Source organism: Drosophila hydei, unplaced genomic scaffold (genome assembly GCF_003285905.1).
Source record: "Drosophila hydei strain 15085-1641.00,03,60 unplaced genomic scaffold, DhydRS2 tig00000110-arrow-arrow-pilon, whole genome shotgun sequence".
NCBI classification, from domain to species: Eukaryota; Metazoa; Arthropoda; class Insecta; order Diptera; family Drosophilidae; genus Drosophila; species Drosophila hydei.
The window spans coordinates 43-72,131 of record NW_022045667.1 but is presented as its reverse complement, the minus strand read 5'-3'; the positions used below and the strand labels follow the sequence as shown (position 1 = coordinate 72,131).

Genomic DNA, 72,089 nt, shown 5'->3' with positions numbered 1-72,089 from the left:
TTGTTAAATACCCTGTACCTTTACCTAAACGCAAATGGGTTTCAATAGACAAAAACCCTTTCAGAGCGAATCTATTTGCAACTCTATCAGCTTTTTCTCAATCACATCAAACTGAAAGCCCCGTTTTAATGGGTATTTCCCCAGGTAATACGCTCACCTTATGCCCCTTAACTTGTCAGAAATTGATTTATTACACATTTACATTGGAAATATTTAATTTATGACAACTAAAACTAATTGGGATTCAGTTGCACTAGCGCTATATGGAAGTAGTCTATTCCCCTAACTCAAAGTAATCGAGACTTTAACAGACTCTATATTTCAACTCAAGTGAAAGGGCAATTAACGGCAATCGCAAATATGTTAAGTATAACAGTGATGTGTTATGTTAACACAATGTTAACGTAATATTAGCTACATTTATATAGCATAACAGTCTACAAAATATAATTAAGTAATTTAATATAACTATTTATATAACAGTTTATATAAAAGTTTATAAAATAGAACAGTTCATATACTGGAACTCTTCATATAGTATGACAGTTTGTTTAAAATAGTAGATTCGTTTATTATTTTATTATTATTATAGATTATTTCATTATTATAAAACATTTAATGCAATATAAAAGCGCATGAAATATATCAGTTTGTGTTGTAAAACATTTTGAATAATCTTTAATTTTTAATAAAAGTTCATTCAACTTATTTGTTAATATATAATATTTTAATTGTAAGTCTTACGTTATTTATTACTTTGTATATATATAGCTATGATTATTATTATATAACAGTTCATTAAATATAGAAATATATATATAAATATATATAGCATTAGTGTTAATTACTACTACTACACTCTGTAATAATTGTTTATAAAATGTTAATTATAACAGTTTTCTAATTTGATTTGATGGGGTATTTTTAACAGCTGTTTACCATGTAGTTGTTATATTATTAACATATGCCTGTTATATTTGTATATTATATAACACTTTCATATTTAACATCTGTTAATTGGAATAGTTTTACAAGCCTACTGACGTGTACTGTTAACTGTTGTAACAGTTCCAAATTTTGTTAACTCTCCCACTATTTACGTATATATTAGAGCTTATGGAAGATTGAAAAACTATAATATAAATATCTATAAGGAGAAAAATATATATAAAAAAAAGTAAAATATATATATATTTCTGTTAGCGTATTTTTATGTCGTTCCATTTAAGCCAAACATTTTCCTTTGTAATATTAATGATATGGTATAAGCTGAATAAGTCATAAATCTTATGTATATATATGTGATATATATATATATAATATATGACATAGTCTTAGTTCGTGTCATAATTTGCTTGTTCTTCTAGTTAAGATTTGCATATGAAATATGTTCATTGCACTGGGCTTATATTTATATTAATTACACATTGTTAGAAACTCAACACAATTTAATTGCAGTTTAACCTGGCCGGCATTAAATTAAGATTAATTTCATACTAAACTTGACCTTGAATCGTTTAAGCATTTTTATTAAACAAAAGCCAGATAGGTGTGTAGGCCAGGTGCGCCTAGAATTAATCAGAGTTTCTAAACGAAAAAAAAGTCTTTTTTAAAATGCAAAGCAGGTTTAATACCTCAGACTTTGGCTAAGACACGGCTATAATCATATTCAGCAAGTGGGATTCGAACTATTGTACTCGAGGCTACACAGATTTCATTTTATATTCTAAATACTTTTAATAGCTGAAAATATGAATAGAAAACCAAAGATGTAGATAAGAAAAGAAGAGATGACAATGAAGGAAGAGAGAATGAAAGCACAACGGAAGAGAAAATAAGTAAGAAGAGAATATGTAAAAGAGGTGATGAGCAGAGAACAAAGAAGAAAGCAATGTAAGGAGAAGGGAAAACACAGAAAAATATAAACAAGGGAAAGCGGGAGAAGAAAATGGGTTAAAACCAAAGAGAAAATAGAGAAAATAAGAATAGAACTAGAGAAGAAAAGAGAAGTAAAGTGAAGAGAAAATTATATAATGTGAACAGGGAAGAAAAGCTAAGCTACGAAAAAAGAAAAAGAAAGGAGTAAAAAGGAGAAGAAGAGACATAAGAAAAGAAGATAAATAAGAGAAGAGACACAAATCAGAAAACACAGAAAAGATGGAAGAGATAGGAAGGAAATTAGAAGAGAAAGAGGAAACAGGACATTAATGAAGAAATGACGAAAACAAAGCAAAGAAAAACAAGCCAGAGAATCAATAAGATAAGAGAGGAAAAATTAAGTACAGAGGCAAAAAGTTAAGAACTGAAGGAAAGCAAAACAGTGAAGGTTGAGAAAAGAAAATAGATGATAAGAAATTGTGAGAAAAGAAACTAAGGAGAAATGAAAAAAAAGAAAATTAAAAAAAAAGATGAAGGCAAAACAGTATAAGTTTAGAAAAGAGCAAATAAGTAAATTACAATTAAGTCTAACAATAGGTGTATTAACCCAATGCAGTGAGGACTATCGCAGAGTTATAGACCACTTTACTAAGCTGGAATTGGAGTTCCACTGCTACCAGCTTAAGGAGGACAAACCATATAGAGTCGTGTTCAAAGGGCTTCACTCCAGCACTGATACAACACTAATTAAAAAGGAATTGGAAACCAAAGGCCACACAATTACAAATGTGCACAACCCACTGAGCCGTATGGACAAAACACCGCTAAATATATTTTTTGTTGACGTGGCTCAGGCCCCCAACAACAAAGAAATTTTGGACATTCGAGTTGTCTGCAGGCAACGCTGCACAGTGGAACTGCCAAGAAGATACAACGACCTGACACAATGCCATCGCTGTCAAGAATTTGGACACACACAACGCTACTGCCACAAAGCTCCCAGATGTGTGCGTTGCGCCGGGAAACACGCATCCAAAGACTGCACCCGCGAAAAGGACCAGGCACCAACTTGTGTGCACTGTGAGTTACAGCACCCAGCCAACTATAAGGGCTGCCAAGTATACAAGCGGTTGCGCAAATTGCAATCCCCAGCACAAAAAAGGAGTCCCACACAAACACCGTCTACGGGTCCGAGTACTGCTTCCGAAATTACAAGGCCCCGGAGCATTACCCAAGCCACGAGCTTTGCAACGCCTATTAGTGGTGTTTCTTACGCACAGGCCGCTAGAGGTGGACCGTCAAATAAGAATACCACAAGTGACACTTTGTTCACTGAAATGCTTCAGCAACAACAACGTCAGTTTGACGCAATTAATGCCGAGCTCAAAGCGATGCGAGAAGTACAATCCCAACAAGCAACCATGCTAAACAGTTTAATGGCCATCATAACCAAGCTTGCCTACAAATAATGGCTTTACGTGTGGGTATCTGGAACGCCAATGGCCTGAGAAACAAGACTCAGGAACTGGCTGCGTTTCTCTCACAAGAAAACATAGATATAATGTTAATAACAGAAACTCATGAGTGCCCCACTACACAAATTTTCGGATACGAACACTATCAGGCTCATGGTGAAGGAGCAAACTGCTTTGGTGGATCCTCAATCCTCATACGAGCAACAATACCGCATACACCTTTACTGCCAATTTGCAACGCAACAATGCAGGTCTCAGCCATCACCCTGCCTACGTCTATTGGAGCGATCGAAGTTGCGTCAATTTATCTTCCGCCAAACACTGGTCTGTGTGATCATCACATGGAACAGGTTCTAGGCCAAAGGTTGAATAAGACCCTCATCGGCGGCGACTGGAATGGATGGCACCCATTTTGGGGAAGCAATAGTGCGAATCGTCGCGGAGAAGTCATATTTGAGGCGATTCAAAACTTACAATTCAGCATATTGGCGACTGGAGCCCCCACCCGTTACCCAATTAATGGACACAGGCCCTCGGCAATCGACTTCGCTGTCTACAAAGGCATCTGTGACCGGCAATTGACCATTGAAGAATCCTTGGACCTATCCTCTGACCACCTGCCACTAATAGTCACAATCCACGCGCAGCCACAGCCCTTGCCCATTAGGAAACAACTACTGCCAGCAGGATCAGATTTAGGAGTCTTTAGGCGCGAGCTCCATTACTCTTTGCACATAGAAATGGAACTTAACACTCCTGAAGACGTGGACTACGCAGCAAACAAACTGCAGGAAGAAATAGTCAAAGCTGCGCACCAAGCCGCCCCACCATCTTGCCAAACAAGACAACAGTCTCCGTACAACATCCCCCTCACCTTGGAGGCCCAACACCTACTAATACACAAAAGATGGGCCAGGAGACGCTGGTTAAGATTACGCACGCCTGATGCCAAATCCATGTACAACGAAGCCACGAGGCATCTTAAAGCTGCTCTCGCCCTGCTTCAAAAGAGGTGTATCAGCGATGCGCTGGTACGAGCTGAATCGCCCACTGACGCAGAGTTTCAATTATGGAAATTTACAAGAAAGCTCAAACGGCAGCCAATACGACGTCATCCCATTCGGAGCATTTCTGGTTCCTGGCACATTGGAGACGAAGCTCAAGCTGAGGCTTTTGCAAACCACCTTCAAGACCAATTCACGCCGGTGATTACCGCAGAGGCCTCAGAAATCGAAGCAACAGAAGACATCGTTCTCTCGCCCCTCCCAGCTGAAGACCAGATAACTGGATGTACAAAAGAAGAGGTTCTTGAACACATCAGAAGAGTGAAGGCAAAAAAATCCCCTGGATATGATCTAATAAACGGCAGAGTCCTTAGAGCACTGCCTGACTCCACCATAGACTACATAACTATGGTGTACAACGCCATGCTCCGCATCCGGCACTTTCCAGCCTGCTGGAAGCGCGCCGTGATTGTGATGATTCCTAAGCCTGGCAAACCCGTGGGAGAAATTGAGTCGTACAGACCAATTAGCCTGTTGCCAGTACTCTCCAAAATATTCGAAAGAATATTTCTGGAACGAGTACTGACACATCTGGGACGCCAGGAGGCCATTCCAAACCATCAGTTTGGCTTCAGGAGACAGCATGGAACACCGGAACAGGTTCACAGAGTTGTGCACCATATCCTTGGAGCCTTTGAAGAAAAGATGTACTGCTCTGCCGTCTTTTTAGACATCAAACAGGCGTTTGATCGAGTTTGGCACCTGGGACTGCTGCAGAAAGTGAGGACCACCCTTCCAGCCCCATTTTTCGCGTTGCTATCCTCATACCTTATTGGAAGAACCTTCCAAGTGTCAAGGGGGCAAACAGTATCCTTGACTAGACCAATTATGGCTGGAGTACCACAGGGTAGTGTTCTAGGCCCAACACTTTATACTTTATTCACAGGAGATATGCCAACTCCCGAGCCAAATATAGGAAGTACAGATGCAGTACTCATAGCGACCTATGCAGATGACACCGCCATCTTATCACGTCACGTATCTGCGCAAGAAGCTTCAGACTCACTACAAAAATATCTGGACTCTTTCGGACGCTGGGCAAAACGGTGGTGTATCACCATTAATGCACAAAAGTCTGTACATACTACCTTCGCCACTAGAAGAGGAGATTGCCCAAGCGTTGCATTGGGGCCCACTATTCCCAAAGCCTCAAAAGTAAAGTACCTTGGTATCACTCTTGACAGAAGGCTGACTTTTAAAGCGCACATAAGTCAAGTAACCTCAAAATGCAAAAGCAAGCTAAAAACCCTCGACTGGATGCTGAGAGCTTCAAGCAAGTTGTCTTACAGCAGCAAGGCCGCCATCTACAAGGCAATAGTTGTCCCAACCTTCGTATATGGTATCTCTCTATGGGGCTCCTCGGCGAAGACTACAAGGAACAAAATTCAGACCCTGCAGAATAAAGCACTACGCAGATGGACTGGAGCCAGCTGGTTTGTAAGAAACTCAGTCTTACATAGGGATTTAGCAATTCCCACAGTTGCTGAACTCATTGGGCGACACAGTTCAAGATACGCGGACAGACTTGCAGCGCATCCTAACCATCTCGCAAGCAACCTGGCTATAAACAACAATAGGCGAAGACTGAAGAGATTGCATCCTCTAGACAATATTAGAACTAATTAAGATAGTAGCTACAAGTGCAGAATAATTGGCATATCTGCCCTCCCATTAGTTAAGGTTTAGAGCTAAATGCGCTATAGAGTCTAAGACAATAAGCTGCAACAAAATAAAGAAATAAAAACGAAAAAAAAAAAAAAAAAAAAAAAAAAAATTAGAAACTGCAACTATCAATACTGATAGATATTATTTATCTAACACATATATATAATCGGAAAATATCCATACCATTTATATTTAGCTTGCAATTCAGATGTAAAAATAAAGCCCAGCAAATGTTAATGTCTTTATAATTATCGATATGCAAACAAATAAGCGAGCGCGACACGATCATTAAGAGTCATTAAACGTGCACTAAAAACTCACTCATGCAGGTAAAAAAGCAGAAAATAAATTATAATAGAGACGTGTTTCTAGCTGTGTGCCTTATAATTAATTGAAATTCACAAAACATTATGAATTGCGAGTCGCAAGACATGGCTGAATACAGAACAGCGAACACCGACAAGAGAACTGAAAACATATGTAAATTGTCAATTAGTCTGTTCATAATGACAGAGCGCGTTGAACGATCTTTCAACACGTGGCACCAAATATTTCGGGCTAATAAATATGACTAGCAAAACGGCTACAGTCGAGCAAATCGAAGATAAAATACACTGATATATATACGATATTAATATATAAATTTGAGATTTTTTTTTGTATTTTATAATTAAGTGTAGAACCTGTACAATCAAATGTAGTACCTTAACAACACATGCATATATATGGAATTAGAGCCAAACCTCAGTCACATTATGAGGAATTAAAAGTCGATAGTTTACTGCAGTCCCATCGTTTTAGAGGTCTGGCAGGGATTAGACCTAGGCTTCGTCTTTCAATCTGCTCTTCGACAGTAAACAGCTTGAGGTGTCTATGGAGTGTTGAGCCGAGAGAGTTGGTTATCTGTCGTAGTATTCGGCACTTCAATACCTGAATCCGCTTGTAATTGGATGTGGCAGCAATTCCCCAGATTTGCACTCCATAGAGCCGTATCGGTAGGATACACTGCACGTAGACAGCTCTCTTGCATCTCAGCGGCAAGGTGCTCTTTTTATTGTTGAGTCATCGCAGTTGTTGCAGTCTGTGACGACATTTTTTCACCGCAGCTTTGAGGTGCGGCCCAAAGGTGAGACACCTGTCCAGTGCGATTCCAAGATGTTTCGCCTGTGCTGGTTGCTGTAGTGTTACTCCCGCCAGATGGATTTACGGGGTATGCATTGTCAGCCTGTTTAGGATGAAGCAAGGGCTTAATGTTATTAGCGGGTTGACTTTTAGATTGCACCAATCAACGAGAGTATCAAGCTATCTCTGTAGTCCAATACTTGCGTCAATAAGACTTTTAAAGTTATAGATGATTGCAACATCATCAGCATAAGTGGCAATGAGAGCCTGCGAGGGTGCATCCATATATTGAAAGGACGGGCTAGGTATATCTGAGGTATACAGGTATATCTGAGAAATCCAAATTGGTGATCCGGTAAGATATTAGATTGTCTTATTATGGCATTAATGCGATTGGCAATGGTCCGCTCCCTCAGTTGTCGATATGACTCTGGATCCTCTTCCGGTTTGCCCGGCTTATGAATCATCAAGTTCGCAGCTGGAATGGAATGGAAATTCATTGCCTTGGGAACACTTGCAGCCTGATGATGGCATTTCAAATGAGTTCAATGTTATGCAGCGCTTTAGTAGGCAAAGTCTTCAGCGTAGCATTGCAAATCTTGTCTATTCCAGGAGCTTTATTTTTCGTCAATAGTTGTATTGCTTCAGTTATTTTTTCGATCCTTATAGGCTGAATAGGCAGGAACATCTGCAATGTGGTCTGCAAATTGAGATGTGTCTCCATGGTCTGCTCCATCGTAAAACGATCCTCTAGTTGGTATACTAATGCGTTAGCCTGTTCCAATTCGCATTTAGCAAGTTCTAAAAGGTCTAAAGGTTGTTATTGGGATGCGGGTTGCATGACTAACTATGCTTCTGCTAGGGATCGCGCTGCAGCTTACAGCAGTTGCAGTGGTATATATTGTGCTGCAAGTAGCACTAATAAATGTGATTGTTGTTGTCGTGCTGAGGTTCTGGGAATCGGCACGTGGTAGGCGTTGGTTATTATAGAAGATGTCAAGCCAACTCGCTGACTTTTATAGGAAATAAATTTGAGTTAAACTAAAGTTGTACAATTATTTTCTCTATTGTATTCTGCTTCACAAATAAAATTAAAAAATTAAAAAAAAAATAAAATTAAAAAAAAATAAAATTAAAAAAAAAAATAAAATTAAAAAAAAAATAAAATTAAAAAAAAAATAAAATTAAAAAAAAAACAAAGTTTGTAAAAAATGGGAATCTCACGAAAATTTCTTGTTTCTTTTAAATATTTTGAATATGCAATGGCAGCTATCACATGGCCAAAATTATATTTAAACATTTATGTAAGCTTATTTACTATTTTATAAAATCCACTTCATTGATACTAAAAATTTATTTATTTAATTTATTATGATTTCAACTAACGTAACTCTAAAAAACCCCAATATATATACAATTTATTTTGAATTTGTTGGTCAATTAAATATAATGTAATATAATAATAGTAAAGCTAACTATTTTCATTTCATATTTAGCTAGTATGTGGTTATTATATTATGTAGAGTTTTTTCATAATCACGCCGGTTTCTTCAGCTATCTTAAAATAGTACCAAAATATTACTAGAAGTAACCAATTTCCAGCAAATTTTTCTAGTTCTAAGATTGCGCAGATAACAAAAACGAAGGCGATAAGATATATGCGTTATTCGAATGCTTATATTATAGATAGTTGTCTACAACAGCTTAGGATAGTTGCATAGAGTGGAAGTGGAAGGATAGCCGATGAACTGATAGTTTTATGAATGCAATAATCTTTGCTTATCAAGCATATGCATGAGCTTAAAATGATGTGTGAAATATGTTGAAAAAGCTTGGCAAATACTCGATTTTCAGGTTCCAGGTATCCTCTAGAGCAGCCGACTTGACTAGAGCGATGTTACTGGCTATATGCAATTTACGTTAACATCTATGAGTTGAATATTTGCATGATTCATCGCGACACCCTCATCGTCAATCTATTTTATTGCCGGCACGTTGAAGTTTTGGAGGAGTTACAGCTCGTTAGGCAGATGACATGACAGAAATTAAAGCAAACAGACAGACAGACAGAGACACAGACAGAGCAAATCAAGCGGAAATTTGAAATGAAAATGAAATATGGAAAATAGAAAAAACAAAACAAACAAAATAAATTTGCATGCAATTTGCTTGAAACAATGCAACAATCGAAACGTTAGAAAGCCCAATTCAAATTGCAATTCACAAGGTGCTCAAAAAAAAACAAAAAAAAATTGAGCTTATATCTCCACGATGCGAGTTTGATTGCGTAATTAGAATGAAATTAGCTGAACTTGTGCCAATTAGCGTAATTTCGAGTCAACTTCAATTCTTTGTTCCACGCTCATTAGAATTTTACAATTGAAATAAAGGCGAAATTAACAAACTACCTAATTTGCTTATCATATCTAAATAAGTTTGTGGATAACGCTGAAATCAGGTGCGCAAACAGTGGGCTAAACAGGTACAAGCAAAAAGCCAGCTACTTCTGAAATTCTCGACTCGCTAGCTGCTTATCTAAATGTCGCGATTAACGAACCGAAACAAAGCCAAATTTATGATAAGCTTCGACATGCTCAACTTGTTTTGCTAAAACAAGTCTGGACTTGCTCCTCTATTTGCATTATTTTCTTTCTTACTTAATTAGCACAAGATATACAAATGTGCACATATATCTATATATATAGATATGATATACTCTATATAATTGATTGCTCTTAGAAGTTGGTATTAGAAAGTTAAATAAGAATTAATTAAAAAAATATGTATTTAAATTTGTATTGTCGCCAACTTTTCAAACAACCCTCGTATTTGAGAGGCCTTTTATTTGAAACGCTTTCAACTCTCATCTCTCATATTAGCTGTTTGTCTTTCTTTTCTTTAAGCTTTCGCTCCTCATTTCTTCTTGCCTTTGTCTAACTACCATTCTATTAACTCTCTTTATCAGTGCCTTTATCAAAAATTGTACTAACTTCTATTTAGATATATATATGTATTACATTATATTATATTTTTGGGGATCTACACTTTAAACTAGATTAAATATTCTGGGAATTTCCAATTGAAAACTAAATTTAAATAAGTTGAACTTGAGCCACATTAGATGCGAACCACTATTAGTCAGTTACAGGTATTACACAGCCTCAAATTATGTATTTTACGCATAAATAATACGCATACGCACTGTTAGCCAAGCAAAAAAATATATTTAAAATGTGACAACAAATATGAATAATGTGTCCAAGGCATGACGAGCCAAAACCAAAAAGGTGCTGCAATCACATTGCCTTAATTAATAAAGACATGTGATGAATATATAAATACGCATTTAACACCTGCAATTGACCACAACAACGCAAAAGAACCAATAAAAAAGACAATGATCAAAAAAAGACAAGCACAAAAAAAATTGTGCAGCAAAAACGAAGGCTTGGCTCATAGAGCACTATTAAGCTCCTTAAGAATTTCAGCTAAGAACTTCAAAAAAGTTCACAACAAGCTATCAAGGGTATACAGCTATGTGTATACATATATATCTATATACATATATAGAAATATATACAGCTATATATCAAAAACAGGTTCACAGTTAACCGCAAATTAGCCAACTGTTATTTTCCGATGTGACTAAGCATTAACAGCCTATAGTTTTTAAGTATAAGCACAACGGCAAACAATATTTAAACAACAAAATATAAAAAAAAAACATAAAATATAAGAGCCATTAAATAAAAAATATGTAAAAAAACCCCACTAGCTCATCAGCGACAATTTTCCATAATAAACAACTTAATTTGTGAAAAATCTTTGCGAGTCAATAAACCAGTCAAAATATAAAAGCCAAAAAAAAGTTCAAGTAAAATAAGTTAATACGCGAAATTCATAAATATTTTGAGAAATCTATTGATGATGCGAGAGCGCACGCCCGCCAATGTAAACAAAATTCGAGAATGCAAACAAAGCTAGCAAAAACAACAAAAGGTAAACAAAATAATCAAAAGTAAAAAAGAGAAACAAAAACAGAACAGCAGAAAAAAACAACTCGCAGTTTTTTTCAGTTTTTTTTTGCCGGCGTCGTCAATGCAAACACACCCAACGCGACCTCCGCCTCCACCTTCATAGTTCGAGCATTGTGTGTGTGTCGCATTGAGAAGCCTCACACTCTGTGTGTGTGCGTGTATGCATGCTAGAGTATTTGCTTAACAGTCGATCTAGATAACTCTTCACTCATTGACAGGCGGCAAATATTTGCGGTATTTCCAAGTGAAGAGCTGCTTTGCTTAGTTGGCTTGTTAAAGTTAAAGAGAGCACAGGGGAATAATAATACTCTTTACATGAGTGCATTGAGCTTAAATTGCTACGATATACTATCAGGGTTACTCTGCATTTAACTGTTAGAAATCAGTATTTGCCTGATATATCAAGACAATTTGACAATTTGACAATTTCAAGAGAGCATAAAGGAGAAGCGGCATGTGCATTCATGGACACTTTTATTAGCCACTACTGTAGCTCTGCAAGTAACTGTTAAACTGTTAGCAGAAGACAATTGCTTGGCATAACGATTCATTTTAAAGTAAAAAGAGAGAAAGAGAGAGAGCTTGTGAGCGAAGGAAGGAGGGGGACTTTCTGAATATATGCATTAAGCTACATAACAGTATCCAAAGACACGTTTATTAGCCAGCACTTTAAATTTAATTGCTGAACATCTGTTTGCAATGAATAATCTAATATACCACAAATAAAAAGCTGCCTAATTATAAATAAAAAAAGCACTTGCCTGGTTAATAACTGAAGTTAATTAATTTATATGACACATTTTAATTAGTTAAGTATATCGTCAAAACTTCAATCGACTAATTTGCGAAAAACGCTTTCACACACCGGAAACACAGTGCTCTAATTTGACCTCTCCCATTCAGCCCAACTCCAAAACAGGCAAAACAGTCGCTAAACAGCAGCCACTAGCAGCGGCAGCAGCTGTGAGTGACCGACAACAAACTTGTCACGATGCCAAAGCGCAATTCCCTTCTCTGTTTTCAGCTGCTGGGAGAGCTGCTGAGAGAGATAGAGAGAGGGAGAGCGACTTTTCCTTCAATCACACGCACACTTGCACACATATGCAACTATTGTTTGTCTAGTCCGCTCGTGTGGAGTCACAGCAAGTGCAAATGTTGCCTCTGCCTACCATCATCATCTGCACACACATTTAAAAGCAGCGCCGGCGTCGCTGCTAGCATCGCATCATGTTGCTGCTGCGACGTTAGCTGTTCGTTTTGTTCGTGATTCGTGCACAGTTGCGATCGGCAGCAGGCAAACAACGGAACTGAATTCAGTCGTCAACGCCAGCGCCTGCCAGAAAGAGATTGAAATTTCGCTGTCCTACGCCGCCTTCAGTCTCTCTTTTTCTCTCTCATACGAACGCGCGCTCTCGTTCTGACTGCCTTGTTCGGTTCGGGTTCAGGTTCAGCACACACGGCGTATACGTTAACCCAACCCATATGTATATAAAGTGCAAACAGCTGCGATGTTAAGCATTCATTGTTTGCGCAAGGGAAGAGCTAAAGCTCGCAGCTAAAACGGCAACTTAAGCAACTTGAGCAACTCAATCAAAAAATCCACCGCAAGGATCTTTACAAATGTTTTTCTGCACATCAAATCACATTGTCGTGCTTTTGCCCTTTACAACTATGTGTGTGTGACTGTATAATAAATGACCATTATTTGCAACTGTCAAAAGGTGCAAAAGTGTTTGTGCGCAAAATCAAAAAATAAATAAATAAATAAATGAAAAACAATAGCAGCAATAATAAATATAAATACGCTGGCAAATAAACAAATACCGCAACAACAATAACTACAACAACAACAACAGCAGCAGCGAAATAACTAAAAAGCGCGCGCGCCAAAAAGCAAAAACAATATTGTTAAAAAAATATATATTATATATATAAAATACACATATATAATAGGGCTTTTCCTATACGTTGTTTAATAACATTTTCTCACGCCTCACACAAAAGTTAATAAAAAAATAATAAAGAAATGGAGGTGGAAAAAATGCGCGAGCAGCCGCTGCTGCAAAGCAAATGCTGCATCCTTGACTCCAGATGTGCGGTAAGTGTATTTAGCTACACATGTCTATGTAGTATCTATATAGTCTAGTAGCTGGTTGATCAACCGTTCTATAAACACATTCGTAAACATTTGCCATTTGCGTGGGCTTCTACCTCTGAAACGTAGAATTGAGTGGCACTACAAATATCAAGAGTGCGAGAGGAAGAGACTGTGTGCCATTAATAGATCGAATAGATCGAGCCAAGATATAGATTAAGTAGCTGCAATGTAAACATTTGCCAAAATATATGTCCAGCTACATCAATTATTAAGGGGGCTTGTGCTTGGATAGCGCTTCAAATGGGCACTCAAAGTGCAATTAAATTAAATTTAATGCAAAATATGTAGGAAACAAATATTTTAAATAAATAAGGATTTTGGAATGTGAAGACTCTAGACTAAATAGCTAGAATTACTGATTTAGTCTTATTATTAAATAGTTGAATAGATTTTAAGAATTCACATGTTAAATTTTAAAATCTTTTTTATCTTAATCTAATAAAAAATTCTTTAGAATATTTTAATACTCTATTAAATGCTTAGATAAGCAAAATTAACGTGCTAAAAAATTCGATAGAATTTCAATACTATTCAAAAACATTCGCACAACTTTTGACTACATTATAAAAAATAATAATAAAAAACAAGAAAATTCTCTTACATAAACAAAAATAAACTAAATGTGAATTAATTAGAATTTCAATGCAAAATCAATTCAAATTAATTCTAAAGACTTTTGAATAGATTGTAGAAATTTTAATCTAGTAAATAACTGAATGCAGTTCTTAAAACTATTTAATAAACAAAGTATAATTCAAATTGATTGAATATGTTTAAATGTCTCTATAGGAAATCTATAATTAATTTTAATAATAAAATTGTTACTTTATATGAAAGCATTGAAAAATGTTAGCTTTAGGCGGCTTTATGTGCTACAGATAGCTTTCATGATTTTGATGAAATGATATATCATATATGATATGAGAAAGTATTTAAATATTTCAAATCTTATATTAAAGAAACTAAACTAAATTTGTTTTAGAGTTTTATATAGACTTAGACTAAGATTCCCCAATACTGACAACATCTATAACTCATCATTTTGTTATTTGTTCAAAACTATTCACAAATATAGAACAATTTAGAAATTTCTATTATATTTGAGAAGAAATAAAAGAAAATATTTGTTCAGCCGTTTCCTTCAAGTAGAAGAATTAATTATTAAACCATAATTTATGCGAGTTGTCAAAAGTGTACATGAAAAACAAATTAAAATACAGCTGGGCCATGGTTGGGGAAAATGGAAAATTGGAAATGCAAGTGAAAATTGTTGTCGTCGTCACCGTCAGCGCATAGTTGTTGTCGGCGGGCGCACATGTGCTTCAAATTAAAATGTCTGGCTTTCATCTAAGAGCAATAAATAACCATAATAAATCCAAACAAATATATACATATGCATATATATATATTTGTTTATATATATTTTTTAACAACTTGTTTCGTCTATTTCACAGCTGAACGATTTATATCCGATCGCCCGCTTGACACAGAAATCGGACGTGCTTAATATGTCGTCGTCGTCGTCGAAATTGGATAAGGAATGCCCCTATACCATAGAGGTTGTGCAGCCAGAAGATACGGCTGCAGTTCTAACCATGCTAAAGACTTTCTTCTTTAAGGTAATATTTTTTAATATAATTTTAAATTTTTCATATATTTTTAGTAGCACTCAAACTTGAAGTATTTGTGTTTTAAGAATTTTTTTAGTTTGACAATTTTAACCTATTTTGTTAAAAAATATACATAAAATAAAAAAAAATAGATCAGCTTAAACTGTATTTAGTTAGACTCGTCAACAACATGCAATAAAATATATTTATATATATATATTTGTTTTTTAAATACGAACTTTGGTAAATACTTTCTCGTTCAAAGAAACATTTTTATTTGTTTATTCACTTTAATTGCATTCATTTCTTAATTTAATTAATTAAAGATGCAAATTGTTACTCTTCTAATGACTCTTAGCTTGATAAATTATTTCTTTATTTAATTTGCATCTGTCAGCTCGAAACGAGAGTCAAAACAAAGCAGAAATCGCATAAATAAAGCATAGGAATTATTAATGAGCTTTAGTTAAAAAGATTTGCTTCATTAATTGCAGCTAAACTCAACATTTTTATGTGCCCTTAGCGGGGGTTTTTTCTCGTTCGATGTCTCACTTAAATGAGTGCGTGAACTATTTATCCTTGCGATGACTAATGAAAGAAGAAAAAACCCTCGTCCAGCCTTAGCTCGAGACTACATCTCACAGTTCTGCCAAAAACCAGTTGGAGAGAACGTCATTTGACTTTGTAGATCATTAACTGGTTACCCAGTTAACGCTTCACTGCATAGCTATCATATTTTATATATTTATAATGATATAGTCGCAGCATTATATTATATATGTATATATATTTATATACATATTTAATACAATCTGTAGCGATCTTGTCGAGTGACAAACTTCCACTCCAGTTAGTCGGGCCAAAAATCCGTATTGAATTGCATTTAATTAAAAAGCTTGATATTATATATATATATATAAAAATATATTATATATATACATATACATATATGTATATGTATGTATGTATGCAAACCTGATTGACTGACTGACTGACTGAATGACTAACTGTAGCTCCGGTTCCGTTTAGCATTTGCCATAAATTATGCACAATCTTTGATTAAAACGTGTAAAACTGCCTTAGATAGGATTGCTCGACTAAGAAATACCCTGAAACTGAGGTTACTTAAGATATTCTAGCACTTTTCTATGCAAACATTTATGTAATTATATTATTACTTATGCTTCCTCCTTTATGAGGATTATGAAACATTCGTTAAATATATGTATATATACTCTAATAACTAGACTGGACAACTAGATATTAAAAAAAAAATAAATACATGTTACGAAACGTATACAAGAATATATATTTTAAACTTCAAGTGTTTAGTTTTTGAAGTATTCGGGATATCTTTATTTAAACAATTGTAGATTGTCTCTGCAATTCATCTTGGTCAAAAGTTTTTCGTTTTTTATTATTGCCCTCATCAAATACCGTGAGTTACATACATTTGCTTAAAAGACACCATACCCCTCTCAACTATTTACAGGGTATATTAAAAAATGTAGATAATAGATTACAAATGCGTGCACATAAATCATTTTCGTATAATTCTAATGTTTCTGATGTCACGTAATTGCTTGAATAATTTGTACAGATTGTTCAATTTAGCATTTTCGCATACAATTATTAATAGATCTTGATATGATATGATGTGATATGATATGCTATGAGTACTGATAGGAAACTGATATTAATTGAATGTGCTTTCTTTGCTGAACTTGAGATTTTGTGGAATTTTATATGAAATATTAAACTTATATATGCATTTTCAGGACGAGCCACTCAATACATATCTAGATCTCGGCGAGTGCAAAGAGCTGGAAGAGTACTCAGTGAAACCGCTCAAGGACAATTGCTCATACAAGGCAGTCAACAACAAAGGCGAAATTATCGGAGTCTTCATCAATGGTCTAATGAAAAAAGCTGTATGTTTTCATTATATATATATATATGTATATATATATCGATATTTAATAATAATATATTTTCCTTCACTCTTATCCAGGACCCATCAGATCCCGTTGAAAAGGCAGCCGATAGCTGCTCACATCCAAAGTTCAAAAGATACTCAGCCTAATGGATCACATAGAGGATCAGTTTAACATCTTTGACTTGTATCCGGAGGAGAACGTCATTCTGGATGGCAAGATACTCTCCGTGGATAGCAATTACCGTGGCTTGGGCATTGCCGGCAAACTAACGGAACGTGGCTATGAGTATATGCGCCTCAATAATATATCCGTTTACCATGTTCTGTGCTCCAGTCACTTTTCGGCTCGTGTTATGGAGAAGTTGGGCTTCCATGAGGTCTACAAATTGAATTATGCTGACTACAAGGATGGGTCAATGTTTAAGCCTGCCCTGCCACATGTGGCAGCACGCATACTGGTCAAAGATGTGGACAAAGCCAAGTCCAAGTCGACGTTGTAATTGCTTCAACTAGTTGCGAGAGCAATTTTGCATTTTTAATAGGAAATATGTGATTTTTAGTTTATAGTTCGGTGGCGGGCTATCAAGAATCGTAAATTCATTTCATTCTATTTTCTGTTAAAACCAGTAGAGAAATTAACTGAGTACAAGTTAAATAAATTATTAAATAAATAATTATATAAACTTAAATGTAATTGAAATTCGCCCGTTCGCGATGTTAATTTTTAAGTGTTCCGTTATTTTTTTGCTCAAACATTGCTAAATGAAAAATAAATCATTTTTAAAAGCAACTTGTTTTATATATGTAGCGAAAAAATTATAAATAAATTAAATAAAGAAAAAGTAACTAGGAGCACTAATTGACTTAATTTCAGTCAATTTAATAAAAGTAAAACTTTTGCCAAAAAATTATATAAAAAATATAAAAATATTTATAGATGAAAATAAAATAAATATTTGATAGTGTGTCTTGATCCACTCGCTTTGCTTTTTACCATAAGGATTTCGTTCACTTTTTGCAGTAGTTAAATTAAATTATTTACAAAGAAAACTATTGATAATTAAAACTAGCTTTGTGTGTTAAATTAAATATATATATATATATATATATATATATATCTTCTCACAGATATTTATTACCAATTAATAAATAATATAAAAATATAGAATTATCGTCGAGTAATCCTTCTTCCGCCGCTTCCTTAATTTCACAACAAAAACGTGTTTAGACCGGTATTATCACATGCTGTTTGCTAATCTATTTACAACAAATTTAGTCTATTTACATATGTTAAAAATGATTTTATTTGGCTGCAGCTGCGGCAATCGGATCTCTGGCCAGACGCTCGATCATACGTCGCATTTGCTCCTCATTGCCGTACTTTTGTGCATCGGCAACTACGGCGGCATGATGAGAATTGGCCTCAGCTGAGACTTCGTCCTGGAATTGACGGTTCAGCTCGAATGAATGTCTGCAACGATCCATTTAGAATATCTATCAAGATACATCGACTATAGCGTACTCACCGCACTGAGCTGAAGCCAAAGATTGCACCTATTACGCCAAGAGAGATAAGAAATAAGGCTACCTGCCAATTGGAGACACGTTCTAAGCCCTTGATACCGTAATATGGACCAGGATTTGCGCTATAATTGGGCTTAACATCCCAGGGCTGAATTGTTTCACGCATTGCGCCTGAATTCCAAATTAAACTTTCGTCATAATCTTTTCGAGATGAGGCCTTCACCAATGTTTGATAAGCCTCTGTGATTTTCACAAAACGTGCTGTCTTCTCCACACTTGCCGCGTTACTCTTAACGTCGGGATGAAACTATAAATACGTATATAATTTATTAATACAAATTAACAAATGAAATACTTGTTGCACCTGTTTAGATAGTTTGAGATAGGCATTACGTATGTCTCGCTTGTTGCAATCGTGGTGAACATTTAGCACATCGTAGTAGGTCTCCGGTTTTTTCGACTGATATCTTGAACTGTTGTTGAATCTACATATTAAAAAAAATTTAAACGTTATTTTATATAACAACAACAAATAGCAGAAAGAGGCAAGTGTTAAGTACTTATGTCTAGCTGCCGTCTCTGTGAACACTTTTAAGCTTGGTAGACGAAGCATAATTACTGGTCCCCCTTGTCCGTATTTGCGTACATCTGTTTATGTAAATAACTAAGTAATTTTGCTCAAATTAGTATGTTCTAAAAAACATAAATAAAATTGTAAGTGTTGAAAAGCGTTCTATCGGACTGTGGCTATCGATAAGACTGTTTGCAATAGTATCGCACGCCTATCGATAGCATGCTGCTGCAATCGATATTGTCGTCAGAAATCGCTGTCATGACAACCAAAAAAATAGCGCTCTTCAGAAATAACAATAATTATTAAATAATAAAATGAGCAGCGAAAAAAAGGCAATGGAATTACAATTCCAGGTGCGCCAAAACGCACGTGAGTATCAGAGCTCGGTCAAGGATCTGTACTCATGGGAAAAGGAAATTAAGAGCAAGGAACTGGCAATGCTAAATGCGCCCGCTCCAAAAATTCAGACAAACGTGAGTAGTAAAAATTATGGTTATATATAAAAATAACAAGAAAACGTTTTAGAATACACCCGTACGCAGCCATGTCAAGAAAACGGATGAGACACTTAAGAAACCAGCAACAAACAGTGGCACTAGTAGCCCAGCGATCACCCCAACTGAGAAGCAGGATTTGCCTACAGATACACTTGCCCAGCTGCATAAGAAGGCAAATGATATAAAGGATCGCGGCAATAGCTATGTGAAATTGAGCGAATATGAGAAAGCTATTGAGGCGTATACCGAAGCTATCGAAGTCTATTCACTAGATCCCATATACTATATCAATCGGGCTTTATGTTTTTAAAGCAGGAAAGGTAATGAAAAAGCATATATCTCATCGATATACAAATCTAATCTGTTTCTTGTAGCCATGATAACTGCATTGAGGACTGCGATGCAGCCATTGGGCTGGACAAGTTGTGCGTTAAGGCCTACTATAGACGCATGCAAGCAAACGAATCGCTGGGCAACAATATGGAAGCCTTGAAGGATTGCACCACTGTACTGGCCATCGATCCGAAAAACTACGAAGCCAAACGTAGTTTGGAACGCATCAATGAACGCTTACGAAAAATTGGTATTTTACGATAAAAATATAATAATATTGATAGCTAATTATGTATATTTCCTAGCTACTAAAAATGGTCCCAACTTCAGTGCTGATCGCGAAGATTTTGTGGATATCTTACCATTTGATAAGGCGGCTTCCAGGCGTTCGAAACAGCCCATGCGCCGCATCAGTGTTGTAGATATTGTTACACCTCGTCCAGGTCAGGATGATCAGAAACAATTGCGCATCTCGGATGAGGAAATTGATAAAATATTCAATAGCAATTGCGGACCCTTTGAAGAAGTGAAGAAAAAAGTTAAGCTACAGACGAAGGTAGCACAGCCAAATACTTTGGAAGCCAATGATAACTTAAATGTTAAAATTCAGGAAACTAAGCAACCAGCTCAGCATCAATCAACAGTCAAGGAAGAAAGTATACAATCGTCGACAAAGCTTATTGAAACTATTATTCCTCAAACCATAAAACCAGCAGCAGAATCGAACCAGACTAACCCAATTGTAGAAAAGTCTGTCAAAACTCAATCACAGCCAATAGTAAAAGAGAGTAGTATCACAAACGTGCCACAACCAACTAAAACTGAAAAACCAAGCACCTTAAGCAATAAAACTAAGATCGAACAAGAGGACAAAAAAGTTAAAACAATGGAGGTAAGCGTAAAAGCATAACTTAATTATTGAAATACTAATAATAACTTCGGCTTCCTAACAGCGCATACCACCTGCTCCCTCCGGCACTGCCCAGTTCTACATGACTTGGAAAGAATTGTCACCAAATCAGAAATATCAATACTTGAAATCTATTGAAATACCCAATTTATGTAAAATACTTGGCGCTGGCTTTGACTCTGATACATTTACGGATTTGTTGCGCACATTGCAGGATTTCTATGTGCCCAACAAGGAGCCAACGACAGCGGCAGTTTTGCTGGAGATAAGCAAAAATGATGAATTCAGCATTTTGGTGATATTTATGTCGCCAGAAGACAAAAATAGTGAGTACCCTTATGCTAGCATATTCATCAGAAATAAGCATTAAATTTAATTCCATTTCTTCCAGTGGCTGCTTGTATCATGGATGCTATTTCAAAGTTTCCCAAAAATAATCCAGGCCTATTGCAAAAACTGGGCAAGCTTTACAATGTAGCCTAAAAATTGTTATAAACAATAAACGTACTTGATTTGCTTCAAATTGTTAGCTCAAAAACGAATATAATCATATATGCAATTTATACTGTAATATTCGATTATGTCTCTCGTTAGGTTTACTAAACAATGAAGATCTCAAATGTTTTGAAATACTTGCGGATTGCGCAACACTCAAATTAATTGAATTCGAACTGCTAGATCATTTTAATGCTCTTCTATTTAATTCAACATAAATTACCTTCGCTTTGTTCCTTTCTGAAAGTAAATAAAAACTATTCACATGAAAGAAGAACGAGAACACGAACGTCGCGCGGTCGAGCAATGAATATTAAATAGCAAATTGAGTAATATGAATTAGTGTAATTTACATAAATCAACGTATTAATTCAATCAGAGAAAGCTGCTACCCAAAATGTGCTTGTATGTGTATGTGGGTGCATACATACACAATTGCTCATATATGCTTATTTCTTGTAAACAAACAGCTCCATTAAGTGATTTAAAGTTGAAATTATGCGTTGATGGGTTAACTGCACCGCATTACAACACTAGCTGAAGGCGCAAATGACAACAAAAACAAAAACATTCAGTGAGAACATTCTCCAACACAGATTTGTGTCAGCGTGAGAGCCGACGCTGGCGTCGCATCGCTCCTCGGCTGTACAGTAAGTAGATGTGCCGGGTTTAGCTTAAGGCCCATTGTTGGCTCGGCTAGTTATAATTTAATTTACATTACTTGTTGCTTCTTATCGTTCGTGCGCGTATGTCTATGCATCTGTGTGAGTGTGTGTGTGCGAGCGCGCGCGTGTTCGGCTTAACGTAGTTGCCAGATGAGCGCAAAGCGTGGCGAGCGCACTGGCAACTCCGCAGCCGAAGCTAAGCTTCATTAAGCAGCGGCTATAGAGAGGCAGGCAAACGGAGCGCATGATCTCGCCCAGTTGCTGTTCACACTCTAACCGATTTAGATATCGCGCTCTGGTTGTACGAAAAAATTAAAAAAAAAAGAAATAGATATATATATACACATATATCAAATCAAATAGAAATCACGGCACACAAATAATAAAAGGCGAGCGCCGTAGTCGTTGTTAGTAAAATTAAATCGCGTATACGAAGCGTGAAACCCAAAGCGATCAAATAAACGTAAACAATTATAGTTAAATACAAGCGTCAAACTAACGGAAATTTGTGTAAGTGTATATATTTATATATATAGTGAGTCGCACAATATAAATGCAATAATATATATAAAAAGCAAGTGCAAGAGAGAAAGCAACAAAAATAGCAAAAGAAATCAAAGTCAAAGCTTGCGACTTAGTGAAAAACTGGAAAATGATTGCAAATTAAGAAAAGCCATAAAAATACAAAAAAAAAATCTGTGCAAATGGGCAAAACAAATGCTGCGTGTGCACGTTTCTGTGTGTGAGTGTCTGTGTGTGTGTGTGTCTAATATAAACATGTTTGTGCACATATTCCAATGAATAGCTAACTTAAAATAAATTTGTGCAAAAACAATGAAACTCCCACCAAAAAAAAGAAAAACAAATACAAAACAACAACTCGCGCAGCATCAGCACAAACAAAATCTAAGCGCGAGTTGATGTGAGAGTGAGATAGACTGTGTGTGTGCGCCATACTCACACCAAGTTAAAGCCACGTACAAGCGCTTACCTTTCATTTAATAATATTCAAGCAACAACAACAGAGAATTGTTAAAGAATGCAAAACTTAATTGTTGCTGGCTTAAACGGTGTCTGGCACATCTGGTCGAGACTCTTCTCAGTGCTGGCCGTGTAAAGTGGCCGCCCACCTGCCGCACGACTTAACTAATTTATGCTGTACAGGTGGGCTGCTCTGGCATGTTGGGCATCTACAACACAGCCGGGGATGGTAACCAAGTTCAGATTCCAGCCAAGATCTCGGCCAGTTTAGCTTTTGCGTCTCTTTCTGCTATCGGTATTTTTTTTCTCTGCTTCTGCCACTTCGTTTCAACCTGTGCCAAGCGCGCAAAAACAAAAAATAGCCTAAAAAGATAAAACAACAACAACAACAGTAGCTGTGGCCGCAGCAGCCACTAAGACGTCAGCAAAAGAAAACAACAAAAAGCAATTGGAATATCATCAGCAAAAGACATCAAATTCAACCGGTTGGTTGGGTCTTAGCGCAGCAGCGGCAATAATTTGTAAAATGAAATAAAAACAAAAGTCAAAGCAGCGAGAAAGAGAAAGAGTAAGATGTGCACAAGTGTATAGGCATCCGACGGGGGTAGCCAAGCCAAGCCAAGCCCAATCCTCGCAATTTCTTTCAGTCTGGAGCCGAGAACTTCTTGGCATAGATCGAAGCATTTATTTAAATCGCTATTATATCTTTCTTAATCATGTGATTATTCAAATTAATATATATCTTTTGTGTTATTTCTGAGCGGGTAAAAACCATGCCTGCCTTAACACACTTTTCTATACATCCGTTTTGGTTTTTTGTTTCTGTTCATTTTGGGATTTCTTCAAAACAAAAAACTCTTAGAAACAAGCTATTTGAAATAATTGCCATGTGGAATAATACCGGATTTTGTGCAGAATATGTATATATTCATATATACGCATTTGTCTAATTATTTATAATTTTATTATGCTAATTATATCGCAGTTTGATCAATGTTTCAACCAGCTTCAAGTAAGTGGCACAAAAGTCTGGCAACGCTTCCAGCTTCTTAGTGGGCAGAGCAACGGTTAATTATTGTCTGGGTATCAAATGTCTTAGTTGTGATTTGTGGGCATATCAAAAGCTTAATTTTAGCTATAAAAACTCTTCAGTTGTTAAACGTTTAGCGGGCAATAAAAAAGCTGTCCGCAATTGTAGCTTAAAAGCTAACAGTATGGCAACTCTTAAATGTGACTAGCTTAGTGAGTAGCTGTTAATTTAAATCGCATTTTGTGAGCTTAATTTTTGATATTTCTCTCCTTCAAACAATTTCACTTTTTAAGCTATATTTAATAAACGAAAAAGTATGGCAACGCCATAAAAATCAAATAAGTGAAAAGTTGAGGCAGTGGAAAATCTAACAAAGTAAATATCATTAATAAAAGCCATACCGTAAGCCAGAAGCAACTTTCAAGATATCAAATTTGATAACAAACACAGTTTATCGCATGAAAAAGTTATCGATCAATCATAAACCCGACTTTTAAGTAGAGATAGAAGTAGATTGTAATAGAAGAATGGCTACAAGTATAGACAATCCGAAAAAGTAAATAATATACCCATTCAAAAAGTTATCGATAAAAACCTAGACTTATCAAGTAGCGCAGAATCTCATTTTGTCTAAAATATAAATCTATGTCAGCTTGCATCTCAATTGAAAAAGAATTTAACATATTTTTGATTAAAAAAATAATAAAACTCAATTTATCGAATCAAATCATTATCGATCAAGGGCAAGAAAGACAAGAAGAGTGGATGGAAGTCGATGGAACCAACAAAACAAATTTTAGGCAGCTTAAACTTAAAACTATGTTTAGAAAGCGCAATTTATCGAATCGGGTGATCGATAACTTACAAGCTAGGTTTTACAGCTTAAGCAATGCTGAAATTTATGAACTTTCCAATATATGTGCCATGCTTTCATCGAACTTAGCAAAACTGTGTTAATTGCGAGTCAGCTTCCGAGGCAAATATGTTATATATATCCACATATTTATATATATTACACATGAATCATAATAGATATAGTTAAGGCTTTATATACAGACACTGAAAAGGCCCTGAAAATCGCAGCCAGATGGATTGGTCTGTATTTCTTTTTGGCTATTGCAAACATATTTGCGCAAGTCTTTAGAGCCGAGACGCTAATTTGATTGATTTGTTTGGTAGCTCAGACACGTCCATATATACATCTATATAGATAGATAGATGGATATATTAACTTTTTGACGCTTGAGTCGAGAGTCTATTTGCATACGGACAAATTGAAATCATGCGTTGCGACTCAGTTCTGGATGGCTGAGCATGGAGCTCTTATCATACTCAGCTAATCCGCATGTAATTGAAATATTTCCCAAATCACATGCCAACCGAAGCAATTAGCAAACACAGCTATCATTCCATTCCTCTTACTGTGTATATATATATATATATAAATTTCAATTCAGCTTTATGGCTAGCTAATATTGTGGCCGAATCGTGCTGTTCAATGCAAAAGTTTTTGTTGTTGTTTTATTGAAATGCTAAAGATTTGCCACAAATAAAAAACCCAAAAAGCCGAAGAAACGTTTACAGTTTTTGCTGCTGCTGTTAACTGCGGCTCAAGGATGAGCGCCCTGCAAACAGCACACAACAAAAGCAATAAGAAGAAGATGAAGAAGTAGAATCATAGCAAAAACAAACAAACTACCTCAGAGTTTAACTTCCGGCTAAATCAATATAACAACAGCAACAATAGCCGCAATAACAGCTACGCTTTATAAGCAGCGACAGGTTTTTGATTTTCGTAAGCGCACAAAAAGAGTTGCTTGGCTTGCGTATAATTCAAAGATCTTTTCAAATGTATTACATTGAGCTGTGACATCCAAGATTCAAATCAAAATTCAAAAACAAATTTTAAATTAAAAATAAAATAAAGATTAAAAATGCATCTTAAAAAAACTAAAAAAGGAAACCAAATTCAATTGATAAAAAAAAGATACTTTAAAAAATATAAAAAAGAAATTATAGAAAGCTATAAAAGAACATATTAGAAGAAAAAAATTAAACAAAAATTGATTTTAAAAAAATATAGTTTTGAGGTGTGTGTTTTAGAGGTGTGATATATTTTTAGAACTAATAAGCTTAAAAATAATAATTAAAAAAAAAATTATATATAGAAAGTTAAAACCTTTTTCTTCCTTTTTCAAAATACTTTTTGTAAGCAGCCTGTAAGAATTTTTAGCGACTTTATATCAAATTTTCTCAATTTTAAAAATATAAAAAATATAATTAAATCTCTAAAAGAAGAAGTAGAGCATTAAAGAGTCAGCGACAACTTTTTGTTGCATTTCATAATTTTTGTTATTTAAATAATTTGCAGCTGCTTCTTAAATAAGAATACAACTGTTGTCATTATTCGAGCATGTCATTCTTCTTTTCTTTTTCTATTTCTATTTGTTTTTTTTTAGTATTTTTATCTTCTTTTTTACCAATTTCAAATCAAGTTTTGTTGCTGTTGTTGCGTCAAACTAAATCAAATCAAATCACTTGAGTTATTTTCGTATGAAAAGCATTTTGTTTGCTGTTCTGCTTGGGAACTTTGCGAATATACATATATATATATATATATATATATGTATGCATATATATCCACATTCATATCCATAGCTCAAGCTAAAGCTGAAGCTGTAGCCGAAGCGTTAATTTAATCAAAATCATTGCGACAATGCGACGTCAATGAATGCGACAACAACAACAACAAAAACAACAAGAACAACAAATGCGACGATAGCTGAGACGTACTCAAAAGAATGTCTTTAATCTATACTATCTTTTTTTTACTACTAAAGAAGTTTTACATTCGTTAAAATCTAGGTAAATATTTGAAGATGTCGCAATTCATTCAAAATAAACATTTCCAAATAATATTTTCTAATTAATAATTAAAATATTAAAATATTTATTGAAATATTTTAATATATAGAAATTTATCAAAATAATTTATTTTATTTATAAAAACTTTAAAAAACATACATTTTTTGCATATATTTTATTTATTTGTTATGGAATTTTAAAAAATTAATTTATGTTAATTTTAATATTTATAAATTTATAGAAAAATTTAAGTGATTTGTGAAGAGCATTGAAAATTATGTTAAATGCCAATAGCATATTTTTTATGTGTATATATATTTTTTAGCACATTTAATTTTATGTTACTAATTATGAGAACCTTTAAATTTTTGCTTAAAATTTTAAACATTATAAAATTAAATTTGATTAGCTAATATTTTGTTAAGCAATTATACCGTCTGGAATATTTCTTTAATCAAATATTTAAATGTTTAATTTATGAATATATATCTATATTATATATGTTTTCTAGATATTTGTAATAATTCTTTATATGTTAAATGTAAAATCAAAAATAAATATTTTTTATAAATTTGTAACATATTAAGCTAAAAAGTAAATACTGAACTTTTCATAGATAAATATATTTATTTATAGCATATTAAAATTATATTAAGTCATTCAATAAATACTAATTTATATTATTCATACAATTTCTACTCTTTGCAATTGTGAGAGTTTATTATGAATGAAATCTGAAGCAAAGTGTTAGAAAGTGAATGAGAACAATTAAGTCACGCTCTCAGCCGGATATAAGTTCCGCAGTTCATACTTACTGCACTCCCATATTTATATATATGTATATACATATATATATATTTATGTATGTATATATAAATAGTCTATAATGCGCACAACAAACAGAGCCGACATAAAAAATAAAGAAACAGACACAGAAACAAGCACACAGACAGAAAGACAACAATAAAAATCAACAAAAACTTCGTCATTTAAAACGCAATTAAAAGAACAACAACAACAACAAAAAATCACTTCATCAACTAAAAATGATATATTCTATTCGTTGTGCCACTTAGATTTCGCATTAAAAAATAAAGTTCAATTTTAAAAGATGTTTCAAAATTCCATTGCATACTTCGCTGCGCACAAAAGGAAAATTACCAGACACAAAAATATTTGAAAAATAAAAATTGACTATTATTTAAAACTAAATAAAAAAGAATTATATAAATAAAACATGTTTATACAAAAAAATAATATAGAAATCAATTTAATTGTAGACTCGAGCTAAGATACGCCTTAAAACTCGATCAAGATATAATTTTCAAAAATTTACTTAAATATTTCAACTGAAATTAATACAATTTTCAAAATGTTTCTATAATGCACCTGAAATACTAACTAAGCATGGTATTAGGCATAAGTAAAAATAAATTTACCTTCTGACAGCAATTTGTATACCCTTAGCCCATGAGCTAAATGGCGGCAGTATAAAGCGTGAAAGTTTGTATAAATTAGCTACATTTTTATTGCCAACCATAGCCAAGTGTCTGGCCGTTAACCTGCCTGTCCATCTGCTGTATGAATGATATATATATAAATATCATATGCCATATTTTGGTTACCTTTATCCATGCTTATGACCCCATAGATATTCAAGCCCTATAAATTTGATTAATATTCAACAATAAACAACTAAGTTATTCACTTAATTTATATTGGGCTTTACTAGAAGAACCAGGCCAACATTGGTGTTGCTGTGTGAGTGTGTTAATGTGTGTATTGGTGTGTGCGTGTGTGTATATAGATAGAAGTCGGAATGTTTAAAAGAACAGCGCGGCACGAGCTCAATGCCTAAAGCTTAATGCCCCTTAAAGTTAAAGTCAAATTCTGAGTAAAGCACAAGCCTTACACTTTCTTATATACATATAAATACATACATATATTTATACAGACACATATTTATGTAAGTAATACAAACAAGAAAAAAAACTCTTAGTAGACATCAGTTTATAGCTCGTGAGCTGGCAATGCAAATTGTTTATCTGTAATTTTTGCAGTTTTGTTTTTGCGTTTCGCCTGGTCCACAGTACAAATGTGATATCATGTCAAGTATATATAAATATATATACTATATATACATACATGAACTGCGACGTCATGTTGTTATCACAGAGCAAAAAAAAAACATGTTTCTCAAATATGCATAAAAAAAGCTCTAATCGAGCTGTCTGCCAACGTCGTATAGTAGCGAATACTTAAACACAATATTCAGCGGGAATTGTTGTTTATTGTAATAAATAAAATGTTCCGGGAATTATGGAAAATCAGAATTAATTTCTAATAAACACAATGAGACGCTACAAAACCTTCGACTTGTCGCTATGGAAACTCTTCCATAGATCTATTTTCCTTCACTTTCTGCGCTGGTCGTGTTGCAGTTAAACTGAAAAATACATTTTTCAGAGTTGAAATCGGAGTGAAATAAACACAAACTGTGAATATTATGAAAATTAACTATTAGAAAATATTCCAAGAACTGTTCTTCATATTTTGCAGTCCAAACAACAAGCGGTATGATGCGGTAGAGTCTGCCAAGATCTGGCAATGATGACGACTAACGTATAAATATTTATTGGACTAACAACTTTTGGATATGAATATGGAATTTGAATTTCCGGACTTTTGTAAGTATGCAAAAATTAAAATAAAAAAATGTTTATATATATAAGAAATTTAGAATTGTTTCAATGCAAGTTAAACATGAAGCTATAAATATATATACTATATATACATATGTAGTAAGCCTATATTTTTGAAAACTTAGTTTAAAAATAATTAAATAAAATTATTTTTATATTCAATATAGATTATAAGATAAGATATAAGATTTGAAAAACAATAAAATTGTAAAATAAATTTAAATATTTAAATACTTTAAGGACTTATCTCAGTCAGCAGATCTCTCTAATCTTACCTGACATAGGCGTGATTGAAGAAGAGGCCAATCGTTCAGTTCAACTATTTTCTTTGTTTTAAGATTATATAAAACCTTAGCTAAGCTATCAAGCCAACTGGCCGTAGTCATAAAAATTCCTTTAATCAAAAGCCCGCCAAACTTTCAAATGTTGTCATACATTAGTAAACATGAAAATTGTTATACACACTTGATATATACATGTTATACACTGTGCTATATGTGTATAACATTATTTATAACTCATTAGACTAGCTATGTTATAAGGACATTCGTTATACAGGGAAATTTGTTCAACAGAGTAAGCTAGGCCTCGACACTGCTACCCAACATATCTCAGAGCTTAACTGATATTATCGAAAAGGCAATCTGAAAAGCAAATAGTTTAGATATTCGTAGATGATGATAAAATGCCTAAATGATAATGGCCCATGCCAGGGTTATAAAAACAGCAGCGGCATAAATTGTCCTTCGACTGGTCTCCAAAATATGCGCCGTTTCGTCAATAACAAAATCTAAATGTGGCTACCGAAATAGATGGCAAATAAAAAATAAATTGAATGTAGCAGTCGGCAAATGCTTAACAGCATTTGAGTTAGGCATAGCTATAGACACATACACATACTATATATATAAATATATGTATATATCTATGTAGGTTTATATATTGCCAAATAATGTCGCCTGCTTTCCTTTGTTTGATCAATATTGCTGCGAGCAGGACGCGAATTCAAATCATTTTGCAGGCCAAATCAAATTTCAGTGCACAAAAATAACTCAACGCATTTGACGTTGAGGCGCGGCAAAAAAAATCAAATATAATATTTATAATAATAATAAAATAGTTTTAAAAAAACAGCTTTTGCTGTAATGTTTTGAATTGTGAATGCATATGTAAAAACATTTAAGAATCTACAAAAAAAAACACTTGTAAAAACAATATTTGATTTTAATTTCCAAATGGTTTTGTGCCCTTTTTTATATTTTATACATCTCTCTCTCACTCTCGCCCTCTCTGTGATTCTCCCTTTCTCTTTTTTATTATTTTTAATTGGGTTTCGTTTTCGCTTTCAATTACCTGACGAGCTTCTGTTTCTGTTCAAGTTGTTTATAATTTTGTTTTCTTTTGCTTTTTATATATATGAAAAAAAAGATTGAACATTTGGAAAAGCGCATTTTCACTGCTCAGCGAATTGTGAAGAGTGCATCAACCGCTAGTGCATTAGATAATTGTTGTTATATTTCTTGCTTCACTCTCTTTGTCGATTGGTCTATAAAACTTTAATAATTATTGTGGATGCTGCAGCGGCAGCTGTTAACTTGGCTATTAGTGCGATTTGTTTGGGCCTGGCCAAAAGGCGAGCAGGCAACGCGTTCCATTCAATACAAAAACAAATTAAAAAAAATATATATAGATATATACATAAATCAACTTGATAATGGATTATCCCAAAACATTAAATGGTAATTTGTATAATTTTATTTCACCTGGCTTTTGCACTCCTTTCTGTCTCTGCCTCACATCTTTATCGATCAAACACACTACGCTTATCAATCCACTTCTCTTGTCTTCTCTCTGTCTCTGTTTTTTTTTTTTGTGTTTTGTTTCGCTTTTCGCTTATAATTAGAATTCTGTTTTTATCGCTTTGTTGTGAACGCCTCCTAAAAAACAAAACCCCAAAAACAAAAAATAAAAACAATAAATTATCTATAAACTGTGTTAAATGAGCTTCACTAAGCGTGTGCACAAAATAATTATTAAACAAATATTTACTGGAAAAGAAATTGTTTGTTTGTGATGCCAACAACTTCTTCTGCTAACTAATTTATCTATTTGAGTTAGACGGAAATTTCAATTTACTTAAATTATTTGCTTAGAAAGTCATAAGGTTATCGCTGAAAGCAATTAAATCTTATGCTGACAATTCAATTCACAGATTTTCTATTGTCTAGCTAATTCGACTCTCAGCAGCTGCATCTTATACGCTCTTCTACACTCTCATGCACAGTAATACTGTTGCTTATACACACTTTTCAAGTCTTATACTTAGCATACTATACTATACATACTGCTTGCTCTCACACTTACTTTACAGCGCTGTCTCTTATACTTCTACTTATACTAATTTATATGCATACCTCCACTTCTACTTGGCATCATTATCATAATTATATACACATTTATACTTATACTCAGATTCACATTCATTTTCATTGTCATAAATATTTTTATATGCTTATACTTCTTCCTTCCTCTACTTATACTAATACGCTTGCTTATATTCCTACTTATGTTAATTATCACAGTAGTTGATTATAGTAGTTATAGTAGTGATTATAGTATTTATACATAGTCTTATTAGCACTGATACTTATACCAACTTTTTATACTCTTATATTATATTAATACTTAGTTTTATATATAATATACACATACAATACTTTGTCGTATACTCATACTTAAAGTAATACCGATAATTATGTGCATCTGATTATCATATTCATTAATATTAAAACTTTTGCTCATACTTATACTCTTACTGCTAGTCACGCAAATCTCTTAGCCATAACTCGTTGGTTACTTATACTAAAGTATTTTATTCTCCCATCTTAATTATACTCATACTTATACTCGTCTCATATTTATACATATTTATACTTATACTTTTAGCATATTTCATTTCTTGTTTATATTTATAGAAATATCTATACTATTTGGACTCTTAATTATACTCATAGTCATTCTTATACCATTGCGAGCATGTGTATACACCTAATTTACTTATACTCATACTCATACTTATACTAACATATTTATACTACTGCAAATATACATTAGCATAAGTATGCTAATATATTTATACTCGTGCTGAGCTGACTCATAAACATGCTTATATTCTAACACGTATTCCTACTTATACTCGTTATGATAGTGCCATGTATACACACCCACATATACTTCTACTTAGACTCCCACTTACACTCTTATATATAGCTTATAATATATAATCTTATACTTATACTCCTACGTCCGCTTATACTTAGACACATTTGTCTCGTCTTCTATATAATATTTGGCGCATTGCTGCTCTATTTTCTCTTGCAGCTCGCCCAGACTTTATGGATGGCATCGACAATGAGGCACTCGATTTGTTTATGCAAGCCGCTGGCGTCGGATCGCTCGATGATGCAGCACAGCACGGCAACAATGAGACGCTCAGCTTGGAGCAGACAGCCGGAATTGGTGGCATCTCCAAACTTGAATCGCCGCACACGCCGCCAATGAACGTGCTGGATGCACAGCTGGGCACGACGGGGCGGGTGAGTGCGATGGCCATGCCGCTGGCACATCTGCCCGAGAGTCCGCCCGATTCGGGCTCTGAGCCCGCCTACAGTCCGCTAGGAGATGTGCATGCGCTCAATGGGCGGGAGCTCATCTATTCAGGACTAACAAACATGCAACACCAACAACAACAACAGCAGCAGCAGCATCAACATCAACAGCTGTTGCACACAGATTTGCAGTTCGCAGCGCCACAGCAAGGACATCATTTTGTGGCGCCTGCGCAGGATGTGCGAGTAAAGCATGAGACTGGATTGATCATGAATGCCAACAGCCTGCTCTGCCAGCAGCAACAACAGCAACAGCAGCAGCAGCAGATGGGCGAGCAACAGTTGCTGTCAATGCAGCAGCAGCAACATCACGATTTACCGCCTGAGCAGCTGCTCTATCAGCATTACGATAATGGGCATGGTCTATATGGAGCTGGCAGCTATCAAAATCTGACGAACATGTCCACCTGCATGTTGACCTCGCCATTGGGCCTGGGCGATCGCGTTCAGGTGATTGGCACCAGTCAATTGTCGCTGAATCGCAGCTCCACGCCCTCGACGCCAGTGCATTCGCTGTCCCGCAAGCGCAAGATGTCCACCCAGTTGGATTGCCCGGACTTTGCGCCCAGTGTGCCCAAACATGAGACGGGTCTATTAATCAGTCCGTTGCGCAGCTCTCATCATTCCATTGCAGCTGCACCGAGCAGCAGTAGCAGCAGCAGCAGCAGCAGTCATCACAGCGAACACGATCCGAGCAAGACACCCGCGCACTCACATTGCTCCGCCTCCGTTTCTCCAGCCTTGTCCGGCATCAACTCCCAGACAGAGAATAGCCTGGATGGGCAGATCAGTAATGCAGCAGGTGGCAGTGGGTCAGGCAGCGAAGCTGGTGATCCAGCTTTGACGCAATGCATCCGATTCAGCCCCTTTCAGCCAGAGAATTGGCACAAACTGTGCGATCAGAGCCTGCAGGAGCTGTCCGTCATTTATTATCGTGTGGATGCGGACAAAGGATTCAACTTCAGCGTCTCGGATGACGCGTATGTGTGCCAGAAGAAGAATCACTTTCAGGTCACGTGCCATGCGCGCCTTCAAGGAGATGCCAAATTTGTGAAGACACCGTCCGGCTTGGAGAAAATCAAATCCTTTCACTTGCATTTCTACGGTGTCAAATTCGAGGCGCCCAATCAAACAATACGCGTGGAGCAGAGCCAATCGGATCGCTCCAAGAAGCCATTCTATCCCGTACCGTAAGTCTGCCAATCAGAAAACATTTTTTATTATATAGTATATATATATACATAAATATATGATATTTGCCTTCACCAGTATCGATCTCCAGAGCCATATTGTCAGCAAGATTACCGTGGGGCGTTTGCACTTCTCGGAGACAACCAACAATAATATGCGTAAGAAGGGACGCCCCAATCCGGAGCAACGTTTCTTTCAGCTGGTTGTCGGCCTGCATGTGCACACCACGTCCGGACACTTTCCGGTTGTTAGCCATGGCAGCGAGCGTATTATTGTGCGTGCCTCGAATCCAGGTCAGTTTGAGTCGGATGTGGATCTGTGCTGGCAACGTGGCATTACACAGGAGTCCATATTTCATGCGGGCCGTGTGGGCATCAATACGGATCGGCCAGACGAGAGTCTGGTCGTGCATGGCAATCTCAAGGTATCCGGCCATATTGTTCAGCCTAGCGATAGTCGCGCCAAACAGGAAATCGCCGAATTGGATACGTCGGTGCAGTTGCGCAATATGCAAAAGATTCGCATTGTTCGCTATCGCTATGAGCCGGAATTTGCGGTGCATTCGGGCTTGAGGCGCGAAAGTGACACTAGAGAAATTGTCGATACGGGCGTTATAGCGCAGGAGGTGCGTGAGGTTATACCGGATGCAGTCCAAGAGGCTGGCAGCGTTGTACTCCCCAATGGAAATGTTATTGAGAACTTTTTGCTGGTCAACAAGGTAAGACACTCAAAATAACCACCTTTAATTTTGAATAATCAGTTTTCGTGTATGGTCACACTAGCAAAAGGACTAATGGATACTAATTATTAAAGCTATTATTACAAAGTGGTAAAATAATTTTCATTAAATTAAGGATATTGGTAATGATTTTTCTTAAAATTTAACCATTTCAAATTGTCTATAATGGTAATAAGCCTAACTTGGGACACGAGCAACATTTTAAACTTTATATACGTGTCCATTAATCAGATATTATTTAGGGTCACATTTGTAGCAAGTTCAATAAAATAGAATATGTACACACTAAAATTTGTGGTCCATCATGGTCACACTTATTCTTATTTGATTGTTATCACAATTTTCAAACCACTATTTACAACAAAGGAACTTGGTTTTATTTAAAACACAAAAACAATGCTAAAAAATGTTCATATCTGTGATAAACAAAAAATCAAACACCAGCATAACACAACAAATATTTCAAAACTTGTATCTCTTCGCTGTAGGATCGTATACTAATGGAGAACATTGGGGCCGTTAAGGAGCTATGCAAGGTGACCGGATCGCTTGAGACGCGTATCGAGAATCTGGAGCGAGCCAACAACACTCACAATAATCATCAATTGCGTGCCAAGGATTTGTTAGAGCCACGTTGCATTTTACCACCACGCGTTCGCAAATCAAATAGTCGCAGCAATGAGGGCTACGAAATCTGCTCCAGCCGCCTAATGCAGGTCATCATCTTTCTGCTGATCATTGTGATGGCAGCCTGGTGAGAAATACATGACTTATAAGTCTAATATATGCTCTAATATTTATATAATTCTGAATTCAGCTTGGCTGCTGTTTCTACACTGTATTTTGTGGAGCACAATAAGCAACAGCAGCAGCAACATTTGGAAGGGTATCCCGGGTTCGGCGATGGTCACCTCTTTCGGCCCGATGGAACGACTCGGTTTAGTGACGAGGATCGATACAATTTCCAGCAAAGTTTGCAAACGCTGTTCAAGAACAAAACGCATGGCGCGTGGCCCAGCTTAATGTATGCAGCGAGCACTACGCGTCCCACTGGCAGAAGCAGCCAAGCTTTACGCTTAAGCGACGGCGATGTTGAGGAGGAGGAGGAGCTGACGGCTGTCATGAACAATCCACAGGTGAATTTACCGTTGCCCAAACTTCATGCACCACAGCCACGCATCACAACCACTGCACCACGCAACAACAACAACAAGACAATTGTTAGCAAAAACAAATCGAAATGGCCCGTCTCACAGGATGCACTGCGTCCGGGTGCTGCTCAAAAGCTGCTGCAAAGCGCACGCGTTGCAGCTGTCAGTCGAACTCTAGCCAGCAGCACAAACGAAACGGATGGTTCCTCCGAGAAGCCACAGGGCATAACACTCTCCCAGGACTTCGAGAATAATTCCATTGATGTGGACGCACAGCAGCAGCAACAGCAACGATTGCTGCAGCAGCAACAACAGCCGCAGCAACAGCAACAGCAGCCGCCTTTAAAGCCCTCCTCCAAGCTGGACGAGCGCATTATCGTTGTGAACACCGTTGCCAGCACAGCTGTAGATAATTTCTCGTCCTCCGATGCCGGCCAGGCTATAAGAAAGCTGAATGCAGGCGATGCCGCCATTTATAATGTATACAAAACCGTTTCGCCACCAACAGCCAACTTGGCTCTAACTACCAACAAGGTGAGCACAGAGCAGAGTCACGTCCAGAGCACGCTATCCCTTGCCTTAGATGTGCCGCCGCCAGCAGCTGTGCGCAACAGCAGCGGGAACAAGGAGAGTGCTGATGCACTCGATCTGCAAAATCTGAGCAATACAAATGAATCGGAAGCTGTGGATAATCCCATAACAGCACTCTTTGGCTTTGAGTACACGGATGCGGGTTTACGGGATTCCGCAGTGGGTCGACGGTCGGCTAACCAACGTAGTCTGGACTGGATTAGACACAAGAGCCTAAAGACGCCGCTGTTTGGCCAGCCAAAGGAATGCAGTGGCGAGGAGGCAAACAGCGCTAACTGTCAGGTGGGTACAGTAGTTTCCCCTCGTATTTCCGATATACCATTCTAATCATTGCGTGTGCCTTCAGTCCAACTGCTTTGAGTCACAGCAACCGGCTGCAGCTGCTGCGGATAATGTGGACGCGAATGTCAAGAAACAACATGTGGAGGAAGATCTACAATCCGCAGAGCAGGACCAGGAAGAGGAGGAGCCGGATATATTGATCATACAGCCAGTAGCTGGAAATGAGACCAACGCCTACCATGGCAAAAACTCGCACAGCACAGCTGCACGATCCAAGCAATTAGCTAGCGAAACAGGCGTTTCTGCTGGCGAGGATGCTATATACACTGTGCTAAATGCCGCACCTGCTGCAGCAGCCGAACATGTAGAGGCAGCACCACTGGCTACAGCCACGGCTGTGCCACATCCCTTAGATTGCTGGAGCATTACCAGCTGCGTGCTGGCGGGGCTAAACAATCACACAATTGATGTGGCTCAGTTTTGTCCCAGCTCCGGAAGCTCATTGAATATCACCTATACGGTGCCTGTGTCTAAGTTTTTACAAGCTGCCAGCTTAGAGCTGCATTTCAGGTTGGGTTAGGGACACAAATCTCTTAGCAGCTTGTATAATTTGTTATCCTTAACAGTTCCAGCAAGCCCATGCAGTGGTCTATTTGCAGCGATGATGAGCAGTCCAAGGCCAATGTAGGTGCACAGCTAAACGAGGATGAGGAGGCGCTACCAAGCAGCAGCAGCAGCAGCAACTGGGTAAAGGTACTCAAGCAGCTGGGTAATAATAAACTCATTCTAGCGCTTGATATGCCCAATCGTGGCTACTTTCTGCGCGAGTTTATGCTGCGCGCCAGTACAGACCTGGAACAAGTAAGCCAATTATATAGGATATAACAACAGAGTCTAATTACATTTGAATTATAGCAAAAACTATGCGATGACAACGCCCATGTGGCAAACCCTATACTGCAGTACAACTTTAGCATCGTAAGAAATTGTGATTAGTTAACAAACAATTTAATTTATGGCACGGATTGGATCAAAAATGAAAACGAAAAGAAAAACAACAAAAAATAAAGATTTAATTCCTGGCTCAGCGGCAACTGATCGCAGTTGAATGTGGGCAGCAATAACAAATTTGACAACAAAAAAACTACAAAAAAAAACATACAAAAATGCATTCAAAACTTTTATCGACATTTTAAATAAAAATATTTAGTAAAATGTAATTTCGACTGCTTTCTTTAACTACTTAAGGGCCTACTTAGAGCAAGTTGGTACTATGGGGCTACACGGCGAAGGGCTGATCTTTGCCATCCTCGTGGTATTTGATGTAGGTTTCGCCATGGGTAAAGTCCTTGGTGCCTTCCAGGCGACCACGCGCCGGTGCCTTATCGTAATCGAATGCCTTTTCTGATTTGCCAAACAGCTGATTTGCCATTTCGATGTCCTCACGGTATTTTCCGACAACGACTTTTTTACCGCTAATTGGATCGGTTATGTCACCCAGGGGATAAACCACTTTTTCCACCTTGTGGGTTATTAATCGTGTCAGGCGTTCGGGCAGCTCTCTTATTAATACAATATCGCCTGTCTTGCACACCTTTTGTGGATCGTGGGCAAAGAAGAATGTATCCTTTTTAAAGTACTGCAATTAGCAATATTTAAATAAAATTTCCACATGCCGCTTAACAAAAAGTCTGCAAACCATATTTAGATTTTTATCCAGCTCCATTCGACGAATACGTATTTTGGAAGCATTTTGTTTAATGCAGGGCATGCATTGGCCCAATAGTACTAATCCTCGTGCTGACATTTTGCTTAAATATTTAATAATAAAAACAACGTAAATTCACGTTTCTCAAAAAAACAAGTAAATTATGAAGTAAGTGTGACCAGCTCTAGATAAGTAAATTTAATTCACATAAAATACCAATAAAAAACTCACAATTGTGACTGTTTTAGTATTTTAACTTAATGCGCAGCAGGTGTGCACACACTTGATGTAACTGTTAATCAGCTGTTTGTGGCAGCTGTTGTGTACACACCTTGTCTCCGATAAGAAACAGTTTTTGTGTTGTGTGATCTGAAATTTAAATAATTTTAAATTTAATACATTATATACACCATTTTATAGTAATTATATAGCGCGCGTAAACCTAACTGCATGATAAGTACAATAGCTGTGCACAAGCAACGCACGCTTACGTCACCATGGTAAATAAACAAAGAAGCCATAGCAAATCAGAGTCGAGCTGTAAATTGGAAAAGAAATGATGCTTAAACGTTTACAAGGCAAAAAATGGCAGATCAACTAAAATATTTTTATAGCATTATAATCCAACAGCTTAAATCGCCCATCAAAAATGTCTACTTTGATCTAATCTTTAATATCCTTCATAGAGCTACGAACATGAAGACTATCCAGAGGATCCATTCCCAAAAGATTTTGGCTATGGCGCCTATGATCAAGATGGTCTGGATCTGGAGCCCAATGCATCTAGCAACAGTGAGACAAAACCTCGTATTTTGTTGATGGGTCTGCGGAGATCGGGCAAAAGTTCCATACAGAAAGTCGTCTTCCATAAGATGTCACCGAATGAAACGGTCTTCCTTGAATCAACGAGTAAAATTGTTAAAGACGATATCAATAATTCCAGTTTTGTACAATTTCAAATATGGGATTTTCCGGGGCAAATTGATTTCATAAAGCCGCCATTCGATTCAGACATGATATTTCGTGGCTGTGGGGCCCTCGTGTTTGTGATTGATGCCAAGGATGATTACATCGAAGCGTTAAGAAAATTCAAGGACACGGTTATCGAAGCGTACAAAGTGAATCCTCATATCAAATTTGAAGTTTTCATACATAAGGTAAATCAGAAAATCTCTTATCAGCATATTTTGTTCCTGCACGTGTTGATTTTCTCATAGGTTGATGGCATCAGCGATGACTCGAAAATGGAATCACAACGTGATATACACCAACGCTCATCAGATGACCTCAGCGAAGCAGGTCTGGATCAAATACATCTAAGTTTTCACTTAACCTCGATCTACGATCATTCAATATTCGAGGCATTCTCGAAGGTGGTGCAAAAGCTAATACCACAGCTGCCCACGCTAGAGAATCTATTGAACATATTCATACCAGTAAGTTAAATTTGTAAGCGCTTATCGAAATAATGATAATAATATTATCGTTGATGCCCTACAGAATTCTGGCATAGAGAAGGCATTTCTCTTTGATGTTGTATCGAAAATTTATATTGCTACTGATTCTTCCCCTGTGGATATGCAAGCCTACGAGCTATGCTGTGACATGATTGATATGGTCATTGATCTGTCTAGTATCTACAGGTAGAGTATAATGTTTAAAGTATAAAATATAATGCGCCTCATCACCTCTTCCACAGCTCCGAGGAAACGGCCTTTGACAGCGGCAGTTCTAGTCTCATTAAACTGAATAACAATACGATACTCTATATGCGTGAGGTCAACAAGTTTTTGGCTCTGGTCTGCATTTTACGCGAGGAGAACTTTAACCGGCAGGGCGTCATTGACTATAATTTTATATGCTTTCGCGATGCCATCAGTGAGGTATTTGAACTGCGGCTAAAACGACAGAAACAATTGCAAAATCCCGATCATGACGATGATGAATTGGCCGATGACCACGGTATTACAATGGGTGGTCGTTTGAATCATGATAATGATCCAGCTACGGTATCCAGAGCGCCATAAATTACACAAATCATAATTCCAGTGACCTTTAAGTTCTGTGTGCTTGGCTTTTTGCATATTTTCCCCCTTTTTCATTATACGTGATAGCGCACACATACACACAGATAACAAAATACTGATATCAACACTGATTTGTCTTAAACACTTATTTTTTATCCAATTTTTATGTTATTCTCCTCTTTTATATATCTTTGCTCTGTTCTATATTGTTAATTCATATGTGTAGCCGCTTTGCTGCTCTTTAAAACGCCAGAAATGCCCAGCGTTTAGAAAAAAACTATAACTAATATGTATATTCAATCGCGATCAGTCGTTCGACCTGTAAAGACGTGAATTCGAACAGCCTTCGCTTAAGCTCTACTGCTGCAGAGTTCTAAAAATAGAACTTTGCGGTGCATTCTTCAACGCAACAGCAACAAAAACCGCACACGCAGCGTTTTCTTATCGCTTGCTTCCGCGTAACTCAATTGCTTTAATTGCAATTTACGAAATTTCGTCGCTTGGCGCGAGTGCGCCTGCACTCAAAAGCACAATCCGCGATGACATCTAATGTCAATAACCTCGCTACAGCTGTAAAGGTAAATGCAGAAATGCAAGCCCAGCTTAACGTTGTGATGGCAAATAGGCAAGCCTCCATCATGCCAATAAACTCAAAAATAGATATCGCCTCCGTGCAAGGCATCACTAACAACAAAAACACGAAACGTAAACAGCCAAATTCACCAAAAACCATCAAGAAAAGGCTCATCTTCGACGAACCAAGCACCAGCAATGCAGCATTAATATCAGAAAATCGATTTTCACTGCTCGTAGAAGAAGATGAAGACTACAGCGAATCACCTGTAGCTCCAGAAGCCCCAGTATTGACCGACCAGCAAACTACTCCGAAACCTCGTCCGCCCCCCATATGGTGTCCAAACATCAAGTCTGTGGCCCTACTTCAACAGATAATAGATAAAGTAATTGATGCTAAATCATACGTAATTAAGCCAAAGAAGAATAACATAGGTGTATTAACCCAATGCAGTGAGGACTATCGCAGAGTTATAGACCACTTTACTAAGCTGGAATTGGAGTTCCACTGCTACCAGCTTAAGGAGGACAAACCATATAGAGTCGTGTTCAAAGGGCTTCACTCCAGCACTGATACAACACTAATTAAAAAGGAATTGGAAACCAAAGGCCACACAATTACAAATGTGCACAACCCACTGAGCCGTATGGACAAAACACCGCTAAATATATTTTTTGTTGACGTGGCTCAGGCCCCCAACAACAAAGAAATTTTGGACATTCGAGTTGTCTGCAGGCAACGCTGCACAGTGGAACTGCCAAGAAGATACAACGACCTGACACAATGCCATCGCTGTCAAGAATTTGGACACACACAACGCTACTGCCACAAAGCTCCCAGATGTGTGCGTTGCGCCGGGAAACACGCATCCAAAGACTGCACCCGCGAAAAGGACCAGGCACCAACTTGTGTGCACTGTGAGTTACAGCACCCAGCCAACTATAAGGGCTGCCAAGTATACAAGCGGTTGCGCAAATTGCAATCCCCAGCACAAAAAAGGAGTCCCACACAAACACCGTCTACGGGTCCGAGTACTGCTTCCGAAATTACAAGGCCCCGGAGCATTACCCAAGCCACGAGCTTTGCAACGCCTATTAGTGGTGTTTCTTACGCACAGGCCGCTAGAGGTGGACCGTCAAATAAGAATACCACAAGTGACACTTTGTTCACTGAAATGCTTCAGCAACAACAACGTCAGTTTGACGCAATTAATGCCGAGCTCAAAGCGATGCGAGAAGTACAATCCCAACAAGCAACCATGCTAAACAGTTTAATGGCCATCATAACCAAGCTTGCCTACAAATAATGGCTTTACGTGTGGGTATCTGGAACGCCAATGGCCTGAGAAACAAGACTCAGGAACTGGCTGCGTTTCTCTCACAAGAAAACATAGATATAATGTTAATAACAGAAACTCATGAGTGCCCCACTACACAAATTTTCGGATACGAACACTATCAGGCTCATGGTGAAGGAGCAAACTGCTTTGGTGGATCCTCAATCCTCATACGAGCAACAATACCGCATACACCTTTACTGCCAATTTGCAACGCAACAATGCAGGTCTCAGCCATCACCCTGCCTACGTCTATTGGAGCGATCGAAGTTGCGTCAATTTATCTTCCGCCAAACACTGGTCTGTGTGATCATCACATGGAACAGGTTCTAGGCCAAAGGTTGAATAAGACCCTCATCGGCGGCGACTGGAATGGATGGCACCCATTTTGGGGAAGCAATAGTGCGAATCGTCGCGGAGAAGTCATATTTGAGGCGATTCAAAACTTACAATTCAGCATATTGGCGACTGGAGCCCCCACCCGTTACCCAATTAATGGACACAGGCCCTCGGCAATCGACTTCGCTGTCTACAAAGGCATCTGTGACCGGCAATTGACCATTGAAGAATCCTTGGACCTATCCTCTGACCACCTGCCACTAATAGTCACAATCCACGCGCAGCCACAGCCCTTGCCCATTAGGAAACAACTACTGCCAGCAGGATCAGATTTAGGAGTCTTTAGGCGCGAGCTCCATTACTCTTTGCACATAGAAATGGAACTTAACACTCCTGAAGACGTGGACTACGCAGCAAACAAACTGCAGGAAGAAATAGTCAAAGCTGCGCACCAAGCCGCCCCACCATCTTGCCAAACAAGACAACAGTCTCCGTACAACATCCCCCTCACCTTGGAGGCCCAACACCTACTAATACACAAAAGATGGGCCAGGAGACGCTGGTTAAGATTACGCACGCCTGATGCCAAATCCATGTACAACGAAGCCACGAGGCATCTTAAAGCTGCTCTCGCCCTGCTTCAAAAGAGGTGTATCAGCGATGCGCTGGTACGAGCTGAATCGCCCACTGACGCAGAGTTTCAATTATGGAAATTTACAAGAAAGCTCAAACGGCAGCCAATACGACGTCATCCCATTCGGAGCATTTCTGGTTCCTGGCACATTGGAGACGAAGCTCAAGCTGAGGCTTTTGCAAACCACCTTCAAGACCAATTCACGCCGGTGATTACCGCAGAGGCCTCAGAAATCGAAGCAACAGAAGACATCGTTCTCTCGCCCCTCCCAGCTGAAGACCAGATAACTGGATGTACAAAAGAAGAGGTTCTTGAACACATCAGAAGAGTGAAGGCAAAAAAATCCCCTGGATATGATCTAATAAACGGCAGAGTCCTTAGAGCACTGCCTGACTCCACCATAGACTACATAACTATGGTGTACAACGCCATGCTCCGCATCCGGCACTTTCCAGCCTGCTGGAAGCGCGCCGTGATTGTGATGATTCCTAAGCCTGGCAAACCCGTGGGAGAAATTGAGTCGTACAGACCAATTAGCCTGTTGCCAGTACTCTCCAAAATATTCGAAAGAATATTTCTGGAACGAGTACTGACACATCTGGGACGCCAGGAGGCCATTCCAAACCATCAGTTTGGCTTCAGGAGACAGCATGGAACACCGGAACAGGTTCACAGAGTTGTGCACCATATCCTTGGAGCCTTTGAAGAAAAGATGTACTGCTCTGCCGTCTTTTTAGACATCAAACAGGCGTTTGATCGAGTTTGGCACCTGGGACTGCTGCAGAAAGTGAGGACCACCCTTCCAGCCCCATTTTTCGCGTTGCTATCCTCATACCTTATTGGAAGAACCTTCCAAGTGTCAAGGGGGCAAACAGTATCCTTGACTAGACCAATTATGGCTGGAGTACCACAGGGTAGTGTTCTAGGCCCAACACTTTATACTTTATTCACAGGAGATATGCCAACTCCCGAGCCAAATATAGGAAGTACAGATGCAGTACTCATAGCGACCTATGCAGATGACACCGCCATCTTATCACGTCACGTATCTGCGCAAGAAGCTTCAGACTCACTACAAAAATATCTGGACTCTTTCGGACGCTGGGCAAAACGGTGGTGTATCACCATTAATGCACAAAAGTCTGTACATACTACCTTCGCCACTAGAAGAGGAGATTGCCCAAGCGTTGCATTGGGGCCCACTATTCCCAAAGCCTCAAAAGTAAAGTACCTTGGTATCACTCTTGACAGAAGGCTGACTTTTAAAGCGCACATAAGTCAAGTAACCTCAAAATGCAAAAGCAAGCTAAAAACCCTCGACTGGATGCTGAGAGCTTCAAGCAAGTTGTCTTACAGCAGCAAGGCCGCCATCTACAAGGCAATAGTTGTCCCAACCTTCGTATATGGTATCTCTCTATGGGGCTCCTCGGCGAAGACTACAAGGAACAAAATTCAGACCCTGCAGAATAAAGCACTACGCAGATGGACTGGAGCCAGCTGGTTTGTAAGAAACTCAGTCTTACATAGGGATTTAGCAATTCCCACAGTTGCTGAACTCATTGGGCGACACAGTTCAAGATACGCGGACAGACTTGCAGCGCATCCTAACCATCTCGCAAGCAACCTGGCTATAAACAACAATAGGCGAAGACTGAAGAGATTGCATCCTCTAGACAATATTAGAACTAATTAAGATAGTAGCTACAAGTGCAGAATAATTGGCATATCTGCCCTCCCATTAGTTAAGGTTTAGAGCTAAATGCGCTATAGAGTCTAAGACAATAAGCTGCAACAAAATAAAGAAATAAAAACGAAAAAAAAAAAAAAATATGTATATTTTTAAATAAAAATTATATTAAATAAATGTTTGATATCATTTTTATTTCAATAAAATATTAAATTGGCGGTAATTTTTCAAATACAACATCGATATAGGAACCGATCGCAACTATTCGTACGATAGTTTTTATCACTTTCAAACACTTGTTTACAGATAGCAAACATCTATCGAAAATTTCCATTATTCCAACATAAACAAATTGTTATATTACATAATTAAAGTTTATTAACTAAAGCTGGAAAAAATACCAAATTATATGTATATATATTAAACATCTAGCCACTAATATCGATATAGTTCAGATAGAAATCAGAATTATAAATCGATAACTGTTATCGTTGCATCGATGTTTTCTAATATCACTGACATCTCTAGAACAAATACAACAGACTAGTCGACGGCGACACTCTTTGCATGTGTGAGTGTGCGAGCTGGTCATACAGTTGTGAAAAATGAGCTGCTAAGAGCAGTAGAATTAATAGTTAATGCGCCAGTAGTAGCCGAAATTGTTAATTTGTCTTCTACACATAAATCGTGCTAATTTAATTAAAAGTTGTTTTAGTGCATGTATGTGTTGGACGGACGATCAACGGGGTGGTGTAGTAAAAGATATAAAAACCAGTTAAAAACGGGTGAAAGAAAGAAATTTTATATGTGTGTGCGCAAGTGTGAGTGCCTGTGCCTATATGTGTGAAGAAAAGCAATAACAACAACACCAACAACAACCTGGTCTCGTATGTCCGCTTTCCTTGCTCATTACGGTGCTTTTCTGTGCCCAAAGTGCAGGCAAGTGCAGCCTGGAGTAATCACAAGCAGAATCGACGACAGGTGCGTACAAAAGGGTTTTCTACTTTCTGTCTACTCTGTTTGCTATGTATTGATTGTTCGAATGCTCGCAGATACAGCATCCCATCACAATAGATATTAATTCATTCAACCAAAAATTTTTTATGTATAAATAAAGTGAAAGGTGGTGGCACATCTTCAGCCTTTTGTCTGTCCCCTCCCATACAAATAACAAACAAACAACATGTAATTGTAAACTACTAATATTATACTAAAATATATATATATGTATATATAGATGCTAAAGCTCTATTGTTGATTAATTCAGTGAAAAGAAAAATGAGAGTGAAGAACCACTGCCAAAGCGTAGAGATGTGCGTGTGTGCGAAAGAGATACAAGTAAGCCACTTTCATGATAACAGATATAACAAATTGGCAATCGATAAATAACAAATTGTTGCAGTTGGTCTCGATTCACATGCAGCTGTGCAGCTGGGCGGAACCAGTGTATACATAATGCACTAAAGTAGATAAATAATTAACCGCAAATGTTCTCGTCTATTGTCAACCACACACTCACAAACACACTCACGCAGACTACAAAGCTTATGTCATAAAGGAAAATATATGCATTAATATTTGGATATATTTAAGATAATGTGCAAATAACGATTTTCCGTAACCAACCCCCAAATAACCAAAAGCACCATAGCAACATTGACAGTTATGTTTATGACCTCAGACATGTATTTCTTTTTTGTCTTTCCTTTTCGGCCATTTCCTACCTCAAATGATTTGAGTCATGCAATCTCAGACATTTGAGGTTATGTCCGATTTTAGCCGGGTAGTTTTCTTTTCAAGGGTTGCACTTATTGATTTTATTATTGAAGCAAAATTGTACAACCGAATATTGTTTAATAACAGCTTACACAAACATTAAAAATAATTTCGTTCGGCTAGAGGAGTTGGTATGGCCTGACCAAAAAGCGTTAAGTGTGTTAACGTTTTTTAATTTGTGTTGCCAACACGTGCCCCTTACAATTTTCGTTTTCTTTGCTCCAACAAATTCTCAACTTTGAGAGGGCGTGCCCCAAAGGCAATGAACACTCGACGCAGGTGGCACAAAGAAATCTCCAAAAAAAAAAGATACAAAAAAACCCATTTGTAGGCAAATTAAATTTCCAACAAACCGTGAAGTTGGTTAGTGGGTTTTGCTGTTTTGGCCAGAAGATATGATTTTTAGATGCATTCATTTTTGTTTTTCTTTTACGTCGCTTCGCCATTTAAAACTCTTTCTATCTCGCTCTCTTTCTCTCTCTCTCTATCTGCTGTTATCTGCCAGACGATTATTTGCCGTTAGTTGTAGTTGGCAGCAGGCGCTTTGTAAATTATTTTTTATCGATTGCTTTCACGCTTCCGCACTGAACAATTCAATCAGACCAACGGACAGACGGAACAATTGACTTTTTGCTACACTTTTTCTCTCATTCTCGTGTCTATTAAGTTCTTTCTCTTCTTTTATTTTATTTTTTTTTGCCAGCCATCATTCATTTACTGGCCATACTTTTTGTTGTTGCTGTTCTTGTTGGCTGCGCTGCTCGTTTGTTCCAAGCGGAAGCGACGTCATTTATGTAAATTGTTTGCGTGACATTGCTATAGAGAGTCCATATTATGAACCGGTATACGCACGCCCCTAGGCATTAAATGCAAACAATTGTTACCACCAGAACGAAAGCCAATTCAGCCTATCTCCCTCACCCTCGAACGCCATACTCTCTTTCTCTTTAATGGCGGCTGCGCTTTGTCAGCCATAAGCAGTCAATTTGCCATAAAACAGAAAAACAACAGTACAACTTAAATTTGCATATGGCACGCTGATAACTTAATGAACATCAAGAGCAATGAGATCTAATAGTTAAGAGTATCTTGAGTTATGTTAAATTTTTTAGTAAGAAATTAACAGCTGAGCAGCAAAAGGCAAAAATGTTCCTTGTTCTTTTGTAGATTATAATTGTATGATCTGTTAAGCTGCTGTAATGCTGAAGATTTTCTGCAAATGTTATTTCCTTTTATGACAGCTTTTAGCATTCATACAGCAGAGAAAATTTCCTCAATATTGAAATCGAGAGTTGTATGCTTTTTACAGTTAATGATCCCTTAATATTTAAGTCTCGTAAGGTTGACAATTCATAATTTATTCTTAAGCAGAAACATAAATAGTTGCTAAACAAACATTTTATTTAAACAATATTATTTTTATTATACAATATTATTTTATTAAACAATTTTTTTCTTATACAATATGACATTATTCAAAATCATTTATTTAACAAAAAGAAAATTAATTATAATATAATACTAAACAAAGGCATTTATTATTATTAACAAAAGAAAACTTAAATATATTAACTAACTAGACTACATTACACTGCACTGCACTGCACTTCACTAAACTGAAACTGACCCGGTCCAGGTCAGGTACGTGACTGATTAGACGCAGCAGCCGACGCGCCTTTTATAGCTGAAGAAAGGTCACTCAACATAGGAGCAGAGAGATTTAGAGAATTTTTTTTGAGCAGGTTTTTGCACTCAATTAGCAAGCATTGAGTGCATTGAGTGCATTGAGGAGTTAGATTATTTAATGTCTTAAAATGGCTGAATTGACTAAGAATCTATATATATATTATGTAGTACAGACACACATACATACATACATACCTATAATGTCGGTTACATATATTAGCACAAAAACAACATGCCCTTTAGATCAATTAACAATTTGTCAGATGTTGTCTATGCTGTCTATATATATTTTATGATCATCCACACAAATATATATTATAAATAAATATAATTATTGTTTACCCTTAGCTTTTGGCGTGTGATTCAGTTTTTTGACTAGACGGCCAAAACTGTGTGCCATATACGTGTGTCTTTATGTATTTTCTTGATATTATTTTGGTGCGTTGCTCCCCGAGCACATTTATTATTATTTATATATATTGTATAAATATGTTTTTTTTTTTCATATTTGTTTTCAGTTCATTTTATATCACGTTTTATTTCATTTTATTTTTTGTATGGCATTATTCATATTCGCTGACAGCAGAGTTGAGCAGAAACAAAAAAGACGGCAACAACGTGACTATAAGAGAAACGCATACTTAATTTGTAGTTTATCGTAGGCAAAGTGCATTGAACCGATATTTCAGTGCAGCTAAAGCACCCTGTATAGGCAGAGCTATAAAGGCTCATAATGTGGAGCACAAAAAGATGAATATATACACACAACTATATATATATAGTCATTTGTGTATGTGTTCGACTTGGGGGCAAGTTTTTGAAAACATTTAACCGTTTCACCTCGCTGAACTTTGCGCACGGAGCAGGTAATTTAAGCAAACAACAACAACACTTCAACAAGCTGCAAACCAATTTGAATCTATGGCGCGCCAGATGAAAGCATATTACTTTTTTTTCGTTGAGTTTGTTAAAGGGCAAAAAAAAACGAAACAAAATAAAACAGTTTTATTAGTTGCCGACACAGAAAAAAATGTGTGTTCCCACATTAACTGAGTTTCATAGTTCATTTTTATATATTCAAATTGCATTTAAATTATTTACTTGACTTTATGATCTTGAAAAAACTTTGGCAATATGAAAGATAATTAAATTTATTTAAAAAAAGTTTATAATTATTTAAAGATATTATGGAATTGGAAACACCGTCAGTCAACATTAAAAGACCTAAATATTTGGGGATCATTAACTGTAAAAAGCTTTAAAGTACCGATTTCAATATCAAGGAAGAGAATATTTCCTGCCACACTGTTAATGTTAGAAATGTTCTCGTTAAAAATATAATATACAAATAATTTTGTATTTTCACACTTGTAATATGTTATATGTATGTGTATCATATAGTAAATATATACTAAATATATTTGTATTGGAATTACTTTCTATTCTGTTCACATATACCTATCTACAACAGCTTGTAATTTCTTCTCTCTTTCTCTCTCTCTGTTACAAAACAACTATAACACCTATCACACTATTTTTGACACTCATGCAGGGTATTTAAATGGCGCACAGCTTCAACACTTCTCTTTCCTACCATGTTTCATACAGTTTATATATATTTACCTTCAAAGCTTATATGTATAAACGTTTGAGTAGCTACCCAACAATGCAGAGATCAATTTTCTGCTTGCCTGCAAGCAACTTAAATGATAAATCACTGTTAAATTAAATTTCACCGTTAACGGTTCCACAAATTCGTACCAAATATTGACCTAGTCAACGAAATCTGAATCACCTTAACGATGACATACTGTTTTTTTCATTGCTTTCAAAGTTCATTCGATCATTCAGAGCATTGAAAAGTTTGCAATAAAGCTTTTGCATGCACAAAGCTCAGCTGCAGAGCTTTTAAAGAGCGCAAGCTAAGAGCAGCTCGTCAAAGTATTTCTCTTTATTTAATTTCTGTTCGTCTGTTTGTTTTTTATTGTCGACATTGGCGGGGTTTTTGCTGCAGTAAAACAAAAACACATTTGTAAAGAAATACTTAACCTTATGCCCTGAAGGTTTTCAATTGTAAAATAAGAAAGTTGAGCCTGGTTCAAATGCATATTATATAGGTTATGCATATATATATATATATATATATATATATATATATATAGTGTGTGTGTGTGCATACTATAAAGAATAACCTTTGTTAAGTGCTTAACAATTAAACCAAGCTAACAACAACAGCAACAACGACAATAAAATGCAATTATATGCAATCAGTTAACAGCTGCTGCTGCTGCGCTGCTTGTTGTAAAATGTCATTTGCCACGCCTATTTCAGCAGCAATTAATGCGCGTGTAAACAAATTCTTAATATTATTTAGTAAGAACAACAAAATAATATAAACAAAGACAATTTGCTTACGTGAAGTGTACTTTTTGTCGTCATCAAAACAGTTCTATGTTTTTTTATTTATTTTTTTTATTACTATTCGCTTTGAAATGTTTACATTATTTTAATACATATATATAAAATATATATGGCTTTAATTATGCAATAACTAAGCGCATTATAATAATTACAGTGAAAGCCCACTAGAGCGCACAGCTGAGCTGTTAATTGTTTATTGCGCTTGTTTAGAACATTTCTATAACGTTTATATTATATAATATTAAAAAATACACTTGTTTATTAATTAAATAAATTAATTAATTAATTTAAAATTTAAGATTTTAATATTATTGTCGTATATTATTTTTGTTAAACATATTTTATATTTTATAATTGATATGAATATATATAGCAAAAAACATTGGGCCAGTATAATTAAAACGTATTAAAATATATTAATTTTAATACAAATTTCTTTGCCCTTTTTCAACTTTCAAAAAGCTAAACAATTTATAAATTAATTTAAAAAAAATTCTTTTCAAACTTCTTTTGGTTTGAAGTCTGTATAAACTACAAATACATACAACTATATTATTGTGTTAGCCTTTAGATATGTATAAAACAAATGCATAAAACATTGAAGCAGTATACAGTATAAGACTTCAGGTATATAATGTCACATACATATGCTCAAAACACATTATCCGCCTATAGAACAAGCACTTAAAGGTCTTAGCTCGTAGCACACACTCCCAAAACATTAACCTATATATGAATATAGCACAAGTTTAAATATATGTCACTTTGACGCTATAGAATACCGTAGTTCTACAACTTTGTATGGTTATTGCGTATAAGACTTACCCCTTTGCCGGCGCATAGAAGTGTATAAATACCTTACGAATTCCAGATTAATGCTGATTGATAACAAATATTCACTTTGTACGTAACTTAATATTCTGTTAGATTAAGTAACCTTGAAGCGTTCTTTTTCTTGCTGCTCAGCCCCCCACTTGGAGTCTTTTTTTCTTTTGACGAAATTAGAGAATTAAAGGCAACCGCACTATTTGGTTTTATACTATATGAACTATATATACATATATATATGTAGACTATGCGATAAGACAAACAACATGCGAGCCAACTAAATTTCTCTATAGAGCATTCATTTCACATATATCTATGTATATATATATATTTATAGTTAATTTGTATAGTTTGTTATTTTTGTTTTGTTTTTGAAGCTCTTGAGAAATAAACAAAGTAAAACATTTGTACGAGTGCAAATTAATTAAGCGAAACAAAAACAAAACGAAAGCTGAATGAAAAAGTGTGACTATATATATATATATATATATATATATATATTATAGCGAGAGAGTATTACGTATTATATACCCTATGACATTTTAGACGACGTCAAGAGCTTTTCAAACTGTTGATAATTAAAATGCAAAACCTTTTTAAATACAATTTAATCAAGTTTTTATTTAATGTCAAATATACGTATTTTTCGTCTGACAGTTTTTTTGTTTTATAATATATAATATAGTACTATATTCATGAGTCAGAATACTTAATAATGCTGCAAAATATTGGCATAGGCACACAAATGTAAATTGTCTGTTTTTTAAATATTTTATGAATGGGATAGGCATTACATAATTTCTTAACAACAAATGTAAACAGATATATAAAGATATATAATAAACTTGAGCTATATCTAATAGTTATTTAATTAAAATATATAATGTCGGATTTGAACTTTAATAACTTATTTTCCGTATTTATTCAAAGCCCTGGCCTTGATTTTTAAGTTGTTTCACGATTAAACATAAAACTTTCGGGGTTCAAATGGGTTCAAAATCAGAATACACTAAACTTTTTTAAATTCTCTATTTTTTGTGGCTTGGTGAGATTTGTATTTTTATTTAAATTTATATATTTTAAATATTTTTTGATAAATCATTAATAGTTTTTATACAATTATAATTATTTAAATAAATAATTATATATTTATAATAATTATTTAAATTAATAATAATTTTTGTTAAATACTTTGAATTATTTTTGCCAATGTTGTTTGCTTAAATTAGAATTAATTGCATTTTTATCTCGAAAACTAAGCAAATAACTTTCCCAATAGAATGCCTATTTGTAACATGAGTATTATGTACTCTATTACTGCACCTTATCTCTAGGGTATTGTGCAGTTGAAAAATTAGTCATTGCACAATGCAAATGCGAATGCACATATATCATTATCTAGTTGTTGTTGTTATTGTTGTTGTTCTCAGTGTACTTAACTGAAGCCCACGCGCGGTTCAAGTTGTTTACGTTCTGAGTTGTTGACGCCAGCTAAAGATACAAATACATCGACATAGATACAGATACAAAAACAGCAATAGCTACAGCTACAGATACATTTCAAGTAGAGCGACAGCTTCTTCTATGCCCACATTTATGCGAGTCGGGCCCACAAATTACAGCCAATCGGCGCCGCGTAAACATGCAACAACAAATGAATGATGAATACATATACATATGTTTATATATATATACTAGATATATACTTGTAGATATCTTTGTATCTCATAGAACCTGCCGCGTTGCCTATGCGGAAATGTTGTTGGCCCTTGTTGTTGCTGGTGTTGTTTCGCATTGTTGTTTGTTATTGTTTACCCGCCAATTGCAGCGCCAATTCGATATTAGAAATAAGCTCTGTTACACGTGTCGGCAGTCGTAGATCTCATGCGAATGGTTTTTTAGAAAGATTTTTTTCTAATATGAAAGTTAACTAAAAGTTTTTGATTGCCAATTACTTTTGCTCTGCATAAATCAATGATTAATTATAGAAAATAATAATATATAATATTATTTTACACGCTATTCACATCACTTAAAGTTACATGTAGATAGAAAGTTTGATTTATTTTTAAATATGATAATGTATATTTTTTTATAGATCTATTGATTAATAAACATGTATTAAATTTTACTTTAATAAAACTGGAACTTAAAAATACAAGTAAAACTGTTTTTTTTATTTATATACTGGAGTTCAGAGTTCAACTTTTTTATGATGTCCCCCAAAAAAACCTGTGATACAATTACCAAACAGAAATCATGATAAGAGAAGACCCCGCTATAAATTATAAATAGTTAAACAAAATAGCACCAACCGCCTTATCTTTAGATATGTTTTAAAGCACTCATATATACATATATATCAGATTAGTAAAATATATATATTTATAAATATACATTAAGTAATATATATATTAAATGTTTAGCAAATAATTATGTATTTTAAATGCTGTTAAATAATTTCGATAAGATTTAATTTCATTTAGTTTAGACACTGAAAATAAATGGTAAAAAAATGAAATTTAGAGTTCTTTCAACCGAAATTATGTTTATTCACGCCAATTGTCAGTTTCTATCCAAATGGAACCCTAATGCGTAGTATTTTTTGTTAGTTTTGTTGGCGTTAGTGTTTGTTTGTTAGTGTTAGTGTTGAAGGTACGAATAGCGCTATACACGCGCTCTATGCTTAACAAATTTGACCTTGATATGATATTTTTTCATTCGCCGGGTTATCTGTTATGCTCAGCTAGAAATAGCCGGTTGTGAAAAACACATACAGCTACAAGTATATGTGCCCCTCCATATAGATACATGTATATGCGGGGTATATATATATATATATATATATATATTGGTATAGCTATATTCATGTTTATATGTATTTCGCGCATGCTCGATTTAAGGGGCTCGTCTTGAGTTGCCTCTCGAGTTGTCTTTAAGTTTGCTCTCCACAAATATTTCATTTGACGCTTTAAATTATTTAAAATATACATATATATATATATATATATATATATATATATATATATATATATATATATATATATATATATATATATATATATATATATATACATATATATAAAACATGATATAATTTACTTTTGACAGCTCTCTAATTTATTTAAACAAAAAGTTTGGGAGTTTATCAAACATTTTTTTATTGAAATTCCTATACAAATATTATTGTATATTTAATTACTTGTTTCTTTGCGTATATCCTATGAAACCGGATGTTTCCAAATGCAAATTCTGCTAAGTTATGCTCGCCATAAAACTACAATATAAAAACATGATCAAGGTTAAAGCAAAGTTGAAAGCGAATGCGAAATCAGAAAAAAAGCACGAGAATATAACAAACTAGAAAGCTTAACATATAGACAAACTGAACTATTAAGATATATATAAAAGACTATAATGAAAAAATCTAGTCTAGAAACTGTCAACAAGCAATAATATAAAATATATAAGTAAATATATACATTCGTATAATATAAAAAAGAGGAAAACTTAACAAGAAATTGTCAACAATGAAAATATATGTATTAAAATGGGGAAATTATAAAGTCTAGACTAAAAAAAAGAACTGTAGTATATATACTATCCAAACTGCACGAAGTATTAAAATTCGATGATTAAATTCAATTATTTCAAGTTTATTTCCTTGTTTATTAACTAACGTTTAGTATCGCTTATAAATGAATACCTAAAATCTATAGATCTCTCAGTTGTTGGCTACAATTTCTGAGGAGATGATGTTTCTCTTGTATAGTTGTTGGTACTTCAAAGAAGTTGCTGATTTAATTGTAGACTCTATAAGATTTCTAAAAAAAATGGAGTAGAATCATAGTGGTACATCAAAATAATAATATTTTGAATATAGTATTTATAAATATAAATGTTTTTTTATAAGAAAATTCATATTTTCAACAGTCTCGCATATTTCTTATCAGCTGGTAACGCCAGAGCTCTGTTGCACATCTACTTAAATTGTGATGGGTAAATCGTACCAAAAGCCCTGTCATATCTAATACTCATTTGCACTTTGTTTAATCTTTCATGTGCTGTTAGGTTTTGATATTTGATTTCGATTTTAAAATTTGTTTTGCTTTAGTTTTTCCAAAATTTCTTCGTGCAATTGCCACACGTTAAGCAAGTGTAATAGAAATATCGAAAAGCAGCGAGTGTACACAGTAACGTAAGAATCATACGTGCGATAGCACGAGCTCAATTCGAAAGATTAGGCAGACGATAAGCAAAACAAAGCAAAAAAAAAACACATTTCTCTAAGATGGACTTTTTTTATTTAAAGCTGGTTTTATTTCTGTTGCACGCAGCTGGTCACATCGACCAATTGAAGTTGCATCTCTAGCCAAAGAGCAGAGGGTGGAATGAGGCGAATTGAAGTTAATTCGCCCAGCTAAGCATACGTTATCTTCACCACGGCTCTCGTTCTCTCTCTCTCTCTCTCTCTATGTCTCTCTGTTTTTGCTGTCACTGCTCTCTTTGAGTGCACTTATCACGCGCTTGTCACACAAAATCTTATCAAATAAAAATAGTCAGCAGCAAAATTTTTGCCAGTTTTACAGAAAAAGAAAATTTCTTTATATTTCTTTCAATTTCATCGTGTTTATTTTTGCTGCGCGACGTGCTATCTTTGTTAATATTCATATTTTAATTGAATTTGTAGTGTTCAATTCAACAAAATCTGGGTAAGAAGAACCAGTTTAATTTAACAAGCACCTGAAAGAGCTATTTTTGTGGATCGTGTTTAACCTCACTAGCATTTTTTAGTTTTTTATATTTATAACATTATTAATGCATTTAAAATTTTGCACAATTTTAAAAATATGTATATACATATATATGTGTGTTAATCAGCCAATCGGTATAGCCCATTGTTAGTACTATTTCCATTAAAAATAACTTCTCTAATTTGATCCGCAGAACTTATGTTCGCACAGTAAAAACTTTGAACGTTGACTCATTTTCTTTTTACTCGATACTACGTCCATAAATTGTTGTGCTTAGATTAGATAAGTTTCTATACATGTTATGGTGTACGGGCTTTATACACATGTACATACAAACACACATACACATACATATATGGACACGGAACTAATAATCAAATAAAGCTAACCTTTATACTATCTATAATATCGAACAATTTAAAAAACAACACTGCCACAATTTCTTCTACGTACACAGATAAATATATATATATATATATATATAAATAGATTTATATATATATGTATATATATATATAAAGCGAACGATATCCTATCATAACATATATAGAGGAAAAGAGGATAATTATATATATTGTTACAAAGATGCCGCTCTTTGCCCGTAAATCGTCGAAAAGCTCCTCCGATCACAGCGATATCAGCCAGGATAGCAAAGGACGTAACAAATCCTACGATTCCAATACACAGAACAACAATAACAATCAACAGAATAATAACAATGATGTGGACAAGAAGCCGCCATTGATCTTCCATTGTCAATTGGCACATGGCAGTCCGACGGGCTTGATCACTGGGTTCGCTAGCGTCCGGGAGCTGTATAAAAAGATAGCCGAATGCTTTGATATATCCGAAGATGATATTTTATTCTGCACCCTGAATTCGCATAAGGTGGACATGACACGTCTGCTGGGCGGACAGATTGGTCTAGATGATTTTATATTTGCCCATCGCAAGGGCCGGGCCAAAGAGATTGAAATAATCAAGACGCAGGATGCTTTGGGTCTAACCATAACAGACAACGGTGCGGGCTATGCGTTCATCAAGCGCATCAAAGACGATTCCATTATCGATCGCATCGAGCACATTTCGGTGGGAGATCACATCGAGAAGCTGAACGGAGTGAATATGGTGGGCAAACGGCATTATGAGGTGGCACGCATGCTGAAGGACATTGGGACGGGCGAGACGTTTACGTTGCGCCTGGTCGAGCCGGTGCGCAGCGGTTTCCAGGGGATCGGGCCGCGTAGCCAATCGCGTGCATCCGGCTCGGCGCCTGGACTCAATGCCGGACGCAATTATGGCTCCGGCAAGGAAACGCTACGCTTCAAGGCCAACGGCAATGCACAGATTGAACCGAAATTCGATGAGGCCACCAAAGCGGGCGTCGAAGCCATCAATGGATTGCTGGAGTCCTTTATGGGCATCAACGATACAGAGCTGGCTTCGCAGATCTGGGAGCTGGGTGACAACAAATCGAATTCGATGGACTTTGCGGAGGCTATCGATAGTTCCGATTTGGAATCTTTTGGTTTTACCGATGATTTCATTATCGAACTTTGGGGTGCTATAACAGATGCGCGTCGTATAAGCAAATAGAAACTAAGCGGATCCTAAGTGATCATTCATAATTACAACAACAACAACAACAACAACAACAACAACAACATTTGCATTTTTGTTACAAATAATAAAACTAAATCAAAATCTAAAAAGAAAAATCTATAAGCAACTAGAAAGAAAAATCATTTTTCATCAGCTCTTTTTATTATTTCTCTTAATTGTTAGATCTTAGCATAAACATATCGATAAAAACATATATATATTTACTTATATATATGTATTACATACACTTGTATTTATTTGTATGCCCTGCATTTGCCAATTATTTTGTATTTGTTATAATTATCTATTATAAATATATATATTTATATGCATACAAATTGACAAAAAACGTAGCAAGTAACAAGAGAAAGAAGAAGAAAGCAAAAATATATTTTACATTTTTATATATTATATTATTTTGGTACAATTTGTTCAATGTACATAACTATGCATTTGTCTTTAGTTATTATTTATATCTATAAACAAATTTATAAAATAAAACTTAAATTATTTACAATTGATTTTAGTTTTTATTTAATCTTATATATTTTTGTGTAATTTTTAATTTACGGTAAGTTTTTAGTTTAGTGTTTCATTTCTCTCAGTGTAGCCATGTTTTATTTATCATTTGGCACTCGACAACAATTTGTAGACACATTTTGCAAAAAAGATTCCACCAAGACAACAAAACTATGACAAATTTTTCAGCATATATATTTCGAATTTTAATTTTTTTCTTTTTTTTTTGCAAGTATGAGAAGGCCGTGAGCACGTGCGTTTTCGACTCTTGGTCGAATTTTCTTGACGGCTGCCACTCAAACATATATACACACATACACCTATATGTATTTTAAATACGTACAGCCATTTCCTGTCGATCGGTTAGTTCAGAAAGCTTTGCGGAGCCTTTATTACGAATGCAACATCGGACGACGCGACGTCATCCCCATCAATCCACATTACACATACACAGCGACACACATACATATATACGTACATACTGCAATTGCAAAATGTACAACAGCAGCTGCTTAAGGCACAGCTGATAAGCACAGTTATTAAATTTATGGTTGTGTTTGAATAACTACAAGCACAAAGAGAGCAATGGCAAAAGAGAGCGAGCGGGAGAGAGAAAAAAAACAGTCCAGCAGCAAACAGCTGCTCAGCAACAAACCATAGCAACAACTTTTCTTGACAACAAGAACAATGTTTTACAAGATACACTTTCCGGTTTTACAGGTTTTTTTGCCTTCTCCTTCTTCAGTCAAACAAACATAGCGCAAAGCTCTTTTTCTCTTAAGCATTGCGCGCAACGTGTACGCCGCTCTCCCACACGCACTCATACATAGACAGTTGCTTAATTTAATTAGCTTTGGCAGACTGCTGTTCGACTAAAAAGAGACGTTGCTGTAGCTTGAACGTTCAGTTGTGCAAGCGCTGTCGTCGAAGCAACAGGCAAGACGGAAAGACTTAAAACGTTCAACACAAAGAACCTGAAAAAACTTGTTAAAAATTTTGTTCATAAATTGTGCCAGCTTTAAAAAAACAACAACAAATAAACATTAACTATAGCAAATTATTTCAAGTTCTGCTGTAGCAGAAATAGAGTAAGGCCCAACCTGGTCTTGCTAGTTTTTCGTGGAAATCCAAAAAATAATTAAATAAAACAAAAAATACCAAGGAAACCACAAAAGCGAAATAAATAGATTTTCAAAGAAGAAGAGCCAAAAGAAGACAAAAAAAGCAACGAAGGTAGCGGACACATAAAATTTCCATTATACTAGAAACGTGTGCAATTCAATGTGATTTTTCTTGGCACACAAAATTGTTCGACTTTGTTCCTGTTCTTGTTTTTAAACAGGGTGTGTGAGTGTATGTGGATATGTGTATGTGTATGTCTTGGACTTTGGTCGTGACTCAACACAATTCACTAAGCAGCATTGCCACTAATAAATAAACACAAACATTAAAAATTTGTTTAATACACGTCAATTGGTTGGCCCGCTGCGCTGCTTACGACAAATTAGCTTTGCTTATTTGAATAGCGTCTGGTTCGTTAACAGTTGTTGCTGCTGCTGCTGCGAGTAATTGCATTGTTATAAATCCCGTTCGCACTCTCTCCGTCTCTTTTCATTTGCAAGTTTTTATGCGTTTTGTTTTGCTTGTGTCTTTTCGCACGTTGCGTTGCGTTGCGTTGCGTTTTGTTTTGTTTGCAGGTGAAAGTAACGACGCCGACGTCGCGTGATAGGTGGCGTGTTGTCTGCGTTACCATTGGGCTGAACCAAATTGAACTTATTTAAACAAACCCGATCAGATCTAGTTGTCATTATTCAAAAGAAAGCGTTTATCAAAACTCTTATCAACTACAAGACGAACATGTCTAAGTGCTACAATAAGAGTATCGTCCATAACATTTTTGACCATTTCCTTTGCGATAGCAAAAACAATAAACGTTCAATGATAAAAATAAAAAAGATCTAGCTAAAAACTGGCTGACAACAATTGTACATTGACCTCAACAGTAGACGGGCAAATTCTAAACAAGTGTTTTTTTTTTTGTATTATTAAATTATTGAATGCCAAAGACTTTGTGTGTATGCGTTACTATTTCTAGAGCAGTTAAACCCGATTTGCCTACACATACTTATATACTGAGAAACGCACAACTTAATCAACATGTCACTGGGCTGATAAACACAATAATTTACTTTTTATATATTTACAAATCTATAAATGTGCTTATGCATGTGTGTATGTGTGTGTTTGTTTTAAATGCCGCCTTGTGAAATCGCGTGATGTTTTCCAGTGGCATGTGAAATGAGTAAGCGCTTGTGTATGTGTGTCTCTCGACGATATGATTGTTTTATTACACACAAACATAAAATCGGTAAAACACGCCACTAAAACGGTTAACTATCACACCATCTTCTTTTATCGATAACAATTGCATAGATATGCATGCATACACGCACTAACACATATATGAAAGCTCTGTTGCCAAAGCCGCAACAATTACAGTTACACCTTACGTATTGCGTCGGCGGGCTTTGTCTCAAATGTTTATTTTTAAATTAAATATAATATGGCTATATCTACGTAACTTTAAAAACTCGCTGTTAACATAATATCAAATATTACACAATACGCAAAATGTACTCAATATGGTCAGGCAAATATATTATATCCCAAAGCGAATTTAAGCAAATTCGCCTTCCATTTCAGTTATCTCAATAATTCGCTATTCATATTTGTTTTGCTTGCATTCGCAATACATTAACCTTGACTTTCAGAGCAAAGCAGAAGGAAGACATTCGCAAATTGAAAACAGTTAGCAACAGCGACAGCAACAAAATAAAAATATTAGCATTTTGAGCCAATTTCTTGTTTCTTTCATCTTTTGCATTTATTGCACTTGTGGTTGCATTTAAAATGCCACAAAAGACTTTGATATATGTCGCAAGGGTTTATTTATAAGCATAGCGGAAAGAAATCCATATAATATTTAAATAAATCAATGTATGACTTACAGCTGTGTTTTTTCTGTCATTTACAGTTGCCCGAAGATTGATTCAACAGCAGAGCGAACGGATCGCCAACAACAAGTGCAATAAAATGTATTATTATTAAGTACGCTAACACATACAATTCAAGCCGGAAGAATCACGCACAAAAACTAAGAGCGAAAACGAATTAAATTGAATCGAATCTAAAGCGATATCGATACAGATACAAGTGTGCATATCGATTATTAAAGTTCAAGCAAAATGAACAGTTTGGTGCGTGTTTTTAGCAATTTGCAAGACTTTTACAATGACATCAATGCAGCAACACTGACTGGAGCCATCGATGTGATCGCTGTGGAGCAGCCCGATGGCGAATTTCTATGTTCGCCCTTCCACGTGCGCTTTGGCAAGCTGGGTGTGCTGCGCAGTCGCGAGAAGGTGGTAAGTAGCAGGGAAAAGAGTCGGTACTGGAAGGATTTTCTATTAATATTGCATTTGTTTTTTGTTTTTGTTAAGGTGGACATTGAAATCAATGGCGTGCCCGTTGACATACAAATGAAATTGGGTGATTCGGGTGAGGCGTTCTTTGTGGAGGAATGCCTGGAGGATGATGATGATGAGTTACCCGCCAATTTAGCCACTTCACCCATACCAAAGAGTTTTCTACAATCTCTGAACAACAAGAGCATAGACATACTCGAGGATATGCGCACAGTTGACAAGTAGGTGACACGTAGATTCCATTGCCAAATTGCAGCTAGCTACATTAAAAGATCATTATCATTAATATAGAAGCGCTAGCGATGATTTGCAAATACCGTTGCCAATACCGCGTCGTAACTCAATTGATCTCTCCAAGGAGGAGCCAAAGGAAATTGCTGTAGAGGGCAGTAACAAATTCGAGAATCAGGCCTCCGACTATACACACCGCAGGTAGACATAGCTTTGATAGAAATCTTGATCTCAATCTCGAAGACGATATCCTTATTATTTTGTTTTACTATATCTACAGGCACACGGACAACACGCTGGAGCGACGCAAATTGAGTGAATCGCTCAAGGAGTATACCACACGAAAGATGCGTGAAGAATGGGCAGAGCACGAGGAGCTATTCCAAGAGAAAAAGCAGCCCGAAAAGCTAGAGAAAATGCCGGATACAAAAGCGGAATTGGAAGCGAGAACAAATGTGGAATCACAACCAGAATCCATTGTGAAACCACAAGCTTCATCACAACCCGAAGAAAAGCTAGCTCAAACGCCTCCATCAGCCAAACCGGAAGTTTTGATAACGACACCAACAAGCACAATTGCGGAGGCAGCAACAACTATCTCCAACGACACCAACAAGGACGATGCCAAAAACAAGACAAAGAAGCGACGCAAGAAGTCGCAAATGAAGAAGAAGAACTCACAGCGCAAAACATCATCGAGCAGCTCTGCGGGCAGCGCCGCTGGCGGCGATATGGCCAACGCAGATGCCAACTCCATCAACTCGATGCTGGCCAGCAACATCGATGAGACCGACGTGGTGGCGTTAAAATCTGTTTCTAAGACGACCACCAATTCCTCCTCCAATGATGAGCAGGCATCGGCCGCACTCCTAACCGCACACACGGGCAATGATAGTCCATTGAGTGAACTCAACCATGCTGCCACGCCCACGAGTTCGATGCGTCATGATCTGGACATACATTTCTTCAGCGACACAGAGATAACCACACCAACGGGTATTGGCGCTGTTGGAGCTGGCAGAAATGCGGGCCGACCATCGACGCCCATACAAAGTGACAGTGAATTGGAGACAACAATGCGGGATAAACGTCATGTTGGGGACGATGAGAATAGCGCGTTATGGAAATGGGGTGAATTACCCACTCCGGAGCAGACCAAGGGAACGGTTAGTGCTGCGGATGCACAGCAAAACGAGCGGCATTGGATGATAAGCAATATGTTTAGCTTTATGCGGCGGGCGAATCGTTTGCGCAAGGAGGGTGCCACAGAGGCGGGCGACATCTATCTATCCGATCTAGAAGTGGGCAGCATGGATCCAGAGATGGCGGCTCTTTACTTTCCCAGCCCCAAACCCAAGGAGACGGATCGCGAGAGTGGCAATGGTACTAGTCTGCCCCATTCACCAAGTTCCCTGGAGGAGAATCATAAGAGCTTGGATTCGGACTTCGATGAGACCAACAACAAACAGCACGCACCACATGGCAAGAAGTGCGTAGCTGCTAGGCGAATGCTATTGCAACGCGACTATCAAGAATTTATGTCTTATCCACTGAATTTATATTTGAATAGATATTTGGACTTCGTGGCCATGTCCATGTGCGGCATGCAGGAGAATGGTGCACCGCCCAAGGATGACGATTTCGATAGACAGCTGGTCAGCTATGCAGATGTAAGTTTTTAACCTTGCAAACCGTTTCAGCCTGAACCGTTAACAAACCTATCGATTGGCTGCATGAAAGCGAGTATTGATATATTTCATATCGGCGATAAAATGTACTTGAATATTTTGTCTGGTCTATAGATGATCGCATCTTTGATAAGTTTTATATCAGCCTACTACAGATAATTATCGCTACCAATCGATAGGCTGGTAAATAGTTATCTGTGCAATTGTCTGCACTTCAACCCACAACATTGCGTTACACAGCACTGCACGCTGCACAAATTAACAAAAAGAAAACAATACAAATACAAATACAAATGCATTTATACTCATGCTTGCCTGCCGACCCGCTGTTTCCCTACTATAGGTGTGCAAAAATCCAAATATGTTCGCATCACAAAATCTAGTTGTACGTCTGAATGGCAAATACTATACCTGGACGGCTGCATGTCCCATTGTCATGACAATGATAACATTCCAGAAGCAACTAACCGATGTAAGTGTTGTCTAATGCCCGAATAGAATAGCTTACCTGTATTACCTGTACCTTGAAATCTTCTAATGCTTCTGTTGTTTACTTTCAGGATGCCATAGAGCAGCTTATTTCGCCATCTACCCAAGCTGCGGATGATGACAAGCCGGAAGCGTCGCACCAAACGGAACATCCTGGTCAAACCAAGCGTTCGTGGTGGAACTGGCGTAGATCTCAAGATGCGGCGCCTAATCAGGCGAAGATTCATAAGAATGGTCCAATGTCTAAGGATGAGAAGGGTAACGTTCTTTAGCAATAACTCTACAAATTGATTTTAAGCCAAATTTAATCTATTTTAGATGGCGATCAGGCCGCTGTTAGCACACAAACATCGCGCCCCAATTCTCCAGATTTGAGCGATCCAACGCTTAGCAAGAGCGATTCGCTAGTAAATGCCGAGAATACTTCCACACAGGTGGATAATCTGGAGGAACTTACCATGGGCTCCAGTAAGAGCGATGAGTCTAAGGAGCGCTATAAGAAAACGTTGCGCCTCAGCTCGTCGGCCATTGTGAGTGCCTTTTGAAGCTATTCCTAAAATTCTCATAATCCTATCTTCTCTTCCTCCCGTTCTTCAGAAAAAAACTCAACCTTAAGGATGGCATGAACGAAATCGAGTTCAGTGTAACGACCGCTTATCAGGGCACCACGCGTTGCAAGTGCTATTTGTTCCGCTGGAAGCATAATGATAAGGTTGTCATATCGGACATAGATGGCACGATTACCAAATCAGATGTATTGGGTCATATATTGCCCATGGTTGGCAAAGATTGGGCGCAATTGGGCGTTGCTCAGCTATTCTCGAAAATTGAACAGAATGGTTATAAGTTGCTCTATCTATCGGCACGCGCCATTGGCCAGTCACGCGTGACGCGCGAGTATTTGAGATCGATCAGACAAGGGAATGTTATGCTGCCCGATGGTCCATTGCTCTTGAATCCCACTTCATTGATATCCGCCTTTCATCGGGAAGTCATTGAAAAGAAGCCGGAACAATTTAAGATCGCTTGTCTCTCGGATATACGGGATCTATTTCCGAAAAAGGATCCCTTCTATGCAGGTTACGGCAATCGTATTAATGTGAGTCGCACTTTATTGTTGGATCATTCTAAATACTAATTAGTAAAAAATGTTCTGTTATGCAGGATGTATGGGCCTATCGAGCTGTTGGCATACCCATTATGCGTATATTCACGATCAACACGAAGGGCGAGCTGAAACACGAATTGACCCAAACATTCCAGTCATCGTAAGTGCCAGATATCATATCATATATGTAGCTGTAAATGGTTATGGTCCAATCATTAATACATTTGTTAACCGTTGGCTCAGAGAAAAGCTTAAACCAGCTAAGTGCCGAAAAGATCATTCTATTTACTCATGATAGAAAAGCTCGCTGTTAGATTTCATGTGCTTTCAAACGTTGGTTTTTAGGGAGCTATAAATCATACGAATTCCCTTAATTGATTAACCTCATAAAGCAAAGCTAGGTGTCTAGTTCATAAGTAATACTATATATCGTACAATATATGTATATGTGTGTGTAGGAACTTCATTTAATGTACTACCAAAAAATTCACACAATCAGTCGCAAATCAATCAAGAGCGTTGAGAGTACAAACAAATTCTACTCAAGCATTTCGATTGTCAAATTTATAGTGGCTACATCAATCAGTCGCTCGAGGTCGATGAATACTTTCCCCTGTTGATGCAACACGATGAATACGAATATCGCACCGATACTTTCGAAGATGAGGATTTGCCTGATGAGATACAATTCAGCACCGATAATTCCGATATAGACGACGATAGTGATGATATCGATAATGATGATGATGATGACGACGAGATTAACGTTGACAATGATGATGATGATCAGGATATGAGCCTCATTATGGCCGGCCGACATGGTGCCAAAAATGAAATATTATTAGCTTCGCCACCAAAATGGCTAAACTAACTTAACCTATGACTAAGTCAAAATATGGGAATTATCCTAAATTGTGATATTCAAATATTTGTAGCCATTAAGTTTATAGTATTAGTTTATAGACGGGAGCACACCTTTGATAGCTGCAACTCCCAATTTATTAATAGCCATAAGTTAAAGAATTATGAACAACCCACACGAAGTATGCCTAGTCTTAAAAGCTGGCGAACAATCAGATTTAGATCATAAGCCTTTTAGTTTAAATTGTTTCTTTTTTGCTATTAAGTTTTATACACAAATAAAATGTGTGCATACTCTTTGGCTGTTTATCATTGAGACTTTTTTCATTATTGCAAAGCACGTGGCATGAGTTTGAGGTTAGGTTAGGTTGCGGCACAACTTTGAGGTTAGGTTGCAGCAAATTTTTGAGGTTAATTTGCGCTAAAATCGAATTTCTGTTGCATACGCTTGGGCGCTGAGCCAATGGCAAACATACAATAATATTGCATAGTTTACGTCGATAATTTACTTAACTTTATTAACATTGATTGCTCTCCTATAGGTACTGCAGCATGACGTACATTGTGGATCAACTGTTTCCGCCCGTGAAGCATGATGAAGTTTGACATCGAGTTCTCCAACTTTAACTATTGGCGCGATCCCATACCGGATCTGCCCGAGCTGGACACGGAGCTGGTGGCGCCAAATAAATTAGATATAGCCACACTGAGACCCATTCCAGAGAAATGAATAATTCATAACAAAAACATACATTATCTAACATATATTTAAACAATATTCCCATTAATAATATAGTCAAAAGCTTTCTATCGAGTTATATATTTCATAAAAAGAATGGAAATGTTCGTTTCGCACACTAAATTTATTTTTCAAAAAAAAAAAAGAAATTTAAAAAAAATATTAAATTTATTAATTGAAATTTCTAAATACATTATGCGTATGTATACTTTATGATTAAATTAAATTAATTATATATTAAGTTTTTTTGTCAACAACCAGAGAAAGTGATTTAGCCTATTTTTGCATTAAACAAAGTAATATTTAGTTAATTTTGATTTGTTTTTCAAATTTGAGCTGAATTTATTTATTTTAGATTTTTTTTTAATGTTTATAGATATTAAAAATCAATTGTAAACTGAAATTCCCGAGCTACTATATTGAAATCTTGTGATTTATGATTTAAAAATATTCTTTTGTATTTCGCTTACATTTATAATTTAATATAATTTCTTTTGTGATGATCAGCTAATGATAAACTAACTATGCTTATAATTAAGTTCTTGCGCTGCTGGGCCTAAATCATTGCTTAAAAGAAGTATGATAATTAACTCTGCTTAGCCTGAAAACAAAAACAAATATATACATTTAAAAAAATAAATATTTCAAATGTTTAAATAAAAAAAATATTTTAAACGAACTTTATACATATTGACATTAAGTGAACTTCCTTAAACCATCTCTTGGGATTAGGTTGCACTGCAAGTCAACTAAAACTTGCCTTAACTAGAGCTGCCTTTAGTTCACAAGGCGTTCCGAACTCTCGACTGTTCCAAAATGAGGTTCACTTCTAGTTCATTGACGATTTGATTTAAAATTCTACAGTTCCAGGCACAATAAAGACAGCTGAAATCGGAATGATGATTCCAACCAAGTTTATGTACTCTGATTCGTGTTCAGAGCTTGCCTTGACGCGGTTCTTATTACAGTTCATAGCCAAAGGAAAACCTGCTCGAACCGGTTCGCTGTAAATTTTGAATACGAGATGAGCTGTATAATTCGTAAACAGAAAAATCAGGCGACACTCAAACTGGGCAAACAAAAAAAATAAAACATAAACTCAAGTTGCAGTGGAAATTTTTCAAATGTTCATAGACACAATTGTTGACGTTGTTGTTGTTGTTGTTGTAGCCATTGTGTCGTCTAGCATGCATACATAAACATGAGAACATTCGAGTAGAAAATCTGCGATTATGAACAAACCACAGCCCCAGCCGCACCGAACAATCAAATCAACGTTGAGGGAGGCGTGGGCCAGCGAAGGGGTCGTTGCTGGGCTGGGGGTAGTTTTGGGGGGAGGGTGATGCGCTAGCATCTCTCAGCACAGACATGAGGGCAAGTATTTGTCAACGTAATTTTTGCCAATTCAATTAATGCTCATTTAAAGCACAGCGGCAACAGCCAACTGCAGCAGCGGCAACATCATGATGATCATCATTATTCGCATCATCATCATGATCAGCATACAAAAGCAGCACAGCTGCCTAATGGGGCAGACATTATCAGAGGTTATCAAAAAAGATTTAGCATGATTTCAATAAAGAAATCACTCGAAAAAATAAGGATATATATATATATATCTACATATATACATGCATACATACATATATAGATATATATCAAATATATACACATATATATATATGGTTTGATTATGCCTTTACAAAAGGAAACGAACTTAATTTTTATAAATTATAAAACTTATTTTTTCAAAAATATATACTAATTTTTTTAAATGTTTGTTATCTACATTGTCAAATAAAGCAAAAATTATATTTATTTTTTAAAATTATTGACAATTTAAATAATTTTAAAAATAAATTTAATTTTGATGTATCTGAAAATTAAACCTAAAATTATTGTTATATTTAAAAATATTTTTTTAAAATTATTTTGTTTAAGCAAGTTAGATATATATATAATATATATATATTATATATATATAAATTAATTTAAAAAAATATAATATATATATATATATATAATAAGCTTAAACAAATTAATTTTAAAAAAATATTTTTAAAATATAACAATATATATATATATCATATATATATATATATATATATATATATATATTTGAAATTGTTGCTAATATTTTTAATTATGTCAATTTCATTACTTTTTAAAAAACTTTCAATTGGCATTGGCATATTGCAAAAATGGTTAGTTAACCGAAAACTGTTGTTTTTAATCAATAATTGAATTTTACTTATATTGATTAATATATCTGATAAGCAAAAAAAAAACATTAAATAAGTTTTAATTGAGTTCAAAGTGGGTCATATTATGAGGTATTTAGAATACACTGCGAAACAATGCGAAAAGCTACAAGTATATCAATGTGCATATATAGATATAGATCTATAGATACAGCCAATCTATAGATAAATATTTTCTGTACTTTTCCACTTTATTAGGCAGTCAGAAATGATAATAGAAAGAGAAGAGAGGGAGGCTCTTGAGCGAGATAAGAGCAGTTTTAGGCTGATTATGATGATTATAGATAAATGCCAGATAGAGCCAGAGGTCAAAGCGCACTGGGGAATTTCTAGCAAATGCAACAAAGGGTAAATTCCACTTTCAATATATATGTATGTAAATATATCTAATATATAGAAATCTATATATGCAGCAAAATAGCTCATATTAATCTATGCCTTAGTTAAGCGCTAGTGACTTTTAAAGTCGACTTAAATTCCAAATCCAATTGAAATTTTTGACGTAGCCGTACAAATCGTTGACTCAATGAAGCTGCCCCCATCGCCGCCTTTCAACGTCCCCCCCGCCGACGTGAGGCTCGCTGGCGTTCGGTGGCTCGAGTCGTGCGCCCCCAATGATTTGTATAAAAGCCCAAGCCACAGGGCAGTCAATCATTAGTTTTCACTCTGGTGCCCAACACAGCTAAAGCACAATCCAAAAGCCGCAAACGCAATCGAAAACCAACAAATCCTGCAAACATGAAGAACGCCGTTGCCATTCTACTGTGCGCCTTGATTGGCCTGGTAAGTGTGCCACGCCCACGGGCCTTAATATGTTCCTCTAGCTAAATCGAGATTCGTATCCAGGCCTCCGCTGCCGAATACAAGCTGCGCACTGCCGAGGATCTGCAGAAGGTGCGCAAGGAGTGCGCCGAGGCCAACAAGGTGACCGATGTCCTTGTTGCCAAATACAAGATCTTCGAGTATCCCGACGATGAGGTGACACGCAATTACATCAAGTGCATTTTCAACAAATTCGACCTGTTCGACGACACCAAGGGCTTCAAGGTCGACAATCTGGTTGCCCAGCTGGGCCAGGGCCGTGAGGACAAGACTCTGCTGAAGGCCGATGTGGAGAAGTGCGCCGACAAGAACGAGCAGAAGTCGCCGGCCAGCGCTTGGGCCTATCGCGGCTTCAAGTGCTTCCTCAGCAAGAACATGCCCTTGGTGCAGGCTGCCATCCAGAGAAGAACTAAGCGTTCCCAAACACTGCGCGCCGCTCCACGCGGCGCCTCCCGTCAAGCAATCGCCCGCCAGCAATTCGAATGTTGCGCGCGCTCAACACAAACTTTTTGTGCTACTTGCTGCATTTTCTTTAAAATTTAAATAAAAATCGTATAATAGCGAACTTTAAAGCCAACATTTATTTTATTTTGAACACATACGTGCTTTATATATATATTATATAATTATGCAAACCATAATAATAATTCCGGGGCTATGAAAAGTTTCGTCCGATTTGTGGCCAGCCATAGCTCTGCTTCTTCCTCCCAAAACCTTGTCCCACCCAAGGAAAGGCCATAGAAAAGTTGTTTAATTCGTTTATATTTCTTCATCTTTTTCGGTTCTTATCAAATTTTTCTTGTATACTATTATGTATCTTTATTTAGATTTATTTTTCGGAAACATAAGCAAGATTTATAAATTATCTTGTTTTTTTTTTTTTGCATGTTATTTATTTATTTTTTTTTTTTGTGGTGTTTTCATCTTTTCCTTGTCTGCACTTTTTTCATAATCTTTTTTCTTTATATTTTTTAAATCCTCTTATTTTTTTTGTTTTCGCCTTCTTTAGAACGTCTTTTGTTTTTATTTTTTATTCTGCTTTTCTGTCTTCTTTTTTTACATTATTATTTTTTCTCCTCTTTTTTTTGTTTTGTAGTTTATATATATATAAATATATATATTTATATATATATATAGTTTTTATGAAAATTAAAAAGTGTGATAAGGGGTGTTTGTGGTGTTTGGGTGCTTCAAAAAACATTATAGCCAAGTTACGATTTTATTATATATATATATATATAATTTTTCTTTTTTCCTTGTTGATTTTCTTTTATTGGTTTTCTTCTTAATTTTTTTGCGCCTCTGCTGTTGATTTTTTTTATTATTATATTTCTATGCATAATATTTTTTGTTGCGTTCTCTTGTATTCTT

General features: G+C 36.2%; 9 protein-coding genes across 11 annotated transcripts; 7 read left to right on the top strand and 2 right to left on the bottom strand.

The window, feature by feature from the left end:
• Positions 1-13,213: 13,213 nt before the first annotated feature.
• Positions 13,214-17,603, top strand: LOC115482737 (dopamine N-acetyltransferase-like). The gene is given in 5 exon segments (XM_030223078.1): positions 13,214-13,339; positions 14,854-15,018; positions 16,788-16,940; positions 17,021-17,072; positions 17,075-17,603. Coding segments are annotated over 5 exon segments (813 nt in total). The 5' UTR covers positions 13,214-13,267; the 3' UTR covers positions 17,446-17,603.
• Positions 17,604-18,123: 520 nt separating this feature from the next.
• Positions 18,124-19,105, bottom strand: LOC111600620 (dnaJ-like protein 60). Its single transcript, XM_023316822.1, has 4 exons — positions 19,030-19,105; positions 18,834-18,954; positions 18,472-18,776; positions 18,124-18,416 (listed from the first exon to the last, which is right to left on the bottom strand). Exons 1-4 carry the CDS (start codon positions 19,080-19,082, stop codon positions 18,248-18,250), a joined length of 648 nt encoding a protein of 215 aa, XP_023172590.1. The 5' UTR covers positions 19,083-19,105; the 3' UTR covers positions 18,124-18,247.
• A 228-nt stretch (positions 19,106-19,333) lies between these two features.
• LOC111600619 (RNA polymerase II-associated protein 3) lies at positions 19,334-21,312 on the top strand. Its single transcript, XM_023316821.2, is given in 7 exon segments — positions 19,334-19,516; positions 19,569-19,842; positions 19,845-19,860; positions 19,915-20,123; positions 20,179-20,765; positions 20,827-21,109; positions 21,175-21,312. Coding segments are annotated over 7 exon segments (1,620 nt in total). The 5' UTR covers positions 19,334-19,357; the 3' UTR covers positions 21,267-21,312.
• Positions 21,313-22,196: 884 nt separating this feature from the next.
• Positions 22,197-38,324, top strand: LOC111600636. 2 transcript variants are annotated; one of them, XM_023316842.2, is made up of 9 exons: positions 22,197-22,453; positions 29,379-29,506; positions 32,903-34,379; positions 34,459-35,098; positions 35,608-35,873; positions 35,937-37,143; positions 37,208-37,713; positions 37,770-38,004; positions 38,059-38,324. In XM_023316842.2, exons 2-9 carry the CDS (start codon positions 29,476-29,478, stop codon positions 38,137-38,139), a joined length of 4,443 nt encoding a protein of 1,480 aa, XP_023172610.2. In that variant the 5' UTR covers positions 22,197-22,453; positions 29,379-29,475; the 3' UTR covers positions 38,140-38,324. The 2 variants fall into 2 exon arrangements, with proteins under 2 accessions (XP_023172610.2, XP_023172611.2); XM_023316843.2 differs by lacking the exons at positions 22,197-22,453; positions 29,379-29,506 and adding an exon at positions 31,209-31,260.
• A 19-nt stretch (positions 38,325-38,343) lies between these two features.
• On the bottom strand, positions 38,344-39,026 carry LOC111600637 (28S ribosomal protein S17, mitochondrial). The gene is made up of 2 exons (XM_023316844.2): positions 38,843-39,026; positions 38,344-38,782 (listed from the first exon to the last, which is right to left on the bottom strand). The coding sequence occupies exons 1-2, from the start codon at positions 38,948-38,950 to the stop codon at positions 38,423-38,425; spliced, it is 468 nt and encodes a 155-aa protein (XP_023172612.1). The 5' UTR covers positions 38,951-39,026; the 3' UTR covers positions 38,344-38,422.
• A 142-nt stretch (positions 39,027-39,168) lies between these two features.
• On the top strand, positions 39,169-41,155 carry LOC115482840 (ras-related GTP-binding protein C-like). The gene is made up of 5 exons (XM_030223079.1): positions 39,169-39,351; positions 39,538-40,008; positions 40,069-40,287; positions 40,352-40,494; positions 40,551-41,155. Exons 1-5 carry the CDS (start codon positions 39,349-39,351, stop codon positions 40,876-40,878), a joined length of 1,164 nt encoding a protein of 387 aa, XP_030078939.1. The 5' UTR covers positions 39,169-39,348; the 3' UTR covers positions 40,879-41,155.
• A 4,837-nt stretch (positions 41,156-45,992) lies between these two features.
• On the top strand, positions 45,993-67,650 carry LOC115482843 (phosphatidate phosphatase LPIN3-like). The gene is given in 13 exon segments (XM_030223082.1): positions 45,993-46,429; positions 62,069-62,459; positions 62,535-62,740; positions 62,811-62,951; positions 63,031-64,239; positions 64,321-64,420; positions 64,782-64,910; positions 64,999-65,185; positions 65,246-65,456; positions 65,525-66,026; positions 66,092-66,195; positions 67,439-67,499; positions 67,501-67,650. Coding segments are annotated over 12 exon segments (3,156 nt in total). The 5' UTR covers positions 45,993-46,429; positions 62,069-62,279; the 3' UTR covers positions 67,627-67,650.
• LOC111600781 (PDZ domain-containing protein GIPC3) lies at positions 56,204-58,597 on the top strand. 2 transcript variants are annotated; one of them, XM_023317065.2, is made up of 2 exons: positions 56,204-56,357; positions 57,464-58,597. In XM_023317065.2, exon 2 carries the CDS (start codon positions 57,499-57,501, stop codon positions 58,507-58,509), a length of 1,011 nt encoding a protein of 336 aa, XP_023172833.1. In that variant the 5' UTR covers positions 56,204-56,357; positions 57,464-57,498; the 3' UTR covers positions 58,510-58,597. The 2 variants fall into 2 exon arrangements, with proteins under 2 accessions (XP_023172833.1, XP_023172834.1); XM_023317066.2 differs by having other exon boundaries at positions 57,435-58,597.
• Positions 67,651-70,558: 2,908 nt separating the features above from the next.
• LOC115482839 (general odorant-binding protein 99a-like) lies at positions 70,559-71,202 on the top strand (the record flags this gene model as incomplete). Its single annotated transcript, XM_030223077.1, has 2 exons — positions 70,559-70,679; positions 70,743-71,202. Coding segments are annotated over exons 1-2 (505 nt in total), but the record flags the coding sequence as incomplete, so codon positions are not given.
• Between the last annotated feature and the right edge of the window lie 887 nt (positions 71,203-72,089).

What these genes read in the sequence shown, in the direction of transcription:
- LOC111600620 (XM_023316822.1), bottom strand. Translation starts at nt 19,082, where the DNA reads ATGCTTCGTCTACCAAGCTTAAAAGTGTTCACAGAGACGGCAGCTAGA. An exon ending in GAGACGGCAGCTAGACATAA is followed by an intron (nt 18,955 to 19,029) that starts GTACTTAACACT and finishes TTTAATATGTAG; the next exon opens with ATTCAACAACAGTTCAAGAT. An exon ending in ATCTCAAACTATCTAAACAG is followed by an intron (nt 18,777 to 18,833) that starts GTGCAACAAGTA and finishes ACGTATTTATAG; the next exon opens with TTTCATCCCGACGTTAAGAG.
- LOC111600636 (XM_023316842.2), top strand. Translation starts at nt 29,476, where the DNA reads ATGAATATGGAATTTGAATTTCCGGACTTTT. An exon ending in CAAACAGCGCTAACTGTCAG is followed by an intron (nt 37,144 to 37,207) that starts GTGGGTACAGTA and finishes GTGTGCCTTCAG; the next exon opens with TCCAACTGCTTTGAGTCACA. An exon ending in AGCTTAGAGCTGCATTTCAG is followed by an intron (nt 37,714 to 37,769) that starts GTTGGGTTAGGG and finishes TATCCTTAACAG; the next exon opens with TTCCAGCAAGCCCATGCAGT.
- LOC111600637 (XM_023316844.2), bottom strand. Translation starts at nt 38,950, where the DNA reads ATGTCAGCACGAGGATTAGTACTATTGGGCCAATGCATGCCCTGCATT. An exon ending in TGGATAAAAATCTAAATATG is followed by an intron (nt 38,783 to 38,842) that starts GTTTGCAGACTT and finishes TGCTAATTGCAG; the next exon opens with TACTTTAAAAAGGATACATT.
- LOC115482840 (XM_030223079.1), top strand. An exon ending in TATTGAACATATTCATACCA is followed by an intron (nt 40,288 to 40,351) that starts GTAAGTTAAATT and finishes GATGCCCTACAG; the next exon opens with AATTCTGGCATAGAGAAGGC. An exon ending in GATCTGTCTAGTATCTACAG is followed by an intron (nt 40,495 to 40,550) that starts GTAGAGTATAAT and finishes CCTCTTCCACAG; the next exon opens with CTCCGAGGAAACGGCCTTTG.
- LOC111600781 (XM_023317065.2), top strand. Translation starts at nt 57,499, where the DNA reads ATGCCGCTCTTTGCCCGTAAATCGTCGAAAAGCTCCTCCGATCACAGC.